The following is a 72,089-nucleotide window of genomic DNA, read 5'->3' on the forward strand; positions in this document are numbered from 1 at the left end:
AATTTTAGAAAAATGGTTATATGTTGGGTGGGAAGCAGTAGTACTCTGGCCAATTTATTTGATACTGGAAGTGCAGTCATCATTTGGCATAGAGAAATAGCTGCCCAGTTTCTTCAACCGGACAAACTTTGGTCTTTGGGTTCAGAGGAAAACATTAAAGACCCCATGCAATGTCTTCTTACTCAACTTCCATGTAAGTTCCAGGTCCAAGACTGATTTTTCAATAATGCGAATATTTTGTTTTTAAATCCATTTGTATCCACTTTCTATTTTTTGGTATTAGATTGTGTATTTTATATTTAGTTTTTGATATTATGTATTTTGATAATTCTTCTATATATGTATAGGCACCTGGTGGGAGGGCTGTATAGATGATTATATTCAGAAACCACATTAATGCAGAAGTCTATAAGGACTCTGTTTTTCAAGTGTCTTGTGTTCTCTGTTCCTAAGTTCTTTCTATTTAAGTCGGATTATAACAAAATTATGTATGTACTTTATTGTCTTTCCTTCTTTCAGAGATGACATTTTATTTTCCATATTTGTAGAGGATTAATGATATTCATTAAATAAAATTTTCAGTGGTTTCTGCAAAGTATTTAACAAATTCATTGGCAAATATGAGATAATCTATTGTATAGCAAAGTTTAAGAAATAGATGAGCACCACCTAAGGAAGGTATTGCAGCAGGAGAAAGAGGATATTAAATAGGCCTTTGGGAGTGATCCTTTTCAAATTTGATTTTAAGAAGTTATTTATCCAGTTACTGTGTATTGCCATGCAGAAGAATTCTGATCTATGTAGACATGGTGTAAGTTGAAGAAAGACATCATGGCGCTATTTATCTTAGTCTTGTGTGACCTATCTCACTTCCTTTCAGGGATAGAAGCACACATCAGAATCTCATATATTTAGCAACATGTATGTTTCTTAGATAATGCATATAATCCCCATTCAGCATTCTGGGTTTAATAACTTCCTATTAATACTAATTAATAGAAATTAATTTCTTAATTTCTAATTAACACTATTTTAATATCCCTTTCAGATAGTTTTATATATCTATTAATAGAGTAGGTGAGGAAAATTGTTAATATAATCGGTACCAAGCAGGGACAAAACATGAAAACAGTCCACCTAACAGAATGAAGTCTTTAAACACTTTTTAAATTATTAAAGCTTTATCCAATATTTGTTTAATGACTAATTTACATAAATATCTTCTTAAAAATTAATGCATGTAATTTATCTCTATTGTCAGAAAAGCTGTGCTTCCTTTTATAAGATGTTTTTAACAATTTGACATGTGCCATTTTTGTTTTCATTACCAGGAAACTTGGATAAGCCCAGAGCTTAATTGTATTTACCAAATGCCAGATGCCTAGTAACAACAATTTCTCTGTTATTTAATTTTTTTATTACTTGCAATTTCAATTTTATGATTCATATTTACTTAATTTGTATGCAACTTGGTACTCTAAAAATTGTCTAGGCATATATTTTAAATATACAAAAACATATTTTTCATAGAAAAATCATAAACTTTGCTTTTAAGCAGAGAAAAGCAGAATTAATAATTTAAAAAACATTTTGTATGCATTCTCAGTAAATGAGAAAATAAGACTTCAAAGTTGTCATATTAAATACTGTGTGATCTTTTCTGAAATTGACTCAGATTTTTTTAAAGCAATCACAAGGATGAAGAAATAAGCTGCAAGTCTGTTTAATCACAGTATTAAGGGAAGAAATAAAGCAATCACCAATTACAAAAATTATTACGAAAATGATACAGCTCAAAGAGTAAAATGTAGAAAACTGATTTAGAGGTTTAGGAGACAGATTATTGTAAATAATCTAGGTTATTAATGGGATCCTGACTAAATGCAGCTCCATGATACAAGTACCTGCTAAAAGACCACAAAAGGTAAATCCTCAGAGGTAATATAATCAACCCTCCTTACCTACAGATTCCACATCAATAAATTCAACAAACCGCAGATAGAAAATACTCCCCAAACAAGAAACAATACAAGAATACAACATTAAAAACAGTAAAAATTTAAAAATACAATATAAAAACTATTTATATAGCATTTACATTGTAGTAGGTATTACGAGTAATCTAGAAATGATTTAAAGTATACTGGAGGATGTGCATAGGTTACTTGCAAATACTATGCCATTTTTTATAAGGAAGTTGAGTATTCATAGATTTTAATACCTGAAGGGGTCCTGGAACCTATCCCCCATGGATACCAACGGACAACTGTATTTCAAATATATTTACTCTCACTCTCTCCTATTAAGGATCAGCACAAATATGAATAAATAAAAAAGGTTCAGAAAATAAATATATTCTAAATCATCAAGATATTGGAAAATTGCCCATTATTTTATTGTGGGGGCATCTCATACTGAAGAGGCTTCTCAAAGGAGATGGATAATTCCTTAACTTCAACAGGAACTACTGGTTCTTTGAAACTGTTTTGCTTTTTTTTACGAAAATATGTTCACACTTTTACATTAAAAGGTGTCAGATAGACAGTTACCTGAGACTTGTATTTATTATTTAAATCTTCAACCTCCTACCCCTCTTCCTAAGTACAGTATCAAGTCCTGTTAGTAAAGACTAAAGTAAATGACCAGTTATCTTGAGGAGTGATGATGACTGACATTACAATAATTAAAAGCTAGATTTCCAAAGTGTTATTAAATATTAAGCTTAATTACAATAATAGTTTAATAAAAGGCACCAGTTCTCTTTGATGTAAAACTAGAACAATGATTTATTTTTGATAAAAAGGAAAGAAGGAGTGATATTCTAATCTAGACCTCATGTCATTTAATTTATACCAATTTTAATATTATGGAAACATTCCTACTGATCTTTTTGTAAAAGAAATATTAATGCCCATGAAAAGACAGAAACTCGAATGATCATAGAGTGTGTGCATGATAACGCTATTTAAAAGACAGGTAAGGAAATGCCTAATTACCTTAGTCTGTTCTAAATGGAATTGCAGAGAGTGGCAAATCTTGTAGACTGTCATGAAGGTAGAGTCTAGCTCAGGGTTGCCCTAGAGATCAGTCTCTGGGACCCATTAGTATCAGAGAAGCATTGGGACTCTCCATAAATATGATTCAGTCCTGCCTCCGTTCCTCATTCAAATGGAATGCCAGCTCTCCTAACTGTTCACCTGCCACTGCTGGTGCATCTTTTGTGTGTGAGGAAAGTGTGTATATGTGAATCTTCTATATAACAGTCTTTTAAAATCCAGACTGGAAGCCTACTGAGAAAAGTTTGCTAGCAAATCACATCAGTCTTTCACTGGATACAGCCTACCTGCAACATTGCTGTAATACCGAACAAGCACAGATACCCTTCAGAAAATGAGCAACAGAAAGCATACTCCTACAAAACATGCTGCTGTTAAAACACAGGTGGCAGCCAGCTCTCTGGAGTGTCAAGGCACTGCCTTCCTTTGAGAAAAGATTTCAAGTAACAAACAGAAAACACTGTGAATTCTGTTCTCCAAGTGAATGAAGACACTGTACTTATAATTGGAATATCTAAGGATCAGTCCTAGGAAGAGTTTGCACAGATTATTTTATTTTATTTCATTTTAATATAACTTTTATAGCACTTGTTTTGTGTCAAGCACTTTTTTTGTGGTCCTGGTAATTGTAGTGGTCATGAGATGTGCTGGATGTTCTACTGCTGCCAAGAATGTAATTGAATAAGGGTTCCAGGTGTTGTGCTGTGAAATCCATCACTACATTTGTACCGAGGCTGGACCTCACACAGGCTGGTCTAGGACCCTGACTTAGTTGACAAGGTGCTAATGCAGATCTGGGAGACACGTGACTCCTCGAATGACTCCCTTTTGCCAAGGACTTCCCAACAGCTTTGCAAACTTTTCTTAGACTGTGTTTTGAATGAGAGTATAAGATGCATCCACTCATCTTTCACTCAACCTTTCCTAAATTCAATCTTATCTTATTGTTCAAGGCATAAAATATATATATGCTGTTTTATTTCATGATTTTAGCATGTCATTATTAGGAATATTTAAGAATACGATAAAGAAAAATGACAAAAAGAAGAAATTAATCTCTATTGTTTTTATTTTCACTTATGAATGTAAGTGGTAAATTCTAATTAATAAGCCTGAAAAATAATTGAACACCACAGTAAAGAAAAATCAGAAATGCATATCAATAGATTTTACAAATATGGTGTCAAACATATTTGTTAATATTCAGAATCTATTCTTTGAAACAGACATTAAATTGAAAATGTGAGATTAATTTCCTAACACAACTAAAGAAAATCCAATCATATTTCAAAGATCTTTTAGAAATGACTGTTAAAATTGCCAGGCTTATAAATATAAAATTTGTAAAATTAACATAAAAACTGAAAGAAAAACTTTTTTTAAGTTTCTGATGTACTTGTATTAAACATTAGTTCAGTTTTCTAATTTTAGAACAACCCTCTGGATAATCTTTAGGGAAAAAAAAATCAATTAATTGGAGGGACAAGTAGTTCAATTGATCCACTATTTCACAGTTTGTATTACAGCTGGTAATGTCAAATGTGCAAATAACATTTTTTATTATTTTATGCTAATTTTTAGAAGTCTCTGAAATTCTAGAATATTTCAATTGAAATATTGGACTTATAATAAAAAAATCAAGCTTGGGGCATACATTATTCTACTTATTATAAACAAGATTTTAAGTCAAGGTTTTGTACATAAGTCAGTTAATTCCAACTTATAGTTGCATTCCAAGCCACAGATAGTTTTTGCAAATACATTCTGTACAACTGCATCTTACATACTAGATTATAGATGATTTGAACAAAAAAAGCCAAGTCTTATTCACTTTTGTGTTTTAATAGAACAGAAATCAGGGCCTGGCATGGTGGCCCATGCCAGTAATGCCGGCACTTTGGGAGGCCGAGGCAGGTGGATCACCTGAGGCCAGGAGGTTGAGACCAGCCTGGCCAACATGGTGAAACCCTGTCTCTACTAAAAATACAAAAATTAGCCGCACGTGGTGGCACGTGCCTGTAATCCCAGCTACTTGGAAGGCTGAGAAAGGAGAATCCCTTGAACCCGGTAGGTGGAGGTTGCGGTGAGCTGAGATTGTGCCACTGCACTCCAGCCTGGGCAACAAGAGCAAAACTCCATCTAAAAAAAAAAAAAAAAAAAAAATCAGATGTAAAACTGTGTTTTTCAGATTAAAATCTGTGTACAGCATATTGTATTTTATTGAAACATCGATGTCATTGATAATAACACTTATCACTAAGACAGCAAAACCAATGCCAATTCCAAGGGATAATCCATCTTTTTTTCAGGGATTGTACATTTGCAGATTTTTTGCATCTTAGAATTCATGACATGTGATCGATCCCAGTATCTTTAATGAAGCTTTTAAAAATTAAATGTATAGTCTTGAGCTTTTATCCTCATTCTTAAGTTCTTGAATTCAGCCAAACCATAATTAATACCTTTCAGAGGGACTTGAGTAACATTATTTATAGATTTTGATCCCTAGAGTAACAACGCACAGATAAACCCTAAGTGTCCTGAGGGTATCCTCCCCCATTCTCACCTCCTATCCCCTAGGGACCATCAGGAGTTATTCTGTCAAACTTTAATCCCATCATTCCATATTTTTCTTAAATATTTCCATATTTAAGACGTGCACCTCTTCAGTGATCTCTTTTCCCCATATTGTCCTTTCTCTTGGGCCAGTTTCCCATTATCCATCTCTTTCCTGGTTATTTAACTTGTATGTGACCAAAACTATATTCTGTTTCTAGTAGGTATATATTTTACTGTTCACATACCCAAGTGCAAAAATGTACCTTTATTTTCCTACAATTCAATTTAACTTTTGATGTAAGCTTCCTTCCACTCTGTAATAGAATATTTAATCTTGCCAATTTAAAGTAATTTCAGTGAATTTTGTTATTCCTGTTTAATGTGGGTTTATAATTCAATTATGTTAAGATTTAAGTATACTTCTGGGGTTTCCTCTTTGCCCCTAAATAATGAAGTTAATTAAATTATAAGTTATTCTAAGCACACCTGTTGCTAGAGCGTCATTGTGGAGATAGAAATCTCTAGATTCTTCAGAATATAGAAACTTCTGAAGTCTTGCACATAAGCAAAAGAATGAGAGCTAAATGGTATTAAAATATATTATTCCCTTTCCACTTTGCTTTCTAGTGCCAATGACCCACTAATACATGAATTCTGTCTCCACAAGATCTCCAGTGAGGAAGGTCAAGACTGTATTAGGTCAACACTCTCCTGGCAGGCACAATAGCTTTCTCTCAGTTAGCTTCTGTACGTCGTCATTTGGAAACGGCAAGAACTTGCAGAGATCATTCCACTCTACAGACTCAGACAATGTGGATGAGTGTCCTAGGCATCACAACCTTCAAATGCCACACATCTTCACAGTGATATTTCTATTCTTCAACATCAAGCTTTTTATTTTTGCCTCAGCTGAACTCAGCTATACAAGTGCAGGTTATCCCTACTGCTAAACTTTAAACTTAAAGAGGGATTCCAGATGGGAAGGTGGAGGCAGTAAATTTACGACTTCACCCCACTCCCCTAATACACACAAATTAGTCTGACACAGAAGCTTTTCTTTCCAAAACTCTCTCTCTCTCTTTACTGATTCTAAGAGTTTTTGAGTTCAGAGGTTGCAGAGAAGAACTTATTTGGCCAACTAGTACATGTGGACTTTCGATCTCACACCTGAAACCTAGCTTTTTGAGCCTAGAAACAATAGAGAATGTGACTTCTTTCTCTTCTACGCTAATCTGACCATTTCTCTCTCTAGTGAATGGTGGCCCTGGGTTCTGTACTCTGAATTTCGGTGGTCATGGAGTAGCAGAAAAAAGATTCTATAATTAATGTTTCAGGTTATTATTCTGCCACACCCAGTTGACATCTTCACATGCTTCTGTGAGTCTCTAATTTTGTAACTAACCAGAAACATAGCCATCTCCTGAGGGCATTGCTGCCCTAAGCCAAACTTATAAATAACTTTTAATAACTGCCTATATTTGTCCATATCTCATGTGGCTCAGGATCATAAGATGCAAAAAGTATCCTTTCTGTCATGCTGGGAACAGTTATTATTTCTCTACCTTCCTATGGAAGTTCCTGCTACTTAAGATTCAGGACATTCATATAATACAATTTTAAAGTGAACTCTGGTTAATGAGACACAATTAATATCACTTTTTAAACTGGGTAACAAAGGCTGACATTTTAAAATTACCTAAAACCAGTTGCATGACTTTAAATACCCACTCAATTTAAGGGTATAGAAAAGTTGAGACTGAAGATGATTAATAAAAAAAGATTTTGATTTGAAGCAGTGTTTTAATATAATATTTAGAGTTGACAATAAGTATTTTTTAAAAAATTAATTAAAAAAATAATTTAAGATTCATCAGAAAAGTTATGAGGCAGGTGTGGTTTTTCATTTTGGGGACAGTGGAATTAGCTTTGTGAGCAAATGTTAAGGAGCAGTGGGGGAATAAAACACAGAGTATTATGTTTTCAAGCCACAAGTGATGTTTTGAAATAAAATATTTATATTCTGCTACACTCTTCTTTGTCACAGTCAAACTCAAATTTCCTCATTCTTCAACTTATTCACTGACAATCTGGCATAACCCTCAGAGACTTCCTTACCTCCTCAAGTCCTGCCGTCTTTACAGGCTACCTACCCTCCATGCATGTAATCCAGCCAGTACTGTAGTACTTCCCTACTTCATCTACAGTGATCCTCTCATCCCCACCATTTAAATCCCTCCCTCATGGTCACACCTTAGACCCTAGTGGTCACCTAGAACTGCTCCACTTCTAAAATTACCAATAGACTCTCTGATCACAACCTTCTGTCCTTCTCTTTTAATTTTAAAAAACAAATTCATGTTTTTTATTATGTATGTATGTATGTGTATACATATATATATATGTGTGTGTATACATATATATATAAATCTATAGAATCCTCTAATTTTTTCATAGTAGCTCTCTCTCCAGACATAAATTTTTTTTTACTTCCTCCCTAAGTTTTAATGTTTTATCCGTTTCAAACACCCTTCTTTGAGTTTCTTTGCCTCCTTTGCCCTGTTTTCTTTTCATTAATTTTGTCTAGCAGAATCTCAATCTTGGTTGGGGCTCAACCATCTATTTCTCTGTGCCTGCACCTGTGCGTATGAACAGTGATTTAGAATATCACAAACTAAAGCATATTTGTTGTTAAAGCATTCATATGCCCTTTCCATAGCTGGCTTCTTTCTCTTTACACTAGAGCATTTACTGCAATTATCTTCCCCTTTCCACAAATTTCTAAACTATCCTATCTCCTATTAATTCTCTACAGATGATTTCATCTCCGTATCTCATAGAGAAATTAGGTAATTAACCCCTTAACTTCCTTAATTTAGCTCTACAATTTCACTTCCACCCATCTTGGGCTTCTTCTTTGTAAGACATCTTTCATCCTGTCAATGGTTACTACCTCTACCTTTTCTCTGGAAAACATGCTCTCCTGAAATGTCTTGGACTTGAGCTACTGATTCTTCCCTATTTTCTTTCTTTAACTTTACCTCACTATTGATGTTACTGCATTCACATTTTTTTTTTAATGGGAGGCAGGAGAAAAAATGTTTCCTACAACTATACATTTCCCTTCTACTTTGCCCTGTATATTTTCACTTTCTCAAAGCCAAATTTTTGGAAGTGATTTATCTGTCCTTATTCACTTTCTATTACCTCAAAATTCTACTGCCTTCTACTAAAACTTCTCTTGCCTAAGCCACAATGACTTCTTTGCTGCTAGATCGATCTGACATTTTAAAATATAGAAATTATATTCACTTACCTTATTTTAATTTAGTGTTTAGTATTATTTCTGCCTTGTAGTATGATTCATATTTTCTGAACATGAAACTGATATTCTGAAAAAAAAATTGGTCTTGAATGAAAAGCTTCTGTCTCAGGATCCTATACTATGTTATAGTAAAATAAAATAATCAATTACATTCTCATATTAATCTTTTCATGAATATTTACACTTTATTTTCCACTTGGGATCATGCACTTTCATGGCCTACATTGATAGCAGAGGGCATTGCATCTTCAGTTATTAATAATTAAAGGTGATCTTGGGAACAGGGCAAGCTAATGAGAAAAGTTTGCCTTGTGAATATTCAAGTAGATGTAAGTACACTAAATATGTTAAAGACAGACCATTCCTCTTAAGTCATATAAAGTGACTCAAGCCAAAGTATAAAGGGAAACACTGAGAGAGTAAAATCTTACCTGTTGTTAGGAACTAGCTTCATTGGCTTAAAAACCCAAATATTAAGTGACAGATCTCCGATGTATCTCTGATTTGATTTGGAAATATTTTCCAAGTTTTTCTCTTTTTAGTGACTCTTTTTCCATTGAAAAACCTATCTTTTGTGATGAGAAAATTATGCAGAAGAATAGTTGTAATTTGTAAAAATTTTTAGTTTATTGCTATAGCCTAGGAATGTATAAAATGCACTGAAAGTGGGAGAAAATAGGTTCTTAAGGGCACGCTTTTCAGAAGAGATAGGACTTGAACTAAGGCTTGATGGATTGTAGACAGCTTTCAGCTAGGTGATGGAGGAAAGGCATTTGGGCGAGGGGCCAGTACATGCGAAATGCAGACATGGATATCATGGGATGTTTAGAGAACTACCAAGACCAGTTGTTCCAATGAAGTACTAGCTGAGACTTTTTAAAGTATAATTAACAGGGGTACAATTCAAAATTATTTGGAGGAATAAAAACAGCAGGGTGGATTTATTGTTCACACAATGGAAAATCACTAGAGTGGCTGGTTTCAAGCACAGATAAAACTGAGAATATAAAAGATGCATGAGTTTTCTGTTTTGGTTCTTCTCTCTTTCTGTTTCTCCTTTTCTTTCTCCTCTTTCCTTCTTCTTCCTCATTTTCTTCTTTTCTCTTTTTCTTCTGTGTTAGCCTGATTCTTACGTAGACTCTTTCAACAGAAAAACCAAAACAGTCACCAGCAGCACTACACTAAAATCATCCTCATATTAATGTATCATGAAGTGTGTATGTATTTTATGAGTAATCTTTTTTGCATGGAATGCAAAGTTCTTGATAAGATGTCCCCCATTGTCCTGTATTACCTCATTTTCTGTTTTCTGTTCATGTTTCAGTTACATGCATGTTAGGTTAAGAAACTCTGCTTTAGATGGATGGGGAGCCTTTATCGGGAGTGTAATAAATTAATATGTGAGAAAAATGAGACAACTCTAGGGATGATTGTCCCTGTAAGATAATTATATGGATGATACAATGAGGTGGTAAATTGCTATGAGGTCTATGAGCATTCAGACAGGTTTTGACAAAGGCAGAGAAGGTTCTCTCTAGTCTACACTATGTTTGTGTGACAATTTATTTCACCAATTACATATTAATGAAGATGTTTTTATTGCTGTCAAACTCTGCAGTAAGTATGCTTATACAGAGGAGCTTGAGATTATTCTCTTTGGTTTTATATTACAAAGGGAAGTGCAAAATAAAAGAATAATGCACATTTTTAAATTTATGCCTATTGGCCAATAGCCCTCCAGGAAAATTTTCCTGGTTTTCACTTGCACGAACAGTCTACATGTTTCAATTTTCCAGCATCATGGGCTCCCTTAAATCATGTGTCTTTTTAATTGTCAATGTGATGATAAAATTATATTGAAAGAGAATTTCATTGTGTATGTTTTCACAAAGCAGGATCTATGTATAGTTGTCTCCGTTGTCCATTCATGGTTTGGTTAATGAAGGGTGGCAGAGATGGTTGCCTCAGCACGTTTACTATCTTGTGACTTAATTTCTAGTCGTAAAGTGCATCAGTGCATCTACCTGAAGCAGTATGACTGGTATGAAAGAGAATTGACAAATTCTCCATTTTTCCCAAACACAATAGGTTAGCAGTGCAGATAAGGAAGGAAGGAGCCAAATGAAGATGGCATATATTACTGGCAGCATGTCTCAGATGGAATGGCCAGAAAAACAAATGAGAGAACCATTTGGATGTAATTAGAGAGCAGGAGGCAGAGAAAAGAAAGAAAAAGTCTAAAATAAGGAACAGATGATGCCTCTGTAGTCCAAACACCCTAAAATTTTCCGCTTGCTTTTCCTGCTTGTTCTGCTGTGACAATCTATGTGGACACTCACTAAAATATACTTAGCCCTGAGATTATTAACAATTTTGAAATTGAAACCAGCTGCATACCAAAATATTGTAAACTAAATGTTTGAGTTGATTCTTGGCTTTATTCATCCCCTATTAAGACATATATGCCATTAAATTGCAGTTTTATTTTCAGTGCCCTTATCTAAACCCTGCTCCAAAGAATATTTCCAGTTGCACAGTTTTAAAGTAGCTCTGTGTATGCCACATCCTAGGTGCTTAATTTGAATTTTAAATAAATTAGCTTATGAATCACTTTCCACATGTCTTTCATGAGTTTCCCTCCCATCTCCATTCAAAACAATTGAAGCCCAAAATAATGGCTACCACTTTACTATTTTTTTATTCAAGAAACATTAAGTGCTAGCCCCTGAGGACACAAAAATTGCCCCTGGAAATTTCTATGCCTCTGATACATCTTAAACATGACATAAAATAGTGTGGGGTGCCCAAAGGGAGGAAGGGAGCTAACGTTTGAATGACTGCCTACTGTGTACAAGGCATTGTGTTGACCACTTCACACGCATTCTCTCCAGCCCTAAGAATTGCCCCTGGGTTATTCTTCATGAACATTTTCGGTAAACATAGCACACATATTAATGAAGTTTCTCCAAGGTTTTAATACTAGTAGCTGGAAGATCCAGGATGTGAATACCTGTTTTCTTTACCTTGTTGGATATTTCTAGTCCTTTCTTATTTCATTGAGCTAGGTAATATTTTTCCTGTTTTATTCAGTCATAGAAAATAGGAAGACAAGTAGTGAGATCCTCAATCAGCATATCTTTCATTCCTAAAAAATTGCTAGGACTATAATTCCGTTTTTGTTTACTTCAGGTTTTTCTGCCTAGAATTATTTTTTATAGTTTTGTTCTATATTTTCCTCCTATATTTTATATTTTTTGTCTTTACTAGACAAATCTCAGATGGACGATTAAAACAGGGTTTACAACTCTTAGAAATGAATGTCTCTTGAATGGTTACATCTCTTGCCCCAGTAGCCATACATGAAAGTTCTGCCACCCTATTCCTTCACTTTTGCCCCGCTGAGCATGTCCTACTCTCTACCAGAACACTAAGGATAAGCAAAGGACATGGGGCAGAGCATGCCTGTTATCACTGCAGGTCCTTCGCAAAGCAAGACTTTCAGACCCAGCTCCAAGCCTCTGTTACAGGGTCTTCAAAGGTCAAAATAGATAATCATTTTCTTCTAAAGTACTGATATGGTTCAGCTGTGTCCCCACCCAAATCTCATCTTGACTTGTAGCTCTCATAATTCCCATGTGTTGTGGGAGGGACCCTGGGGGAGATAATTTAATCATGGGGGAGGTTTACCCCATACTGTTCTTGTGGTAGTGAATCAGTCTCACAGGATCTGATGGTTTTATAGGGGGCAATCCCTTTCACTTGGCTTTCATTCTGTCTTTCCACTGCCGTGTAAGAAGTGCCTTTCACCTTTTGCCATGATTGTGAGGCCTCCCCAGCCACGTGGAACTGTAAGTCCATTAAACATCTTTTTCTTTATAAATTGCCCAGTCTCAGGTATGTCTTTATCAGCAGCGTGATAATGGACTAATACAAGTACATAACTACTGTAATTTATGTTTAGAATTTCCTGCCACTTACACATTTATTAATACATTCTACAGATTTTTTGTTGTTTTTAACTTTCTTTTTTTGGTAGATATATATATTTATGGGGTACATGTGATGTTTTGATACAGACTGGCAATGTGCAATAATTATATCATGGAAAACAAGATATCCATCTCCTCACACATTTATTCTTTGTGTTTCAAACAATCCAATTACACTCCTTTAGTTATTTTTAAATGTACAATTAAATTGCTACTGACCATAGTCACCCTGTTGTGTTATCAAATATTAATAGTTTTTATTTATTCTATTTTTTTTATGCCCATTAACCATCCCTACATTCCCCCACACCACTACCTTTCCCAGCCGCTGGTAACCATTTTTCTGCTCTTTATCTCCATGAGTTCAATTGTTTTTATTGTTTTTAATTGTTTTTATTTTTTATTTTACTTTAATTTCTGGGCTACAAGTGCAGAACATGTGGTCTGTAACATAGGCATACATGTGCCATGGTGGATTGCTACACCTATCAACCCATCATCTAGGTTTTGAGCCCCAAATACATTAGCTATTTGTCCTAATGCTCTCCCTTCCCTCGTCCCCCCATCCCCCTGACTGGCCCAGGTGTGTGTTGTTCCCCTCCCTGCGTTTGTGTGTTCTCATAGTTCAACTCTCATTTATGAGTGAGAACATGTAGTGTTTGGTTTTTTGTTCCTGTGTTAATTAGCTGAGGATGATGGTTTCCAGCTTCATTCATGCCCCTGCAAAGGACATGATCTCATTCCTTTTTATGGTTGCATAGTATTCCATGGTGTATATGTACCACATTTTCTTTATTTAGTCTATTATTGATGGCCATTTGCATTGATTTCATGTGTTTGCTATTGTAAATGGTGCTACAATAAACATATATGTGTATGTGTCTTTATAGTAGAATGATTTATATTCCTTTGGGTAGGTATCCAGTAATGGGATTGCTGGGTCAAATGGTATTTCTAGCTCTAGATCCTTGAGGAATTAACACACTGTCCTCCACAATGTTTGAACTAATTTACATTCCCACCAACAGTGTAAAAGCATTCCTATTTCTCCACAGCCTTGCCAGCATCTATTGTTTCTTGACTTTAATCATCATTCTGACTGGTGTGAGATGATATCTCAATGTAGTTTTGATTTGCATTTCTCTAATGATCGGCGATGTTGAGCTTCTTTTCAAATTTTTGTTGGCTTCATAAATGTCTTCTTTTGAGAAGTGTCTGTTCATATCCTTTACCCACTTTTTGATGGGTTTGTTTGTTTTTTTCTTTTAAGTTTGTTGAAGTTCCTTGTAGATTCTGGGTACTAGACCTTTGTCAGATGGGTAGCATGCAAAAATTTTATCCCTTTCTGTAGGTTGCCTACATACCATAGATGTTTTGTGGGTTCTCTCTTATGTACTAGCCATGATTCTAGGTTCTTGGATTACAAGTGTAAAACAAGAGAAAGAAAAAAAGAAATAAGAAGAGAAAGAGGAAGGGCAAGGAGGAGGAGGAAGAAGAAGACAAAGAAGATAGAGAAGAAGACAAAGAAGACAACAATATTGTTGTGCTCATCAGGTTTACAATTGAGTACTGTTGTAGACTAAAATTTCCAAAAGGTGGAAATAGACATGTTAGCTACCATTCTAGTTATTTTATTTATCTACTTTTGATAATGATGATGACAACATTTAGGTGATGATGGGAATGAAGAAAAGATCTGATTTCATGCTCACTTATGAGTTTTATCTTTAGATTTTTTTTTAAATGATGTCCTAGTTTATAGAAGATTGTGAGTCGATGCAGATGAAGGAAGAAATCCAAAATAGACTGGATGCTAAAGTACCAAGTAAAGATGGCAAATTATAGAAATAATGGGACCTCATACTGGTGATTCTCAAACTTTGCTGCACTTTCAAATCACGTGGGGAGCTTTGTAAGAATCCTGACTCTCATTTTATACCCCGTACCAAATAAATAAGACAGTCTGAGGTGAAACATAGGTGTCAAGTGATTTTTGCTTTGTTCTGTTTTGTTTATAACTCCCTTGATTATTTCAACATGCAAACTTGAAAGCCAATGCACCAAACATTTTGTTCTCAAAATTTAATGTATGTTCTAATCACCCAGGGATCTTATAAAATGCAGATTCTGGTTTAATAGATCCAGAGTGGGCCCCAGATTCTCTGCTGCTGCTGCTTTGTAGACAAAACATTAAATAGCAGGGCTCTAAACATTCTTCCCCATGTCAGGACTGTAAGAACTCTGTAGATAGCCACCAGTCCTTTTCTGAGCAGTGGGTACCTCAAACCCCATTCAGCATGAATGAAAGCATGTCAATGTGCTAGGACTAGGAAAAGCTTAGAAATATTTAGAGAGGAGGCTCTCCAACATAGGCTTCTGACATGTTTGGAAACAGCCCACAGTATGGTCTGAATGTTAGTGTCCTCCGCAAAATTACATGTTGGAATCCTATCCCTCAAGGTGATAATATTAGGATGTGGGGCCTTTGTGGAGATGATTGGTCATAAGGGCTGAACTCTCATAAATGCAATTGGTACATCAACAGAAAAGGTCCAAGGGAGCTTGTTTGCCTCTTCTATCACATGAAGACACAGCAAGAAGGTGTCATCTATGATAAATCAGGCCCTTCCCAGACACTGAATCTGCTGATGCCTTGATCTTAGAATTTCCAGCCTCCACAACTCTAAGAAATAAATTGCTGATGTCTATTAGATATGCAGTGTATGGTATTTTGGTATAGCAGTGCAAATGGACTAAATGGGATTCCCATCCCAATCTGAGCATGAGAAGGACTCCTGGGACATACACCTGGAGTTGCTTATCTTCTTCAAGGCCTTCAGGGAGTATCATCATCACATACTCGGCTCATGTTTAATCAACAACCAAACTTCTGGGAAGAGAAGAAAAAGGTTTACCATCTCTTTGCAGAACCCCCAGTCTTGTAGATTCACATCCTAAATGTATTTTGTAGGTGAATAACCTGAGTACAGGTTAATTGTTCTACCTAGCAGGTGATTAAACAAATGATGAATTCTTGGTTATCAAAATACTCATATGGCTTTGGGATTTTGAAATAGTAAATATTCATGATATGTGAAAAATCAAGACACATATTGTATAACCTCAGTCCCATAAAATTGGATGTTGTTTTATATACAGACAGGACCTAGAAGAACACATAAAACTGTAAACTCTATGTGATTGTGGATTACTTTGTTCTTTGCTTCTGATGTTTTTCAGTTTCCTATAATGCACACATCAACTCTTTTTTTAAAAAGGGTTATTTTAAAAATTTAAAAAAATGATGAGAAAGACATGTTTTTTTTTGTGAAAACATAGGCAACATTTAGAAATGAGATATCTAGTCCCAGGAGTGAGCATTCCAATTTCTTCCTAAAACTGTATTCTTAATAATTGCTTAAGATACCTTTTTCCCCACTCCAAATATTTAGTAGCTCTATGAAAAATTTATTCTTGAAATATGCTTTGCCCATTTGGATTTTAAATTTATTTGAAACAGTGTCCCCACATTTTTAAGATAAATGTTAGGACAAATACTCTAAAGTCATCAAAAATGACTGACATGAAATAAAAAAGAAATGTACCAGTTTAAGAATGATATTTGTTTTTCTGCAAAATGAGGAAAGATATGACTATTTTAGCCTTTCAATCAGAAGAGTTCTGATATGAATCCAAAACATTTGAACTGCACTTGCAAAATGGTATCATTTTACTAGTACAAAATGCAATGTATAATATCATCCTATGTATTATGTATTGGATATGCCAATAGTAAATATCCAATAAAAAGTTGATGCATAGTAAATCAATTATTCTAATGAACTTCGTCTTCTACTGTAAATTTATTTTATAGAGTGAAGCAGCTTTTGAATTGGAAGTAGAATTGATAGAAAAGTAGAATAAGAATCTATTAAAAAACGTAAAAAACATACAACCTCCTGAAAGTGCTTGTTTTCAGAGAAGTTGAGATTATAAACCACTTCAAATAATCCATCGATTAGGGAGACTCATTCATTAGAAAAGATACTTTGTCTGCAATAACATAAAAACCATACGTTTTAACAAGTATCTTGTTTTCATGAGGGCAAAATTTTACATATGCAATCAAAACACATCCACCCACAGTATCTCAATGACAAATATCATTCAGCTAATCCCATCCCAAATTGGGTTTGAGATGAATTCAACAGTTCAGAGCTATTCATCCTAGCTTTAATCAACTGATAAAATATTTTATGGAAATAAAAACACCTCTGGTTTTTTCTTTCCTTTTTTTGCCTGTGACTGTCAGTAAAAGTGAAATGAACATAGAGTGGAACTGGCAGTGTTACAGTGCCCGGAACACAGTAGGATCACAATATGCTATCTTAATTTCCATTTATATTTACATTGATTATTACAAGATTTTTAAACTTAGAAAATGATATGTATTTAACACCTTTGTATCATAAAAATTAAAACACGTATTGTAAAAGTTACCTGAATAAAACAGTATTTTGTTAAACTGAGACAGTTGAACTCAGCCTTTAATAGATGTGTTATGTGTTTTTCAAGATAGTGTAGTTGTTTTCTATTACTGCTGTAATAAATTGTCACAAATTTAGCAGTTTAAAATAACACTCATTTATTAACCCCCAATCCTGTCAGAAGTTTGGTTACCGACTGGCTCAGCTGGTCCTTTGCTTAGTGCTTTGCAATGCTGAAGTCAAGGTGTCAGTAGAGTGGTGTTTCTTTCTGGGAGATCTGTGGATGAATCCTCTTCCAAGCTCATTCGGATTGTCAGTGAATTCAGTTGCATGTGGTTACTGGACTGAGGTTTCCATTTCCTACCTGACTGTCATCTGGGAGCCTCGCTTATCTCCTTAAGGCTGGATAATCTCCCTATTTTAAGGTCCACATGTCAATTACATCTGCAAGGTAAATGCAGCTTCCCTTTTGCCATGTAACAGTCACAGGTTCTATGAATTAAGGCATGGGTATCTCTGGGGGACTATTATGCCCACTGCAGTTAGATTGATAAATGGTGATTGTGAGAATATTGAGCTTACTTTATGAAAGAGCAACAGCATAGTGACTGAATATGATCAAGGAAGCTGAAAGGAGAAGAAAACTCTGGTGTCTTAGAATTCCTCCTGGCTCCATGAGACAGAGGTTTTGTATACTGTCAGAGATTTTACCTTTCTTTTCCAATACACATAGTTTTAATGCTAAGGCATTTTATCTTCAATTGAGTAACATAGCATTTCCCATCAAATGATTTGATTGCAAATATTGTTATGTCACATGGCATCTAAACCAGGGTGTCCTGAGTCAAACATAAAGTACAAAAAAAGGAATTAATTGGATTCCCTTAAGTTGTATTAGATGCTTTATTTGAAAGAATTATAGGCCAACATAAACTCAGTTATTCTTATATTCAGTTACTCAGAAATCTGTGCATTCATGGACTGAATACATTTACGAATAAGATTGAGGAATGGTACATTCTGTAGTGATTTTACAGGATAATAATATTTTCTCGGACTAGTTCAAGAAATTGGACATATGCAGGGTAGTTGGCTTTGCTAAATTTAAATGCTTTGGAAGTCTTTTAGGGATAAACTAAATAAATGTTACTGAAATTCTTCTGTTTGCAGTGAATTTTAACTGCTATTTGCAAGAAATTCTGTAAATCAAATGGCACTTTTTACTGTTAAAAAAATGATTGAAAGCATCATAAACAGGAAGCTGTCTCAACATAAATTAACAGTATTTTTTAGCACCTGGTTGATGGTTAGCATTGCTCACATTCATTTGACTTTGAATATGTTTAGATATTATAATTGAATAGAAAAATGTGAAGGAAACTAGTTTCTCAATTTAATAAGGCAGTGGGTAAGTGGGAGAGGAGCTGGGTGGATGATGCTTTTTTAGGGGCGGAAAGAAAACTAAAATAATTTTATTTTTAGAATCCAAAAAAATATTTAGTTTATTTTCTTCCTTTGCTCTTTTTATTCTACCTTTAAGGTGTTTTGTTTTGTTCTATGAATTGTTTAGAATTACCTTCTGTAGAGTATTTTTTCTTCATAATGAATGTATCTGCAGTGATTTTATACATTAATATTAAAATGTCCTTTCATCATACGTTTCACCAGACATTATAACATCGAAAAATACTGTAAGATAGTATTATTTGAAATATTTATGCAACAAATTGCAAAGTCCGTTTTACATTCCATTAAATCAAAACTTCACGTTGCCAAGAAATTACCTTAAAAAAATTTACACAAAACTATAAAATTGAGGTGATATAATTATATTTGCAAAATAAAAACTAGTGCTATTCTTTTGAAATATAGTAGCAGGGTTACTTGTAAATATGTAAAGTCAATTAATATAATAATTATTTTTAAATTATTGTGGAAGGTAAGCATATGATCTTTTTAAAGAGAGTAATTGGTTCACATCTCAGTACAAACATTTCTTTGATCATTTAAGTGAAAGTTAAACTTTGGAGCTATAGGGAATTTTAATATTTCAAATGCATAAAAGAAATATATAAAAGCAAAAGTAAAAAATTAGATTTGCCTATTCTAGCCATAGAACACACCCAACCCTAATTTTGTAATTCATATATACTGATATTCTCCTCTATTAACTTCGAATATATAGGGTACATCTCCAAGTAGCTCTTTTATCTGTCATAGTTTCTTGTCTTTCTCTGGTAGAGGTGCTTATGGAAGAGCTACAGGTGGGGGGTAGACTGGAGGAGGAACATATTCATTCCTATATATGTGTGGTTCAGGTTAGCTCTCCCAAGCTGGAGAATAATTGTTTTGATGGAGAAAAATTTTATCCCTGTGTACAGCACAATGATTTGCTTGTAATAAGCACAGACTAATAGTAAATATGTTTAGTAAACGAATCATTGATGATAATAGTGTTTATCTTTGTTGAAGCTTCAGAGTATTGGACCCTAAAACTGCAAGGAGTAAGAAAATGATCCCAAGTTCCCTTGGAATTGTAACATTTTGTGATTTACTGAGATCCTAACATTCAGTTATCCTGAGTTTACCTTCAATTACCTTATTAAATGTAAGCCTGGTCCTTCTCTTTTTTTTTCTTTTTGAATTTAAAAATATGTTGACTGACATCTTTTTCCCTCTCTATATAGTGATTCCAAATTACCTAATGACAAACTTGTTTTTCTCTGCTTTTAAAAAAAATTCCTTTAACCAACAACCCCCCGCTCTCATTTTCAAATCAATCACGTCCTTTGTATTCACACTTGAGCCTGCCTTTTCTACAATCTATGTGTGAATTTTATAGAAATATTTATTCACATATTAGAATCAAATTTATTCCTTCCATTTTTCTGCTAGTCTCATAAAACTTTTCTTGATTATTCTCACATATTCTCTAAAGTTTTTTTATTTTTACTATTTTATAAAAATTATTATATTTGTCAAATATATAAATTTATTCTTCATATATTTTTCTCTTTAAGAAGGTACAAATAACTTCATTTAGAAAATTGTATCTTTTTTCTCTAAGTACATGCAGGATAAATATGATTCTTAATAATTCATTTTAATAATTAATTTTGATGGACCTCATTTTTAGATGAGATTTTATTTCAGAAAATTTATTTTAACACCTGGTATATTGCCTTTGTAAATATTACTTTGGTTAACTTTCTAATAAAGGTAAAATTAAAGGATATGTCCTAATCAAAATGTTTGAAGGAAAAGTAACTCTGCTAGCTATTTTTCGCAGAGTTTTGAATATTTTTTACATTTATGATTGCTGTCTTCTCCTTTAAAGCACCCTGCTAATTTTTTTTTTCTTGATTCTCTAGGTCTTAGTTTCTTCAACTGTAAAAAGACGAGGTTGGACTAAGTTACTTCTATGGTTTTGTAATTTAAATAATAATATTTATTTTTTTAAGGCAGGGTTTTGCTCTGTCACCCATGCTTAAGTGCAGTGAAATAATAATCTTGACCATCATGAGATTTCCAGATGAGAAAGGATAAACTTGTCACAGGAATAAAAAAAAAGTCTAAGTGTCTATAAAATGCATAATTTGAATAAATAGAGCATATTGAGTATATATAGGCCTTTAATCTAAAACACTATCAACTTTATGGAATTGTTTTATGTAATAAAAATATTGGCTTGGTGAAAGAATGAGCAAATAAATGGATAAGACAACCTCCCATGAGACACCACCTAAATGCAATAGCAATAATTAAGCTAATATTTGTGGAACACAATCTGTGCAAAATATTTTGCATGAATTATCTCATTTAATTTTCATTACACCATGAAAGAGACAGTAAGTTCATAATTTACACATAGATGAGTCTTAGGAGGGGAAATCAGATTTTTCTAGAAGCTGGGACTGTATATAATATTGTTTTTACATCTGCTAAATGTTTATTTAGCCTGAGTTTGAAAATTCTACCATTTGGTATTGGTTCTTATTAAATTCTTCTTTTTAAACAACATGATACTTGAAGCATAAGACATGCTAAGTGACTTCACTGGGTTTTAAAATGATGTTAAATGTTTAAAATGGTGATGTTAAACCTCAATACCTGCATACTTCTTGGCTCTAACTAGCCATTTCACCTGGTCATATTTCCTGGATCTTGTTAAGAATTGCCTACAACCATCATATCATTCTTTCTTGGTATTCACATAACACTTGAAGTTATATTTACACCTTAAGTTATCCACTTGACATTTTATTATCTTAAGTTTTCAACAGGAAGGACTCCTCTACATGTGTCTATTTTTAGTACAACTACAAGTAAAATACCATAAATGGCTTAGATGAAACGTTCTTGATGAGGTCAACCTCATATTGGAATATCTGTCACATGGGCACAGAGTAATGTTTGTTAAATTGAAGAGGACTGACAATCATAAAGATGAAATAAACTGGGTAAATTAGTGCCTTTATAATTCCATCTGTGTCGTAAAACTCAACATTGGAGAAGGGGGTTATGGCTCCAACACTTTCATTGCTGACTTAATGTTTAGTAAATGAGTTCTGTATCTTTTTCAAATTTTTACAATAAGCTCAAAAGCCAATTATGAAAACTATTTACTTTCTGGTCATCCCATGCAGATTAACTCCTATGGCATCACAAGTTTAATCAGCTATACATTATTTATATCCTATATTACCTTCTATAATAGATCTCTTTTATATTCTCTGGTTCAAGTCCCCATTTTTCACTTAAATAGTCACTAAACCTTATAACCAGCATCCAGAATTTTCTTCAATACAAGCTGTACAGGTGGCCAAAGTGATCTTTTAAAAATATAAACTCTCTGGTCTAAATTCTTAAAAGTTCCATTACCTTTCAGATAAAATTGTAACCTCCAAGTATGGCATATAAGTTTCTTCATTATTTGCTGTACATTTATGTCTCCCAGCTCATTGTTAATAATCTTTTTTTATTCTCTTCATCCTTTTAGCAAAGGAAAACTGCAATATTTGCAGCTCTTCAACCATGACATGTTCACTCCCACATGTGTGCTTTGCCTCCTGTTCCCCACTCAAATGCCCTTCCCTCCTGGCTGCCATTTTCTCTCATTTTCTCTTGGCTAACTTTTCCTTTTTTCAAGCTCATAACTTCTTCTGAGAAGGGTTCAAAATAGACATCAACTCCTTTAGGGAGCCTTCTCTGACTTTCCAAAATTGGGTTAAGTCCTGCTCACATAGCATCCAAACAATAGGCATTTATCACATATGTTTTGAAACTGGTTTTCTTATTGGCTTTCCACAGGATGATGTAAGTTCATTAAAAGACTTGTAATATGGGTACTAAAATATGTATGGGATAAATGACTGTATGACTGATTTTTTAGAAATCACCACGGTATTCCTACTTCTTGACATTAGTGGGTTAAGTTTTAAAGTTCACTCAATTTTGTTTTGTATCCTTAAAGGAAGACGTTCCTAGTTTAGGAGTCTATTTTACAAATGCTACTATATAAGGACAATTATATACAAAAAGTGACATTTAAAAATGATTATAGGCTGTGTATTTATGTATATATTATCTGAAAAATATACATGATTTGTTATTAGAAATAGAAATAACTAAAAAAAATACTGTGCTGGGACTTTTTAGCTCAGAAATCCAAATTGTTTTAATTTATTTTTTTTCTGTTTTGAGTCTTCTTGTGGGCCCATCACTTCTCTTCAATAAATATTTGTTGACTACTTGCACATAAAGGCACAGTGCTAGGCAGAGAATGCCTAGATCTGCAATATGGTATTTTGTGGCAATTTCGACTGCTTTTTCTCAGTGAGCAAATTTACCATAGAGGGATGAAAATGCTCAGGTATTTATGTCCCTGGCCTCCATGAATTGAGGCTGCTCAATGATTTGAAGAACACCAGCTGGTTGGTGCTGCAGTTTCATTACATTCTCCACTGTCTGTCAGGGATCAGGACCTCACAGAGTCCTCACCTCAGGAGGAGAGATCGGAACCTGAACCTGCAGAGGAGAGAGGCTTGCTTAATTTCCCCCTTTATAGTTGTCAATTTAGACATTGTCTGGGAGCACAAATTAGAAACCTTGTGAGAGATCTTACTGCAATCAAATCAACTTCATACCCCACTCCTAAAAATTGTTTCTAGTGATGTTATTTCACAGTAAAATCACGCCTGATGTTTTCCTAAAATACATGTAGAACATCTAAAACACTAAAAATTTACATTTTTTAATGCATCAACACTACAAAACTGTTTAAAAAGAATTTATTTTTCTCTTCTTTTCCAACCACCATTGATGAAAGCCTAACTGCCAGGAGAGCTTTTTTTTTAATAGGGTCAGGAAATCTACCCTAAGTAGTCAAATAACGTAAATTGTTTTTTTCCCTGTAGCTGAAATTGCTATGTTGGTTTTAAACTTCCCAATTCAAATTAATGAACAATTTTCTCTGTAGTGTAAGAGTGAATTTGGCAGTGCAAAGATCACAGCAATCTCTTCTTCATTAAATTGGGCAAAGAGAAATCATTGGTTCACAAACTGTTAAATGGATATTAGGGGTTTTAATGAATGGAACATTTATTTTTGTGCCAGCTCAACTAACAACATTGCCATGATTAGCATACATTTTGGCAACTATTCTAGCTCAAGGTGTCAGTAAAAAGGGGCTTTTATCTTTGAGTTTAATTTACTTTAGCTTTCCTTGTTATTAATGTTTTTAGTGTGAATGAGATGTTTTTGTAAAGGAAATCCTGCCACAAGAAGTTATTCCGAAATACATATTTTTATTAATGTTACAGGCATTTCTCATGCTGGAGATAAAGTCCATTCCCCAAAACACATGAGCCTTCTTCAAATTTGGAAATGAATAGAAAATTGTGCTATTTATACTGATGGCAAAATTATTGCACTTATGGAGGATTCTTAAAAAATAAATAGTGTTACTTTTATCTCATGAAGTTCCTTTCTTTACAAAAAAAAATAAGAAATAAAATATGACTAGTAAGAGATGTTTCCTCCATTGCTACATATCAGTTATAAATGAAAAGTTTTGGGGGTTAAATGATCTTAGTCTCTTAGCTCAGATGCCTCTTGTACAAAAGGAATTTCCAATAAAAATATATTTACTTTTTGTAACAAACATTGCTGCCTCATATACTTATTATTTTATTTATTGAAATTCTGAAATTGAAGAAAAATAAGATAAATGAGTTAATACAAATCTAAAAGAACTTGGCTGTTTGCATTCAATTTCTTTTTTGCAGAGTATTTTTGTTTTAAAAATTATCGTAAGCTATTGCAACACAGCTAACAGAGGATTTGTTATAAATATGTGGCAAAATGAAAATGTATAATGATATTAAATCTATAATAAATTAATATGCATGTGCACATACACGGGTGCAAATTTTCATATGAACTTACATCAAACATTTAGGCATACTCTCTTTCTACTCTATATATATCTATGACTACACACACATTTAATAATTTACCCAATGTTTAATTGAGTAATGAATTAGTTCAATATAAACTTTAGCATAGCAGAATACTACAGTTTACCCACATTTAACCCTAAAAACAAACAAGTGACAGGCACTTCAGTGAAATAACAAGCCCATGTTCAAACATAAACTGCTAAAAGTGAGAAAGAAATTATGAAAATATATACCTTTAATTTGCAGACATATAAACACTTTTGGTACAGTACAGATGCATGATGCCAAAAAGTAAAATGATCCAGTTTGAGCTAACACATTCCTTGTTTATACAGATTATTTTGCTATAGCTCTCATATAAAATAATATTTCCAGCTCACACAATGAATTGAAAGTGATAAATCACTGATGAAATAGCTTTCTTCATTGCAAGAGATTCAGTAAAAGCTAAATTATCAAAGAAATCTGCTGCAGGGCTTACAAATAAACTGTTGGACTTAATCCAAAACCAAAGAAAGGAAGCCAGAAATGGCAGCCAACAAACCTAAACAACAACAAAAAGATAAGTACAGTGTAACTTTCATATAAAAGGCCCAACTAAAACAACCAGTAGTGTACACAAGCCTCTAGAAGAATTCACTTTTAATATGATTTCTATTTTTTTATGTGATGGATGATTTTAAGCCTATAAAAGTCTAATATATAACCCAAGTATAAAGTACGACCAACAAGTTGTGAAAACACTAAAATGTCATAAATGCCTATGAAGCAACTAAGGATTGAAGCATTTCTTTGCTTCTGGCTGTTTTTCTTGGGCACAATAACTAGTTACATTTTCTGTAACGAAGAATATATATATATATATCTCTATTTCCCTTGTAATAATAGCAAGTGCAGTGGTAAAGCAAACAGAAAGCAATTCGAGTACACAGAAAGTGGAATACTCTTCAGCAGGTCGAATTTGTAACACAAGGCAATGTTTTTATCCTTGCTAAAAAGGAATTGCACTTCTTTTTAATGCCTTCTCTTTCAAACTATATATGAACTTATGAGGTAATAAACATTCTGTTTACAAGTGCATTTCTTTTTTATCATATATTTAAATAGGGTGAAATTTAATTTACTTTAATTTCATATTTGTTTAATGTTAAAAACAATATATTTAAAATATACTCTTTCATTAATTTCATGTACAACTGTCAAGTACAATACCTCAGTTCCCTGCAAAGGAACAGCTGATGCCCTCTTGTGGTAACAGGAATTTTTAGATAAAAATTTGTTCCATTTTCTTACCTTACTCCCAGGTTTTATCAATCATCTGCTTGGTGTTTGAAAGCTGCAAACCATGTCCAAGCTTTTCTCTCTTTTTTTTTTTTTTTTTAAATAACAGTCCTATAGCTGTTAGTACTAATTTTCACTTAAAAATGCTGTACACATTTTATAACCTCTGAATTTAAATTTAAAAACCTGTAAACAGCTATTTACAATATAGAACAAGTTATAAATTAGTCGTCCTTCATTGGAACTGCCATCAACACACTTTTTCAGGTGATGAAGATCCAAAGTCAGTTAAAACATTTCTCTGTGTCATTCCACCATGAAATATCAAATATTAGAAATATCCATTGGCTTTCTCTCTCGCATATGCAAGTCAATTTTTCCTTTCAGAGGAATCTGTACTTCCAAATTTTCATCTTCCCTGGGATGCTTTTCCCCTTTCCTTAAACAGATGTATATGCCCATCCCTGTGACCAGTGTGATGGAACCCAAGCTTATTACAGACAGAGCTACTAAGGTGGGCATACAGGACACAGATTCTACCTTCCTATGAGTCGGTTCTATTGAGATTTGTGGTTCTTTCTCCTCTATATTAATCTGTGGTTCTTTTCTTAAAAGACTCTCAATGTAACTCTCATTACTGACAGTGTCATTGACAAATAGGTTCACCATGACCGTGGAGTGGAGAGGCTCAGGATAACCATGATCACTCACTTTCACCAGTAAGCGATGGAGCCCATAATCTGTCTGCAGCAATGCCTCTTCCAAAGTAATGTTGCCAGTTTTAGGGTCAATCCTGAAGGACTCAGGCCTAGGACCTCTTCTCCCTATGATGCTGTAAGCTATGACAGCATTCATGCCTGTGTCTTTGTCGACAGCATAGACTTCTGTAACTGGGGAGCCTGGGAGAGTAGAAGGCAGTACTAACAGATAAGACATATTAGACTGAGGAAATAAAACCAGAGGAGGGTTGTCATTGATATCTAGAAGGAGAATTGTGATTTTTGCTGTAGAAGAGAGGGCAGGCTCACCCCCATCAACAGCTTCAACCCACAAAGTATAGGAGCTTTGCTGCTCTCTGTCTAAAGAGACTTTAGCCCTCAGCATACCCTTTCCTGTGTCTATGACAAAAATATCACTCTGGTTCACCACAGAGAGGGCGACCCATCCATTTCGCCCAGCATCAGCATCTGTTACACTAATTACTCCTATCTCACCATAGCCTGGAAAGTTTTCAGGCACAAAAAAGCTGAAGTCCTTGTTGATAAACCGAGGACTGTTGTCATTTTTATCCAACACTGTGAGGGCCACAGTGGCTACTGATTCTCTGGGTGGCTTACCACAGTCAACAGCTCTGACAGTGTATCTGTACTTTTCTTTCTCTTCTCGGTCCAGCTGAGTAGAAACTGTCAGAATTCCTGTGACACTGTCTAAGGAAAAATATGATGGAGCATCAGGTCCCAGAAAATATGAAACTTGGCCTCTCTCCCCACTGTCAGCATCTGTAGCATACAGCTTCGTCAAAAAGGCATTGGGTGAGTTGTTTTCTTCGATGGTTAGTTCTATCAAGGGTTGAAGGAAAATTGGAGCATTATCATTGTCATCTAAAAGTTGCACTTTAATGACTCTTTTGACATGAAATCCCTCGGAGTTCCAAGCCACCACAGCTACTTCATAGAACTGCTGTAGCTCATAGTCCATAGGTCTCGTGGTCTCTAGTAAATATTCATTATTGTACGGTTTGTAAGGTGATAACCTAAACGGCCCTTCACCATCCAGGTAGCAGTTAACCTTGTATTTACCTTCTGGATCTCTTACGGTGAAAAACGCAATGGGAGTGTTAACGGGTTCCAGTTCTTTCAGATAAACAACACCATCTATCTCGTTTGCTATGTAACGAGGGACAATTTCAGGGGGTCTGAAAATAACTTTGATAATGGACACAAGAGCAGTGATTACAGCAGGGATGCAGCCTGGTCCATTAGCAAGGATGGTGAGCTTGTGGGACTGCAGAACACTTCCTCCAATCTTACTGAAAAGTTTAATGACGCCAGTGTTTTCATCCAGGTGAAATAAATCCTTAGATGCTTGTGGAACTTTCTGACTGTAAGAATAAGTAATTCGAGCATTGGTCCCCAAGTCTTTATCCACAGCCTGGACAGCTGCAATTGGGGTACCCACTGTAGCATTCCCATACACAGTGACATTGATTTGTGAGTCTGTGAAGAGAGGGCAATTGTCATTAATGTCACTTATGCCAATGGTGAGAGTGGCACTGCCCAAAAGTGGTGGAGACCCACCATCCTCAGCTATGATGATGCTCACATACTGGTCCTGGGTTTCCCTGTCCAAAGCACCCATGACAATTAGGTAGGGGGTGCGCTCCCCATTCTCATTCTCCTCCACGTCCAGGGTGAACATACCATGGTAGTCCAGTAAGCGATAGGTCTGTACCCCATTAATGCCTACATCTGGGTCCACAGCAGGATGCTCTATGGCCAGTCGGGTGTTTACAGGTGCATTTTCCGGGACCCACACCGAGATCTGGGAAACAGGGAACTGCGGGGCGTTGTCATTGATGTCTCTGATGGCGATCTTCACCTTCACAAACCTGAAGTATTCCTGAGGCAGGACAAGCACATCCAGCAGCAAAAGACAAGAGTCAGAAAAAGGAGAAGAGGAGATGGAAACGCTGCCGCCCCACGCAGTCCCTCCGCCCCCTTCAAGACACAGGGCCTCCCTGTCGATCTCCTGAGCTGAAGTGTGCAGCTCCCCAGAGCGGTTGTCTAGGGTCACGTACTGGCCACTCAGTCCCCGGGAGGCCAGGCTGAAGGAGAGAGGGGGGTTCCACTCAGCACCGGTGCGCTCTGGCAGCTGCGACTGCGGGTCCGGCCTCCCTGCAGACCGGGGCAGCAGCCGCAGGTCCTCGGCCAGGCTGCCGATGAGCACCCCCGCGGGCAGTCCCTCGTTTAGGCTGTACAGAAGCTCGGTGGCCCGGCTGTAACTCGCGAGGCAGCTGAAGGGTCCCACGAAGAGGAAAAACAGAAACAGATGCTGGAGTGGGGGGAGGGAAGAAAGCTCATTACACACAGGGGGAAATAGGGGTCCGAGAGAGAAACTAGTGCCCCTGTGATCCTTGCTGTCCCCATCCCCATTCCCAGAAGCAAAACCTCTAGTTAGAACGGCGGCGGGGAAGAACCCTGCTGCAAAGGAGAGATCAGTGGGGCAATATCGTCTCCAAAACTTAATTTTGCTGTTCACTTTCTATCCCCTCCGCCCCCGCCTTCCCCCCTCGTTTCCCCATCACCACCCTCATCCAGCTAACATTCAGAATCCCAAACCATAAAACATCCCTGGAAACACACGCCGGAGTGGAGAGGATTCCGACTCAGAGACTGCGCAACGCAACACGGAAACCCAGAGTAGGTGATGGGGAGGGAGGGGGCTGGTAGTGGAGAGCGCTGAAAGGTGGGCAATTTATTTCTCCTTGAAGTGATTCTGCCATTAGAGTGCTGGAACACGCAGTGTGTTACATCCCTTACTAGGAGAACCGTAAAAACAACCACAATCGCAATAACGATAATATAGAAAAAATACTAACACTCCCTCCTCCACCTCCAACACTTTAGGTCTTAGGTCGGAAGGAGTGATTTTTATTTTAGCACACATCTGAAATCAAACTGAAAGGATCTGGATTTCCACCCCTTACCAAGCCGTCACTAATCCCCCTCCCTTAGGGGGAAGCAAAGTAAAAGCGGAAAATGGTTATGCAAAAACAATTTGCCAATCGCAGTAGGCATTCATAGCCAGACGCCAGCAGCAGGAAACGATCCCGAACCCCCGTATCTAAAGCGGATTGAGCACACCCCCGATCCCCTCCACCTTATCTGGATACATTTCTTGCTTCAGAAACTTCCTCTCATGACCCAAGGACTTCCCTATTCCTTGTTAAAACGAAGACACGTTATCCCAAACTCCCTTTCCCTCCCCGCGCCATCCTTCCCGTGAAGTTTAGATGAAGGTAGAAGGTTTGAAAAACCATCCGAGTGGAAACTGCTTCACAATACTGAAACTTGTCGGGGTCGCGGGGATCCTTGACTCTAACCCTTACCGGCAGGTTCCTGTGGCTGGCGCTGCTCCTGGGACGATGTAGACGCCCCATATCCAGGCACGGGTGCCAAGTCTCCGGACACCAGCTCACTCCCAGCGCCCGCGAGCTGCGCGCATTCCCTCGGCCGCGCATTCCCTGGGAGGCTGCAGTCAGAGAGCTCTTGAAGGGAGGGCGGCAGAAGACACTCCCTCTCCGTTCATGCAAATCGTTGGGGGAACTTCAGCCAATAGTCACTGGCTCTTCAATTAAGGACGGGAACTCAAAGAGTGGCAGAAAGGCAAGGGGGCAGAAGGGCACATTCATGGTTTCCTGCCCCGGACGCAGGTAACTCCATACCCTGCCAGAGGAGCTGGAATGGGGGACTTGCTCCTGAAGACTGCGAAGAGGCACCTCCGGGTTGGGCACAGTAGCGCTTGCCTACCAGCCTCCTTCCTTGCCGCACCAGTCAGATGCCAAGTCCACAGATTGCTAGCAAGAGAGGGAGAATTAAAATAAATAAATAAGCTTGCATTTGTATATGGATGTAACAGAGAGAGGAAGTCGGCGCCACAGAGCAATCACAGGCGCGGTCCCAAAACGCCTGCTTTGCCAACAGTTCCTCCTGGAGCCTTGGATCCAGCAGTGTTGGCACAGAGAGAGAAAATGCACTCTTCTCAGCGGAGGGAAGGAATCGCAACTTCTGTGTAACGTAGGGTGAACCGAAAAAGTAAATATATGAATTCAGTGAAGGTTTCGACGTACCCCAATTTTGAATCTTTGCTGTGGGCAGTGGTAGAGCTTCTGCTAGTTTCCTAGTTGGAGGCTCAAATGTCTCTGGGTGTTTGCCTTGTGGTCTTATTTTAGAGGCAGTAGTGGCTTCTGGATGCGGGGAAGAGCCAAGGGGAAAGTAGAAACAATTGTGCTGTAACACAAGTAGTTCTGCCTGCAAGTAATCTTAAACATATTTATCTAAGCGGTAAATTGGTGTGGGGAGGGGGAGGGAGTCACTGAAGCCTAGGTAAAACATTGGTTATTTTTCAAGTTAGTCCTTCCTTCCTTGTTTCCTTCCTTCCTTCTCTCCCCCGTTTCCCCTCTTTCCCCTTCCCCCCTTCCCCTCTTTCCCCTTCTCCCTTTCTTCTTTCCTTCCCCCTTCTTTCCCTCCCCCTTCTCCTTTCTTCCTTCCTTCCTTCCTTCCCCTTCCTCTTCCCCTTCCTCCCCTCCCTCCCTCCATCCTTCCTTCCTTCCTCCCTCCCTCCCTCGCTTGCTCCCTCGCTCCCTCACTCTTTCCCTGCCTCTCTCCCTTTCTCTCTCTCTTTCTTTCTCCTGGATTGCCTACTGCAAAACTGGTCCTTCATAAAGGAATTGTGGAAGAGTGTGGTGCCAAATGCTTGCCTATCTTCTATGGCTTTGACACGGAATAGCTATGTAACCTGGAGTCACCTAACTCCTGGCCTTCTGTTTCCTCATTTATAAAATCAAGGCTAGTGGGATACTCCAGTGCATTAAGCCTCTGAAACACTTTTTGATCTGCAGGTTGCCATGTAAGTAACGGAAAAGCCCATGATTTAGCCTTTCCTTGAGAAGACATTTCTCTTCATCGCTAGGCTTCCAGATATCCTCTGCAGGGTCCTAAACATAAAACCTCACATACTGAATGACCAGTGACTGAGCCTGGAGTGAAAAAAGGTCTTCGATATCTGATTTCCATATGCTTTCTGTAGGAACACTTCAATTTTCCCCTTCCACCAAATGCTAACTAGAATATAAATTGCTTGGCTGAGCTGTTTTGCTTCCTATCCTTCCTATTTTCTCCTCATTTCTACTAATCCTAAAGACAGAGCCCTAACTATGGACAACACACTACATCAAAACACCTGGAGGGTAACAGCTTGTTATTGTGCAAATGGGGCTGTACATGGAGTTCACAAGTCTCTCTATAATACAAATTTGTCATATAATTTGAACCTGGCTGGTAAAATCATTTCCTTCAAACTCTTTGCAGTGAAAATGGAGTGCTGATGAAGTGGTAAACCTCAGCCCCCAACCACCATCACCCCACCCCCCCACCCCCTACCCCCCTCCCATCATCACCCCACCCCCTCAACCCCCCTACCCCAGTCCCACTCCACCCCCTCTTCACCCAACGCACACACTCAGAGGAACATGCACATCTGAGTTGAAGGTTGGTAAACAAACTGCAGCCAGGGAAGCATGATCTCCCTCCTTGTGCTTTTTAGCTGCTGATTCTGCCCTACAGCTGAACTTTTGCCATATTGGTAAATATTTACTTTGAAGTCTGTAGTTGAAACATACTTGACTCCCCAAATCAGTACCAAGTGCTTCTGAAATGTGTTTAACTTACATCTTTATACAATACCCACAGCTTCCCGAAGTTGCAGGCCCACGGCCAGAGTTAGGCAATCTGTCAGCAGTCAGAGAACCTGCAATCTGAAACAATTCTCCCCCAGAGACAGAGCAGCAGAGTGGGCTGTTTATCCGCTCACAGCTCAGGCCCTCTCCAACAAGTTAAGATCATCCACCTTTTTGGTGGAAATGTAGGGAGCTATTTTCTTCATTTTTCCTTTGTTATAAGGACATTGTACAGGAGCTATTGTTTATGATGATAGTCCAGGTGAAGTGACATTTTCTCTTTGTAATTATATCTCAAGTCTTTACTTTTCCCTGGCCCCTTACTCTCCCTTTCCCTACTTTGCAGTGGATGCTTGTAGCACAGATGCACTTCCTTTTTAAAGTGTTTCCCCCAGCCTACACCAGCAGAATCTTCGTCTTCTGACCCTATCACCCAGCTGGTCTCTATGGAAAGGGTTATTATCATACCTCCCTTTATTAAGTTGAAAAGAAATTAAATATACCCATTTGGCCATAATTATTCTCTAGAGTGTTTCTAAAAAGCATAAACATGAATTATAGCAAAAGTTCTTCATGTAAGTTGAAACACAAGTATTGAATGCATCTTGAAAATAATGTTTGGAACACTAACAACCACATTTGCTTTAAGTGACTATGGTGATTGCAAAGTCCCTGCATGGAAGTTTGTCATCAAGATTGAGAGATCTTGGCATAATATTGAGCAATACCTTACACGTCACATTTCAAACCATTCACTGAACTACTTGTTATTATCTTTCCTCTCTGAAAATCCAAAAGTTTTACAAACGTTTATACCCGAATTGGGCTTAAATAAAATAACAAGGACTAAATAGACTTCTTTTTTCCCATGTATCCCTTCTCTGGGCCTTGTGAAAGCATTCCCAAACTCTTATTCCTTATGATGCCAGCCTGTGACCTACCTTCTGGTGTCACATATTTCTAACGATGACTCAGAAAGCTTCTATGCTATTAGTCCCTTGAAAATAATACTTAAGAACTTCTTAGATGTCTCAATTGCTCTGGGCCTGCTTCCCAGGTGTTTTGTAAAAATCGATCTAGAAGAATGGTTAGATTATATGCCTCCCAAGCCTATTTTTCCTATAGACAAGGAAAACAACAGGATACAATAGATGGTGCACTGAGCTGAGCCAGAGGAGTGGATTACATTCTCTGGATTGTTGCTAAGTTCTGTGTGACTTTAGACAAGTCATCAAACTTCTCTGTTTCAATTTCATAAAAAAAAGACCCCTACATAATTCATGCACATATATGCATGAAATGGCTTACCTCATATCTAGCATTAATAGACACTGCATGCTGATACACAGGCTAACTTGATTATTACTTATTGCATTCTATCACTAAAACACACTATTTTTCATTTACTGCAAGCCTTCTCTTTGTAATTTTATTATCTCCACTATAAAGATGTGAGCATTATTATAAGTATATATCAAGATACCATCTTTGCCTGAGCGCGGTGGCTCACGCCTGTAATCCTAGCACTTTGGGAGGCTGAGGTGGGCGGATGGTCTGAGCTCAGGAGTTCGAGACCAGCCTGGGCAACATGGTGAAACCCCGTCTCTACTAAAAATACAAAAAAAAAAAAAAAAAAAAAAAAAAAAAAAAAATTAGCTGGGTGTGGCGGCATGCGCCTGTAGTCCCAACTACTCGGGAGGCTGAGGCAGGAGAATGGTGTGAACCCCAGAGGCAGAGCTTGCAGTGAGCCGAGATTGCACCACTGCACTCCAGCCTGGGCTACTGAGCGAGCGAGACTCCATCTCAAAAAAAAAAAAAAAAAAAAAAAGGAAAAAGATACCATCTTTAAACTTTTTACGTTTTAAATCTTTTAAAAAAAATTTTTGAAGCGTTGTGCTTTACAGGTAGTTTTATTTGTATTTCTCAATTAAATCTACTTCCACTATTTAGATTAGTTTAATAATATTGTGGTATACACAAAGTTTCATGTAATCACTATATACACAGATATTTAAAACTATCTTGAACCATAACCATGTACATGTTCTGGTTAATTCATAATTGCAAATAAATATAAGTTTAGAATATTACCTTATTTTAAGGCCATTTCTTTTTTTTTGTCTTAATAGAATTTTTAAAATTAGAAGTCCCTTTTAATGAATTAAAATATATGTATGTGTGTACACAAAATATATTATTAATATATAGGTACATTTGTAAAAGTGTAAAATATACTACATATAAATGTAACATATAATAAATATATATAAATGAAATATTATATCTGTATTCTTTTTTGATTCAATCAAGGTTAAGAGGATGATTACATTTGAAAAACCAATAAAATATCTGAGAAATGATAGATTGGTTATCCAGTGTCAATTATGTTTCAAACATGCTACTAGGTGCTTGACATATGTAATTTAGTTAATCCTCATAGCAGTTTTATAATATAGTTATTATTATACCAGCTTTATAGCCATACATAATATGCTTGTCCAGAGCCTGATCTGTGACCTTCAAAATATGTGATCTTTCTACTCTGGTATGCCTTTCTCATCAGAATGGGAAAATAAAGGGCCCACACACATTTAAGTGTATTTCTATTCAACAAACATTTATCACTCATTTAAAATAAAAAAAAATCGGAGGTATCGATGTCTTATATGATGCCTTTTTGAAGGATTCTTTCGTCCATTACTACTTCCTAAATAGATACATACACATGGACGCAACTTGTCTGAGCTGTGTGGCTAACTTAAATCTCCCAATGTATACACGTAAAATATATAATGTGTGTATACCTGTGTGTATACTTGAAAGTACTGAAAAGCCTTGGGTAATATTAGGGATCACCTAGTTAGCCCTCATTTTACGTGTTAGTTGACAATAAGAAAAACGACTTATAGCTGACTCAAATTATGAAAATACTCCCATTTCTTATAATAGTACTAGATTTTAACCTCACGATTGCTCTGATATTAGAGGATAACTTATAAAAACAGTATATTTTTAAACCATCTATGGTTAAGATCAAAAGCCTTGATCTTAAGAGTTACTCTAAACTTTGTTTTATTTTATTCATTGTTCAAATTTACAAATATTTACAAATATTTTTAAGTAACTACTGAAGTACTAATTATTTTTTAAGTATATCACACAAACTTAAAAAATCCCTACACGATTCAGAAATTAATAGTGAGACTAATAGGGAATCAGCAGTGAGGGCTTTTGCTAAAAAAGCTGGACAGTTAATTTAGTAAATAAACATACATTTACACACTTGCACGAAGAAGGTGCAAAAGAGCTAATTTACTAGAAAACTTGTATTCTAAAACATTTACTGCTGTACTGTGCAACTCATACATGGGAGCTTTGTAAGCATTATTCTGTCCTAATGACTACCTTTTTATGTTTTAGAGAACTTCGTGTAAATAGATTGTACATTTCTCCTCTTTCCTTATATATTCCAATAGGAAAGAATATGACAGGGTGGAAGGGTCCTTTCATTTTAGAACTCAATTAGCATCACTTTAACAGGGATAAAAATAACTTGTGTGAAGTCATTAGAAAACCCCAGGCCTAATTTTAGCTAACATTTTCAACTTTTCCTCCTTATCCTGAAAATAAATTTTAAAAGTCATTTTCGACTCATTTTAATTTCACATTCTTCCTTCTCACTTCTGGTAGAGGTGATAATGAGCAGTGAAATCATCAAAAGAAAGGTGATGGGATTGAGGAGGGAAAGAAATGAAGGGCATAGCAAATTCCACAAAGTGGATCAGGAGTTGCCGAATAAAGAGCAGTTAACTAAATGCGGTTTATTGATGATGCATATGCCTTACTCCCTGGAGTCAGTCCCTGGGATATTTGAAAGAAGGAAAAAATACAGGCTGTGCAAAGAATAAAGCAATCGTAAACCCTATGAATTAGCATAGAAATTAGGTCAGGGCCAAAACAAATCTATTGAAGGAGAGAAGGAATTTTAAATTTTGTTTTAGGAGACCAATCGTCTATTTCTTCAGATACCCATTTTTCATTCTCACAAATTTAAGTGTTACATATGGGAAAGTTTAATGAAAATTTATGCTTAAGTAATGTTTTTATACAGATCAACAGATCTTTTGACTGGCTTGATAAAATCTCTTTTAATCTGACTCTGTGAGTCTAAAGTGCGATTGTTAAAAACTGCATGACTATTCTAATCTCAGCACGTGTGGCATATATAAAAGCATTGAGTGAGTATCATAGGGTCAGTAAAAGACTTTGTCAATGATGTACTTAGTCAATATTTTCATGGTGAAAATATGAAAAGCTGCGATCACTAGCTACTTCTTTTTTGATATCTTTTTAGAAGGAGAGTAGAGTTTGCTGACCTCAATTTCATTTACTGCTAACAGCCAGCAATATTCAGCACCTAACTTTCACCAAGTGCGTGGTGGACATTACATTGAATATTCACAAAGTCTCTGCAAGTTAATGATGACCCCATTTTAGAGATGAGGAATAGAAGGCTTTTAGAGGTTAAGTAGGTTGCTTGTGGTCACACAGCTTTGGAAGTGGCTAAGTTAGGAGGAACAAGGAAAATTTGAGTTAGTTTATTATAATGTTGGTAAGCCTTTTAAAAACAAATATAGGGGATATTCTAATATTAACTGAAGCAAGCACATATGTTGAATAATGAATATGTACACATTATAAATAATGCATATAATCTGATAGTAAGAGAACCATTTGAAAAATACCAAACATCTGGAAAAATTAAACAATTATAAACTTCCATAAAAATGTACATAAGCTATATTTCTGAAACAATGAGTACTCTGTTTTTTCGAAATTATTTGAATTATCAAGAAAAGAATGTGGGTTTTGTAACAGAATTTTTATATACAATTTAGAATTATATGGCAATAAAACATTTACTTGGAGAAAAGAATGTGCTTCTTGATAATGAAACTGTAAATATCCTAAAGGCCCACCATTTCTTAATTGTAGATAATATTAAAATTTGGTCCAGTTGATATCAACTTTATTTAGAATACAATAATAACAGTTTTTTTTGTGGATTCCTTCTCTTTATGAATAAATATATTCTGCATTAACTAGATTTAAATGAAATATGAATAATAATTGGTTTTTAATGAAAAATTTTATTAAAGCTTATTTTAAATATTCGTATGTTCTTTTAAAATTCAAAATGTCAAACAAATGTAGATAAGAATTTAGATTTTGTGCAATTTAACAGTCACGTAGACAAAGGTCAAAAAAAGCTAGAAGGGAAAAAGAGATTTGGAGATTTCCATGGGAAACAATATTTTTTATGGTATTTTTTCTTTAAATAAATAGAATTAAAACTTTTTAAAATGTGCCATAAGCATGGCATATATTCTCTCAAACTCCTAACCTCAAATGATTCTCCTGCCTTGGCCTCCCAAAGTGGCAGGATTTCAGGCGTGAGCCACCGCGCCTGGCCAGCATGGCATATATTCTATATAGGAGCAGCTATTCTTATTCTAAATGTGGATATACATGGTGTGCTTTCTTAAAAAAAAAAAATACAGCACAATTACTGCCACTTTGTATTTCAATACTTCTCCAAAAAAATCCAAATCTGTTAGAGTCCTCCTAGAGCTTGTTAAACTATTCAGCAATGATTATAAAAGGCGTTTTACACATAACATACACCAGTCATAAAGCTGAGAGACCTCAGGTATCCTTACCAGCTGTGACTGTGACTATTTCAGCATTTCTGTAGGATTTCTGGATCCAGGTTGATTCAAGATGCCATCTCCACACAGCCATGCAATATTTAAGAAAACCTCAATTAGGCTAGCCATGGATCCATTATCTGCATAATTGTCACAGGCTCTCTGAGGTGTTACACGCAGCCTACAATAGACCTCCTTAATATCATAATCAAAGTAGCAGTGAGCTTTTCAGCAAAAAAGACAGGTTTTCACTTATCACTTAAAACCATTTATCACAAAATACTAGAAATCTTGACTCAATGTTATATTCTCCCTCCAGTAGATTTTGGCAAGTGAATGCCGTATTTCTCAGAAGTTATCAGACGCTAAAGAAGGGTCGTAACAACAGAGAAGGTGTCACGCTCTTCTTGCTATTGCTTTTCTTACAAGTCCTTTTCACATTCATAGTCCACTTTCCCTGACTTCAGTGACACTACACTTATTTGTGTTTTGTACGTTACATCTCCGTCCTATTTTTGTCTTTGCTCCTTTTATCACCTTTTAACTATAGGTTTCTCCAAAGATCGTTTCTGTTTCTTTCTATAATCACTCACTGGGGAGTCCTTTTATAGTAATTCTAGTCATCCACTTCTATATTTAGGCCTTTCTATTGCACTCCCAATGCCTTCAAATTTTATGCATCCTCAAATTTTCCTGTAATTAGGAAACATCATCTAGAGTTGAAAAGTTATTTTTCTGTAGGTGAAATCTCATCCCTAAGGATTTTTATTCCCTCTTCCACAAATGGGCTGTTCCCAGTCAGACAATCTACATATGACAATGCTTCTAGCATAAAACAGAAACATCCATACTTACAAACTTTTTAGCTACTTAAAGGTAGTTCACAAGTATATTTATTTGTACATCCAAATTATTATGAAACCAACTACTATCGCCAACTCTTGGTGGAAGGCAGAACTGAGGTACATGGCTTTGTTCCCACTATATTAGTACATAGAGGACTGACTGTTCTTGGAACATAGCAGATGTAGAAGTTTGAAAAAAGCACACAGTAGAACAGAACACTGTTGCCTGAGAAAAGTCAACTGCTTGACTCACAAGAGGCCTCAGAGAGTTGCATTAGAGTCATGAGACATAATAACAGCTACCTGTTTTTGAGTATTCACTGGACTAACGTATTTATGTGTATGTGTATGTATATATACACAAATGTGTGTGTGTGGGAGTGTGTGTGTTGTATATAAATTCTCACAGATAGGTATCATTGTTTGCAATTGAAAACTGGGGAAATTATAGCTTAAAGCATTATGTACCTTATCCAAGATCACATAGCTATCATTTAAATCATATCAAGCATTACCTTAATTCAAGCCCAATTACCCTGAGGGTATTAGGCTATACAGTCTATAGGCTGAAAAATTGAATTTGGCAAGGAGAGAGGACAGAGAGAATATTTTAAAATCTCAGGCATTAAGTCATATTGACCTAGCCTGACAGAAAGCCCCAAATTTCCCATGAGAGTTTGTTTTCAGCCTGTTTTCCCATGGCATTGATTGGGCTGTTTTTTACTCTTAAAGTACTGTGGTTTCAACAATAAAATATGCGGTCAACTTAAATTATTCATATTAACAAGATTGGTTCAGAAAATCAATGTGCATGAAAATATAATGAAAATGTGTTACAGCGACTTCCATATTCATGTGACATGGTCACTGCACTTTTTTCTGAAGACAGACTGCAGTGAGAAGCCAAAGAACCAGGTGAATCAAACTGTAGAATGAATGAAATGTTTCTTCACAGCAGGCTGAAGCCTCAAAGGATTCAGCCAATGGAGATGGGATACATACAGCCATTTGGCTTTGATTCCCTCTGTGCTTCTTGGTGCTTCCATGCATACTTCCTCTGGGATGCTCTTCTTTTGGTTTCAAAAGCTGGTAAGTCTCTGCCGATTAACACATGATTTCTTTACAAACACAGAATCTTCCTCAGGGTGTGGGAAGCCTGAGGTCTACCACTGTCTTCTTCAAAGACCTCTTTTGTGCTTCTGTTCTGATTGCGTATCAAATCAGAGGAAAATATATTTTCCCTTATTTCCAAGGTATGAGAAGGCATTTCACTGTAGCCTATGGGTATGAACCAAGCAGACAGCATGGTACCTATGAGCTCAGGCTTTGTGATCACACGGACCTGGCTTCAAGTTCCCATTCTGCGAGTTACTTACTAGTAGTGTTACTTTGAGGATTACTTAGAAGTTTTAATCAATTTATAGCCCAATTACCCTGATTTGATTGTTACACATAGTATGCCTGTATAAAAACATCACATGTACTCCATAAATATATGCAACTATTATGTACTTGTAATAATTATATACAATTTAAAAAATAAAATTAAAATTTTAGAGCATTTACCATTTGCTAGAGAGTATCATAACATTATATGTGTTAAGTTATTTAATTTTTATAGCAATCATTGAGCTAGGTACTGTTATTGTCATTATTTTAATATGAGTCATAAAGCAGCTATGTAACTTGACGAGCTTTCACAGCCAATAGTAGAGGAGCTGAGATGGGAAAGAAGGCAAGTTGCCTCCAGAACTCTCAGTCAACCATTTCCCTGCACTTTGTCCTGTTAAACAGGATTAGGAGTACTTACCTACCTCAACGAATAGTGGTAGATATTTAAATAAGTAAGTGTATTTAAAATGTTTACCACAATTCTTGTTACAGAGTAAGTTTCTTTTTTTTTGTTCTTGTTGAGATGGAGTCTCGCTCTGTCGCCCAGGCTGGAGTTCAGTGGCGCGATCTCGGCTCACTGCAGGCTCCGCCCCCCGGGGTTCACGCCATTCTCCTGCCTCAGACTCCCGAGTAGCTGGGACTACAGGGGCCTGCCACCACGCCTGGCTAATTTTTTTGTATTTTTTTAGTAAAGACGGGGTTTCACCGTGTTAGCCAGGATGGTCTCGATCTCCTGACCTCGTGATCCGCCCGCCTCGCCCTCCCAAAGTGCTGGGGTTACAGGCGTGAGCCACCGCGCCCGGCTGCCTACAGAGTAAGTTTCAATAAATGCTAGCTGTAATAATCTTAATATATTCTCCCCTTTCTGTATCCTTCCAATCATTCATTTTCAAAGTAAACCGTGATTCTGTTGATTTCCTGTACACTATATAATTATTGCTATTTCTGTACCTTTGCCAGTGAATTTTTCTTCAATTAAAAATTCCTGTGTTGTGTGGATAGCTTTTCCAAAACATGATTTTTCTTCACAGTCTGGTGTACGTGACTTTATTCATCCCACTTTTTGGTGCCTTTATCCACATTCAGTTTGATTTCTCTGGGTTTTTACTGAACTTAGAGATTTTAAAAATCATCTAATTTATGTTTTATTATAAGTTATAATCATTTTGCATGTCTTTACATATTGTTCTGTATAATTTTTGGACAGAATAGAATTTCCTCCTATCAGTTTGTAATGTGGATATGAACATTTTTCTTGTTCAATATTTTATATAAATATATTTTCAGTGAGGCTTATTTTATCCACATCTTTGGAAATATTTATGATAATTTAGCATGAATTACTAAATATTGAATATATGTTTTAATTGGAATGTAAAATTTTAAGACTTTCTGGTATATGTAAAACAAATACCTCCAGAAATTTTAGTTATTTATAATAGCACTGTAAGTGTGTGAAGGTACTCATTTCTTCAATAGTATGATTATTGGATTAAAGGTATTTTATTTATTTCCAATATGATAGTTCCAAATAGCATTTAATGGATGGGAATATCAATAATTTTGAAAATGGGAAATTTCTTCCATGTGTTTTTGGAGGTGGATATTAATAGTTTTTCTTACTGTTTTAGGAACAATACTATAAATACACCATAAAATATGGGTGCCATTATTTGTATTCAAATATTTGATAAATTTCTTGCAAATTTACTGTATCTTGACTTGGATTTCCCCAATTAAATAACAAGCTCTTAATGGATAATGATAAACACAGACCAAGCAGGTAGTCAATGTTCAATTAATAATTTTTAAATGGCTGAAAGCAATAATCTCTTAAATTTTAATTAAATACTATTAAAATATCCTTAACTCTCTCTAGCAGTATAAATGATAAATTTCCAGATATAGGAGACTCTGCCTGCTTAGGTAGTATCTGCCACAACACTATTTCTTTTTAATGCTTGCAACGATGAATATAAACATAAACGTTATTTGACTATGATATGTTATATTGTTCTCTAGTGTGAGCATAATCAATTTAATTAATATTCTTTTACCAAAGGTAAAATGTAATGTGATTAACTTTGCTTATTGAAAAAATGTGAAAATGTTTTTCTCCAAATTAAATACATTAGAAACATCATATTCTCATTTTTATTTCTGCTGAATGGACCTCCTACCATCTGGAGACTCTCAGTCCAGGAGATCTGCTAATCCACTTTTGCTTCTTTCTTTGGTCAAATTGTTCCCTAATGTTTAGCAAAATGAAAAGCATGTAACAATTCTTTGCTCCTCCAGAGAAAATGTTTTCTTTTTGTCTGCTTTGAAAAACTGTTCTTTTCATATTGGTCTCTAGCTTACAATGTGAGAGTTAGCAATAAATGAACAACTGAATGGAAATGAAGACCTCAGAGTTGTTTTCCCCATGGAGTCAATGCCTTTGGATAACCAGTGACTCTCTATTCTTCTGTGGCTTATGGTATATTTTCATTATCTGCAAATACAGAAAATAATACCTTTCTCTGATGTCATGCAGATTAAGTAAAAAGTGTGTCTGTATACAGCTTAAAATGTCAGAAGCAAAAAAGAAAGTTCTTATTTCACTCCCAGGGTTGGAGATGAATTCACATGGTCTTCAATGCCAAAGCTTGATAAGATAAAGCTGTAATCAGCATCATAGAAGAATCCCACAGTAATCTTTTGTAGTCCAATGTTGACCAGTCTTCACTATTGTCTCTCTCTACCTTTTCTCATTTCTTCCTGTTAACCTAGTTTGTATTTCCTTATATATAATAGAAAAAAAATTCAAAAGGTCAAAGATATTATCAATAAATCATCCACTGGGATATTGCTGTCAATATGCAATATTTTATATGACAAAAATATTATATATCTTATTAGAGCCATTTTACATTAAGGCAAAATTTGAGACTTTTTTTAACTTGAGATGGTAGGCATTGCAGCAAGTGTGAACTCAGTGTATATTGTTTGGACTTTATGACATGTGAAATGTTCTAGAATTTAAAATCAATTAAATAAAGGATATATAAACTACTTTTATTAATAGGAATTACAAAGCTGTATTAATCCCTAAGTTCAATAAAATTTTGCTGAGAACCATCCAAATAACTAGGTACTGTTATCCCAGTTATAGATGGGAAAATCGAGGCGCAGATCTTATATTATTTTTATTACCTTAAAGGAATACGTGAGACCGGGTAATTTATAAAGAAAAGAGGTTTATTTGGCCCATGTTTCTGCAGGCTGTACAAGAAGCATGGCACCAGCATCCACTTCTAGTGAAGGTTTCAGGCTGCTTCCACCTATGGTGAAAGGTGAAGGGGAACCAGTGTGTGCAGCAATCACATGGCAAGAGAAGAAGTAAGAGAAAGCGAAGAGGTGCCAAGCTCTTTTAAACAATCAGCTCTGGTGAGCAAGAGCAAGAACTCACTCATTACCCTGATAAGTCATTCATGAGGAATCTTCCCTTGGGACCTAAACATCTTCCCTTAGGCTCCACCTCCAACATGGGGATCAAATTTCAACAGGCAATTTGGGTGACAAACACCCAAACTATAGTACACAGTCAGTGAGTATATTAGGCAAAGTTATAAATTAGTTCCAAACTCTCAGCAGCTTAACACAATCAAGGTTTATTTCTTACTCATATTACATGTATATTGTTATTTTCCATATATTTTCACTCAAGGATCAGGCAGCTCTCTTTCACCATGTAATCTCTGCATATACTGGCACCCCTTCACCTTCCACTAGGAGTGGAAGTAACCTGAAACCCTCAAGAATTGGATGCTGGTGCCATGCTTTTTATACAGCCTGCAGAACAATAAGCCATGTAAACCTCTTTTCTTCATAAATTAAGAAAGACCATTGCTTCTGACTCCTCATGTCCAATTCTTAGCTTTCAGTGTCACTGTGGAAGGAAGGAGTAAACATGGAGAGCTCATAGCAGCTATGAAATGGCTTACCCAAACTGGGCACACATTGCTTCCACTCATAGCTCACTGGCCAGAACTCATCACATCCCTCCCATTCCTACTGTCTGTAAGAGATTGAAACATGTAGACCTCTCTTATACCCAGAAAGAAAAACCGAATCAGATCTGAACACTTAGAATAATTTTAGAAGAAAGTTTAAGTAGCTCATCCAAAACCCAACAGCTGGTAAATGGTGGAACTGAGATTTAAATCCAGATAAACTGGCTGCAGAGCCAGCATTGCAAACCACCTTTTTATCATTAATATTCATTTAGAAAACATCTGATGTCATTTTATGGCCTCCATTTTTTGTTTCAAATTGTAAGCTTATGATTTGATTTTAGAATCATTTATTCCAAATATCTATTGCTCTAAAATCCAATAAACACATGGCTTCTTAAGAAACAGTTTTACCCTTATCTAATACACATCCATAAGTGAGTGCAGCTATTGAACATGTTCTCAGTAAATATATATTTGTGTACAAATATACACACATATTATAAATTGCATACATATGTATTATATGATATGTATTACACATATATTATATATGTATTTACACAAACATATAGACATGATATTTACAACAAACAGCACTCAGAGTGCTGTTTTTAAAAGAATCATTTTAATTGCTCATTCTCTTTAGATTTTTAAATGTCATACTACATCTGTTACCTTATAAGGCTACTAGCCAAAAAAAGGACAAAGCATTTTGGATATTTTACCCATATTCTGAGATGATAAAAATTCTATTTCCTCAGTCTGCCAAGCAAACTTAATATTTTAGTAACTCTAAACATTAAAGAACTCTTTGTATAGTGTCTTAAATAAATAGCAGATGGATTTCAGGTTGTCTACATTAAAATGTACATCTGCTCTGAAAAACATATAAATGTAGAATTTTGAGCTTTCTATTTATACCTTTAGCCTAGTGAGGAAAAACAAACAAACAAACAAACAAAACTTAAAGCACACATTAAATTTCAGAATAGCTTCTTGTTATTGTCTGGTCAATAGCAAATAATATGAGGATCATAAAGTCTTGAAGAAGATGTTGAATTTCTTCTGGGAGTGGATAGAAGTGCTCTCTGGTGGGTTAAACTCATTTCAAAGGGTGCTTTCTGGAAAGAAAAACATTTTATTGCCAAAGAAATTTTAGGTATATGTGGGTTTACAAACTTCTATGGACCTACTAGAAATAGCAGATGCAGCAATGAAGTAAATAAATCAAGATATTGAAGATCTTGTGTTTTGTGCTTAGATATTGGTGTCTGTCTTTTGATTTGGATTAAATTTAAGCTCATTTCAACAATTATTACACTATCAGCAAAATGTTGAAATATGTAATATTACCTTTAATCTGCTATTGAATTACCATTCTGATAAATTTTCAATTTAAGATATTTTGATGTTTTTATAATTAAATATGAAGATATATGTTACACATACTTTAAATTTTACTGAATAAGTAACAACAGAATTGAAGCAATACCAAAATAAGGTAACAAAGGCATTTATTAATTAGCTATTATGGCAAATTTAGTTGTGACTTTAGAAAGCTTAATTTGCTTCTCACTGTGTTATTCCACAGGTTACAATATCATTTAGTCATCTCAAAAAAGAAATAGTTTTTGTTGTGGAATCTATGAGACTATGACACTTGGACAATTACATACAATAGCTTTTTACTGCAAAAATACATTGTAATTACAATGTTGTACTTTTTTTGTAACAAAGCATTTTTTAAGAGATTGAGAGCTCTGCAATCTTGATATTATTCCAGTATCTGCTACTACTGTATTTCTTCAGAGAAATAATTAGTAAAATATTGTAAAACAATGTACTACAGTAGAGTCTTTCTACTTATAAGTCAACAATTAATATATCACAATAGTTAAAAATAGATCTAAAATATTAATTTCATATTGAAATATACCTCTTCCTGATCACAAATTTCTAATTTTTTTGAGTCTGTAATAAGCTACTCTCCTGTTCTGTAGAATAATATTGAATTCTGAACTAATAGGAACAAGATAACAGCAGAGAAGAAAACCAAGTTGTGAGGAGTGTGTTTCCTCTTGGTATGTTTGGATGATAGTTGGTAAGGAGCTGGAAAAGTTTTGGATGACTATGGTTCCTATGTTGTCTATTTTTTTGAAAATTGGGAGAATATTTTTTAATGGGGGAAAGGTGATTAGTAATATATTACTTGTAAAATGTCATATGTCTTATTTGAGAAATAATTGTAAAAGGACTTAGAGAAACCCTGGAGAGAGGTTATAATTAGAGATGTGATAATTCTATATATACAGAAGTGGCAGGTGAAACCATGGACTTGGTAAAATCATCTAAGGAAAATGGCCAGAGGGATGAAAGAAAAAGTCAAAGGCAAAATATGGATTATAATAACAAAGAAGAATCAGCCACAAAGGTCTAAGAGGCTGAGAAAGAGTAATCAGAGAGTTAGAATTTTAAAACCAAACCGAGGCGGGCGGATCACGAGGTCAGGAGATCGAGACCATGGTGAAACCCCGTCTCTACTAAAAATACAAAAAATTAGCAGGGCGTGGTGTCGGGCGCCTGTAGTCCCAGCTACTCGGAGAGGCTGAGGCAGGAGAATGGTGTGAACCCGGGAGGCGGAGCTTGCAGTGAGCCGAGATAGCGCCACTGCACTCCAGCCTGGGCGACAGAGCGAGACTCTGTCTCAAAAAAAAAAAAAAAAAAAAAAAGCAACTAGAGAAGACAAATGAAGTAAACATGTCAGTAGGGAGTAAAGTATAAATTAATAGTTCTTATATGTTAGAAACTGTACTGAACTCTGTTCATACTTTATCTCATGTCAAGTTCCCAATAATCTTTTGAAGTAATGTTATGTTCCTAATTTACAAATGAGGTAAATAAAGCAGAGAACAGCTATATTTGCTTCCTGCTGCACGTTCCATAAATACTAGAGATGAAGTTCAAACTCCGGTATGTCCGGCTGCAGCTCACACTCTTAAATTCCCCTCTCTACCAGAACAGAACAAGAGTTGATGATTTCTAATTGATTTTTATTTGACTATGTTTGACTTTGGACATTATCATTGAAAAAAAGATTAGATTTAGCAGCTAGTAAAAATACATTTGGTATATTAGAACAAGGAATCCATTGAGTCTTGGAGAATTTATGAAAAAAAATTTTATAAAATGTAATGTGAAGGAAAGAAGTTTACAAAGAAATTTATAAGCAATAATGATACACAGCAATGATCTGTATAATTATACAAACTGTGAATAATAATGAATATGCTACTTAATATTTCAACATCAGTTTTTCCTTTCATAAAATGAACATAATGCTTGAATTATTTTAGGTGAATAAATTAAGTAATATACACAAAATAGCCTGTGACTATGAGTAGTACATAATAAAAGTTCCAATAAAAATAATATTTACTATCTCTCAGTATGTGATTTTGCTGAGTTCTACTTTTGAAGAGTTGAGACTAATAGAAACCAGATTGCAATATGCTAATGAATAGATGAGATATGTGCTAGTGGAAACAATGAACGTAGATTTTTTTTAAATGTTTGACAATGAAAAGAATTGCATTAGGGATCCAGTTGAATGGGATGATGACAGTTAAAGAAGGAAAATGTTTACAGACTAGAGAGAGAAAAAACTAAAGATGAAAAAGTTGATAGAGCAATACCTTCCAGGAGGCCTGATAAAATAAAATTGAAATCCTTTAAAATTATTTAATTTGCAGGATTCCCATGATAATTTGTTTCTTTCCCCCTTATTTTCAACCCTTTTTAATAACAGGTACTGGAGATCTTGACATAAAAGATCAGGTTAACTTTCAAAATATCTGAAACCAGGTCCACTCTCTCTGCTGTTGACTAACGATGTGACTATGGGCAAGTCATTTGGTGTCCCAGGGTTTAGTTTATTCATTTGTATAATAGGGCAGTTGGATTAGAGAATTCCTGAAATCCTTTGCTGTTGTTCAGACTAGTTTTGACTGACTAAAACAGGTTGTTTTTGAATTTGATACTTGTCATCTTTTTCTTTGTTCTTAACCCAACACTAGTCTCTAAATGTTTGGAGGAAAAAAACACAAAAAACAACACAAGAAAACTTTTACACATCCGAAGGGTGGGTGAAATTGGATAGGGAGGAAAACTTTCAGTCTTTTGCCTAGGCGATCTCAGATGTTTATGGCCTAATTATGTATATCTATAATTATTTATAATGTATATGCAGAAATAGATATAAATATAATATAAATATAAATGTCAGAGCTTTTTCCTCCCTCCTTTTCTCCCTTTTCCTCTCTTTCTCCTTCCTTCACTGACTCCCTCTCTCCTTTCTCATTCTCTTTTCTTCTTTCTCTCTCACTTCCTTCCTTTCTTCCATCCTTTCTTCATTTTTTTCTTCATTCTTTCCTTTTCTTCCAAACCAGCAAGGCAAGCTATTTCCTTTGCAGTGGTCTTGCTATTTCTATTACTCACTGCCTAAGTGAGAAGTTCATTTAGATTAAAATAACAGAAAAATTTTCATATAGGAAATAATGAAAATATGCAATGTAAACAATATTAAACGAAGTTTGTTTAATAAATGCAAAGCATTAAACACTATGAAATCATCTACTTTTATGTTTTGATAATTTACAAACCTAAGATTTCCTTCTGCAGAAGATAGGAAAGTGAGTGTAAATTATCTTACTATTGCATCTTTTAAAATCAAATATTTATCCTTTAAAATCCAACTTTAAACTCAGAATTATTTTATTTTAAAATCTACTAAACATCTTACCAATCTATGTGTATAATAATTTCCAGGAAAACTGGATAAAGTTTAAACTTATTTAGGTTTCAGCTTCAGGAGACTATCATTCAGTTGAGTTTTTGACGATCAGCCACTGATTAATGCATCAAACATTTCCTGTGTCCACTATGTCGCTACTAGCAAGGTTGCAAGATTTAAACTAAGAAAACACAAAAATGATGTCAAAATATGCCCTAAATCTAGCCAGAAAACCTAACGGAGACCACTAACTTCTATAATCTTTACTAAGGCAGTCATTAAACAATTAAATGAAGTCAGTGTCTTCGATAATGTCTTCTTCATACAGAAGACATTATCTAAAATTTCACCTACGTCTCTAAATTCTGAGTAAATATAATTTATTTTCTTCCAAACTGAAATAAGTAAACAGATAAATTACTTTTATTCTGTATGTTCAAATGAGGTAGCTGAAGTGTTTTATGGATGAAATACTTTAGGCAATTTCGCATATAGATATTAAATATCAATTTAATAATTTTTCCTTTAAAATTTGTCCATCTTTTTTAAAGAACAGAATAGGTATTCTACAATAAATATATTGAAATATGTATTTCTTCCCAAATCATTCAGAAAATTTGAAGATCAACATCTTAGATGATTTTACAGATCATTCCAGATCTAATTCTATGATTACTGCCTGTTGTATAAGCATATGTAATTATACCTCCATACTCACAGTCTGTACACACCTTTACACATATTCACAGTAATATACATATACATACACACACGAAAAAAAAACAAATGCATCCATATGCGCATATACCCACATTTCTGGTTTACATTGTGAAAGGAAAATAAATGTTGGGACCTCAAACTCTCTAAGGCAAAGGTAGAAGTCAATATGGGAACTACATCATGCAAACCTGCCTCCCTCACAATTCGTGCACTAGGAAATTCCTTGTGGGCCCCAAGATATCTACCTTAATACAGTCTGTTGAATTTCACCCTGACAATGTAAATCGGTAGCTTTTCTTCACAGGTATGGGACAAAGGAGGGAACTTACGTCATCCCTCTGCTCACCTGAGACAAATGCATATCTGATTGCTTCTTCTGCCTTATGTTTATTTTATCTTTTATAAAAATGCAGATTCACTGAGCTAGATGAATGCATAAGTGACTATTCCTCTATTCCACTTTCACATGGGACAACTGATCAAAGACTCAAAATAATGCAACCAATGGCTTGCCTCTTATCTACCCACACCTTTGTAAAATTTCTTCCTCTTTCCCCAATAACTGAAATTTCCCCTTTAAATAATGAAGCCCACAAAATCATCTTTGGAGAAAGGTACAGACCTGTCTCCTGAGTATGCATCCTCATCCTCGGCAAAATAAAATTCTAAATTGATTGAGATTTGTCTCAGATACTTTTTGGCTTACGAGGTAATCATTTGTGGAGGAATAAGAAGCAATACAAATTTTCCACAAAATTACTTTAGTGCATTTCCAGAAGACATTGTAAACCAAATGTTTTCAGACATATGCTGATTTGGGAAAGAGTTTTAAATAAAAAACTGGAAATCACAATGCATTTTAGATCTCCTATCCCATTAGTTCTTTTTTCAATTATTCCTTAGGAGAAAAGTCTTAACATAATAGTGATTTCTGTATTGTGCTGAGGAAAAGTAAGGTCTGTATCATATGGTGCTAATATGATACAGCTGAAATGTTTAATACCATAAGTCTTTCATATCATTTCTTATCACATTAACACAGGAACAGCATTCCTCTCTTGGCCAGCTTAGTTTTCCCATTGCCTGCAACTACTGGGGATTCACGAATATTTAAAGGTTGTGAAAATAAGCTCTTGTTGACTCTGCGTTATGGTTCAAGAGCTGAGGTTGAGGTTTCCTTTTTTTTTTTTTTTCCTCACAGAAGTTAGACCTCTCAAGGAAGATTCTATCACTTGCAATGGAGAACAATACCCGAGAGAAAATGGTTAGGCCTTGCCAGGTACTTCTCAGAACACTGGAGCAGGGATCTATGATATTGTTTTGTTTCCTCCAGTTGACTACAGAGGGCCCACGAGCTGCAGGCAGAAACTTCACCATGTTAACGGCAAAAGAAGTATGTATATTCAGAGAGTTTTCTGTTTCTTCATTGCCAAGCTTCCTGCTGATTTTCTTGCAATTGAGGATGTAGCAATTTAACAGTTTACTATTGATCCCTCTGAAGCTGACAGATTTGCATAAATACTGTGCATAGGCACTAGTTCATTTCATGTGTTTGTCTATGTGATTTTGTATTATTTCCTGATTCCTTTCTGCTGAAGAAAAAAATAGCAGTAAATGAGTCTGGATTCCATTATGACTTCTAATTTGTAATTTTTTTCTTTTTGTGAAGCAGACGGAAAACATATCCATTCAATACATATAGAATGGGGCTGATAGTCCTCTAAAAGTGGAGATATAATATCTTACAAAGACACATTTTAGTTTTGAATTTTTTTTTAATTTAAATATGGCTTAGGTAAAATTATTATATATTATGTGGATTCAGCATAGCAATGGTTATTCAATCAATTTTCATTTGTTCAATGATCACAAGCTTTTCACATTGTCCTAAACACACTAAGCACAATAAAATCAAGGTATTTGAACCTTATTAATTTACATCCTTTCATTTTGGATAAACGTAAAGACTCATATATGTTACTTTTACTATGAAAACATTTAAAATGTTAATATGTTTTTTCTCTGTAACTTACAGAGATTTAATCTTTTTTTTTTTTTTTTGAGATGGAGTCTCGCTCTGTCCCCCAGGCTGGAGTGCAGTGGCGTGATCTCGGCTCAGTCCAAGCTCCGCCTCCTCAGTTCATGCTATTCTCCTGCCTCAGCCTCCCGAGTAGCTGGGACTACAGGCACCTGCCACCACACCTGGCTAATTTTTTGTATTTTTAGTAGAGATGGGGTTTCACTGTGTTAGCCAGGATGGTCTCGATCTCCTGACCTCGTGATCCACCCATCTCAGCTTCCCAAAGTGCTGAGATTACAGGCGTAAGCCACCACACCCAGCCACTTAGGGATTTAATCTTTAGCCAATTTAAATTTAATATTTAAGAAGTAAGAACTACTTCAACTTCTAGTTATAGTCATTATGTATCATGGGTCAATGGTAATTTAGTACATATAATCTTAAAATACAAGATTATCATGAATTAATATGTTGCATCCCTAACAAAACCTTCAATCAAACTGACTTAAACATTTATGATACTTATCCCAAATAACAGAAAGCCTAGAGATAAGGTGGATTCTAGACATGACATGATTCGGGCCTCTGGTTCAACTTCTCCTTGATTTTCTTATCTGTACCCTCCTCCTGACATCAGCATTTTTAACTCCAACCTGATGGTCCTTCTGGTTAAGTCAAAGCAAAAAACCTAAACTGGACAAAGTTAAGCAGGGAAGAAAGAGTTTATTTAAAGCTATTGCAGTAGGAAAGAGAGAACAGAACTGACTTCAAACTTAACTGTGGTAAAACACAAGGCAGGAGGATTTTCAAGGACTAGGATAAGGTATATCACAGGTTATCTGTGTTTGCTAACTGACTTTGTCCAAAGTAAAACAAAGTTTCTTGTACCTTCATGACAGAAGATAGTTTTGCAACTCAGAGCAAGGGAACAACAGGAGTTAGCCTCCTCCTCTCCCATGGATATTGGGAGAGAGGGACACTGTCTCCCTTGATGACTATATTTCCAAGAGATGGTTCATAGTCCTTTAGAAAGACAGTCCTGGTAGCAAAATTGGCAAAAGTCTTTTAAAAAGGTTTACATCTCAAAAGGGCTGAGAAAGGATTTATAATGACAAGTTTTCTAAAATAAGTGTTCTAAGAAAAGGGAGGTCAGGGCCTAGAGTCAGGCAGGAGCATGTCTAAAGTTAGGTCCAGCTGAGGGGAACACTAAGGCTGTCTTAATCAGTTTTACCATGATTTCCAGTAGCAATTGGGCAGCTTACTTTATTCTTTAAGTCTCATAGGAGGGAGGAAAAAAAACTGTCTTTCATCTATAGATTATAAATTCTTCCTTATAGTCTATTCAGCAGACTCAGTCCACATGCTCACTTGTCAATGTCAATAAAGATTAACAGGACAATGTCATGTGATGACTGGCTTATGCCTGGGTTCCTGAGTCAATCATTGGAAATAGGAATTTCATTACTGGTTTGTATTTACTCTGGAGTTGACAATGGAAAGAGTATTTGAATTACATTTGGGGTCCCTTTTGAAAAACAGAAGAGATAAATGGATTCTGGGTAGGCAAGAATCATTGTCACCACATCTTATTTAAAGATGTTTTTCATTTATCTATCAATTTTATTAGATCATGTGCTCTATTTTAAAGCACTAGGATGGGATTTTAAAAGACATCTATTGCTAGTCACAAAAGTCCACGTACTGCATGATTCCAATTCCACTTACAGGAGGTATTTAGAGTAACCAAATTCACAGAAAGAGAAAGTAGGGGCTGTGGGAGGGAGAAATGGGTAGTTGTTCAGTGATTAGTAAGTTTCAGTTTCTCAAATGGAGAAGTTGTGAAATTCGTTGCACACCACAATGTAAATATACTTAACAACAATGAACTGTATACTTATAAATTGTTAAGATGATAAATTTGTTATGTATTTTTCCTCAGTAAAAAAATTAAAATCTATATAAAAATACCGAAGTAATTTGCAATGAATTAGTATAACAATTTCTATTATTGGCATCGTTCTATTTGTGAAGTTGTCTTTTAAATTCGTATGTTTACATTTTGCTCATAAGATTTTAATTTTAATTTTTGTATCATAGTAATATAAATTATTGTAAACACTGCTGTATTGAATATGTTTTACACTTCTCTGGAAATATTTATTATGTTAATTTTTAAAAAATATTGGAGTTAATTGGTTTATCTTCATTGCAAAATGCATAAAATAGTTGCAGGAATTTAAGGCGCTACAGTGAAACACTTTAAACACACAAATTAGAAAGCAGAAAACTTATTCCCTTTACACTTCTAAAACACCTTTCTACACCTCTTATCCCACAATCATACACATATATCTTTCTAATATAGAGAGAGATACAGTTTTGCTATACAATATTTTATGTACATATGGTACCACAAGACAAAGTTTCAGAGGTTAATGTCCATGAGAAAGCTATTTTAGAGCAAAGTATGCAACTTCTCTAATCATAATACATCTTCTAAAATAAATGTGAAATGTTTCTCCATTAAGATAAAATTTATGAGTTCTGGTTTATGAGTCATTAGCACATTAATTTACTTCTTGAATTAAGAAGGACATATGCCAGCTGGTTAAGAATTAATAAAATTAGATAATTACCATAATTTTTAACTTTTATTTTCTTTTTCTAGGATACAAACTGTTAAGTTACTTCAAGACTACTCAGAATATTCAGACATAGCCTATGTAACTTCATTCAAATATGAAAAGCATAGTTTTACCAGTAACAAATTAGTGCTTGACAATATAATTGGATTGTTTATTTCACATACTTAATATTTGTCTAAATATTAAATTAGAATTTTAAAAAGTGAAAGTTTAGTTAGATATAATTAATCCCACTTAACTACTAACAACACTTGAATAGTTATGTACTTTTGAATGTCTGAAACTCAAGGAATAGACAAGGTGGGGGCCACAGAGAGAACTCAGTGCCACTAGGATGTAATATTTTAACTTCATTTAGTATATTGATCAAGTTTTCTAGGTCGTAATCCTTTTTATTATTTCTTTTTTCAGGGAAAACAATTACTGATTTTAAGAAAGATGTTATACATCTATGGATATTACAATTTTTTACAAGGGTGGGGACAAAGTGGCCAACTAGAAGCAATGGCAATGAGAATCAAAGACAAAAACCACATGATTATCTCAATAGATGCAGAAAACGCCTTTGATAAAATTCAACATCCCTTCATGTTAAAAACTCTCACTAAACTAGGTGTTGATGGAACATATCTCAAAATAATAAGAGCTATTTATGACAGAGCCACAGCCAATATCATACTGAATGGGCAAAAGCTGGAAGCATTCCCTTTGAGAACCGGTACAAGACAAGGATGCCCTCTCTCACCACTCCTATTCAACGTAGTATTGGAAGTTCTGGCCAGGGCAATCAGGTAAGAGAAAGAAATAAAGGGCATTCAAATAGGAAGATAGGAAGTCAAATTGTCTCTGTTTGCAGACGACATGATTCTATATTTAGAAAACCCCATCATCTCAGACCCAAAACTCCTTAAGCTGATAAGCAACTTCAGCAAAGTCTCAGGATACAAAATCAATGTGTAAAAATCACAAGCATTCCTTTAAAGCAATAATAGATAAGCAGAGAGCCAAAAAATGAATGAACTACCATTCAGAATTCCTACAAAGAGAATAAAGCACTAGGAATAAAGCTAATAAGGGATGTGAAAGACCTCTTCAAGGAGAACTACAAACCACTGCTTAAGGAAATAAGAGAGGACACAGACAAATTGAAAAACATTCCATCCTCATGGATAAGGAGAATCAATATCGTGCAAATGGCCATACTGCCCAAAGTAATTTATAGATTCAATGCCTTCTCATCCAACTACCATTGACATTCTTCACAAAAACTACTTTCAATTTCATATGGAATCAAAGAAGAACTCATATAGCCAAGATAGTCCTTAGCAAAAACAACAAAGCTGGAGGCCTCACATTACCTGACTTCAAATTATACTGCAAGGCTGCAGTAACCAGAACAGCATGGAACTGGTACCAAAACAGACCTATAGACCAATGGAACAGAACAGAGACCTCAGAAATAATAGCACATATCTACAACCATGGGAAAACTGGTTAGCCATATGCAGAAGACTAAAACTGGACCCCTTCCTTACATGTTATACAAAAATTGATTCAAGATGGATTAAAGACTTAAATGTAAAACCCAAAACCATAAAAATCCTAGAAGAAAACCTAGGCAATACCATTCAGGACATATGCATGGCAAAAACTTCATGATGAAAATGCCAAAAAAATTGCAACAAGAGCCAAAATTGACAAATGGGATCTAATTAAACTAAAGAGCTTCTGCACAGCAAAAGAAACTATCATCAGAGTGAACAGACAACCTACAGAATGGGGGAAAATCTTTGCAATCTACCCATCTGACAAAGGTCTAATATCTAGAATTTACAAGGAACTTAAACGAATTTACAATAAAAAACCAAACAACCCCATCAAAAAGTGGGCAAAGCATATGAACAGACGCTTTTTAAAAGATAACATTTACATGGCCAACAAACATGAAAAAAAGTTCAACATCCCTGATCATTAGATAAATGCAAATCAAAACCACAATGAGATACTATCATGTCAGTCAGAATGATGATCATTAAAAATTCGAGAAACAATAGATGCTGGTGAAGTTGCAGAGAAATAGGAACGCTTTTACACTGTTGGTAGGAGTGTAAATTAGTTCAACAATTGTGGAAGACAATATGGGATTTAGAACCAGAAATAACCGTTTGACCCAGCAATCCCATTACTGGGTATTTACCCAAAGGAATATAAATCATTCTACTATAAAGACACATGCACTCTGATGCTTATTGCAGTACTATTTACAATAGTGAAGACATGGAACCAACCCAAATTCCCATCAATAATGGACTGGATAAAAAAAATGTGGTACATATACACTATGGAATACTATGCAGCCATAAAAATGAATGAGATCATGTCCTTTGCAGAGACAGAAATGAAATTGAGAACCATTATCCTCAGCAAACTAGCACAGGAACAGAAAAATAAACACTGCATGTTCTCAATCATTAGTGAGAGTTGAACAAAGAGAACACATGGACACAGGGAGGGGAACAACACAAATGAGACCATGTCCTTTGCAGGGACATGAATGAAGCTGGAAACCATCATCCTCAGCAAACTAACACAGGAACAGAAAACCAAACACAGCATGTTGTCACTCATTAGTGGGAGCTGAAGAATGAGAACACATGGACACAGGGAGGGGAACATCACACACCAGAGCCTGTTGGAGGGTGTGGGGTTGAGGAGAGGGAACTTAGATGATGGGTCAATAGGTGAATCAAACCACCATGACACACGTGTACCTACGTAACAAACATGCACTTTCTGCACATGTGTCCTGGAACATAAAGTAAAATCTTAAAAAAATTACAAAAATAATGTTTGCTATGTAAAAAAAGTTTAGGTATGATTTTATTATATAGTCTCAGATAGAATTATTAGCAATCAAGTTGTGAATTAGTTTCCTTTCATAATTTGTAGAACTTAATTGAATTAGACTAATAGTAATTGTCCTTTAGGGATTATTTGTCTTTTCTATGTATAAAATGATAAGTAAAGAATTTTATAAATATTCCTTGCCATTGGCATATTCTTGTTTTACTTTAATAAAGTAACAGCAATATAGTTTCATCCAACAAGAACTACCAAGAGAAATGTTATATTTTTAAAAAGTTACATAAAATCAGTGTTTTTTATGTCTTTTTATATAAAAATTCTGTATGCTATATAACCATTATTTTAAAAAAGAAAACTTAAAAGCAACAGAAATGCTAAAAAAAATTTTAGATTTAATCTGTCCAAGTTTTAGGAAAGACGAGAACCCAAATATTCAAAACCAACACTACAAATGCCTTTGCCCTGTGGGAATTTGCCTATCTAAAGCAAACAGCTGTGAAACTGAGCTATGTTTTTGGCAGCTTCAAGCTAAAAAGACATAAGAGCCAAAACCCAGGATTTGCATAAGGTAAAGAGTTTGATAACTTTCCCCACTTTAAGCTGGAACCCTGATCAGCTACAACTTCATGGTAAAGGTAAACTGGAATTATCAGGACCTCATCAATAAGATAAGTCCTGGTTTCTGGCACCTGAGCAGTCCAGCTACCTTAATATGTTATAATTGGACTAAAATGTTTCCTGGAATTATAGTGCCCATAAGATCTCAAATAAAGCTAACAAAATTCCTCTCTGGGAAAATTTTCTGCTAGCCTAGACCTCAAATTATTCCATAAGTAAATTTTCACTCAATGTCCAAGTATCCAAGCTATAGCCCCCAATAACTAGGAATACAATAAAATAAAACACAATGAATGAAAACCAATAAAACAATAGGTAAAAGAAACAGCAGTGTAGAAATGTGAGATGCTGAAATTATCAGACATGGATTGTGAAATTAGCAGACTTAATATTTTCAAAGAGATACGGAAAATCATGAAAATGTTTTTGGGCAGCAAGAAACTGTAAAAAGTGAAATTCCAATTTGGAAACCAATCAAACTGATATCCTAGAAGTGGAAAATACAATAACTAAAATGGCCAACTGCAGATCAGATACAACTAAATAAAATTCATTCAGAAGCATTATTGAAGAATGCAAACAGAAAACTGAGGAAAATATAGAAGAGAAAATGGAGAAAGATATTACGAAAATTCATATCTATTACAGAAGACAGTATAATTAGGGCTTCAGTTAAAAAAATAACCTCGAATACTTTGTCCAGTGAAGTATATATTTTAAATCAGAGCAAAAAATCCCTTTTTAAACAAACAGAAACATAGAGTTTACCACCCAGAGAACTATGCTAAAGGGAGCTATAATGGATGTATGTAAAGCTAAAGCAAAATGATCCCTATTAGAAGGCTTGAGGGATAAGAAGTAATGAAGAGCAAAAACAACAGGATAAGTATACATGAAGAAACACAACAAATTAACATTAACTACATGAAACTACTCAACAAAGAAACAACCTTTTTTTACTACAAATGAGACATTTAAGTGCAGAAATAGTGACTAAATTGACAGAAAATAAACTTTCAGTAGTTAAGTAATTCTTTTGATGAGTAGGAGACCAAAAATTTTTATTAAAGTTAGATTTTGTGAAGTAGTGGATGCGTGATGAAATCCAGAAGAGCGAATCCAAAAGATCTGATTTTTAAATCAAGCGCATGCACCTTATTCAAGACGATTTGACAATGCAGGGAGACCTCTCTGGGCAGAGAGGTCGCTACACAAGTATTTTCTTCTCTTATGGCCCAGCCTCTGGCTCAGAGTGGAAGAGTTCTCTAATTGTGGTGTATGAATTGTTACCTCACACAGCTGGGAGTATTCATTCTATTAAAAATATCCATTAATTTCCCTAACTTATGTTTTCTTAGGGGACAATTTTTTATAAATCTGTAGATTCTAGAAGTTTATTATTATAAGTAATCCTTCAGCCTGGGATTCCTGTTTAACATTACATCAATAAAAACTTACTCCTTGGAAATATCATTCTTACTTAGAGCTTCAGTTACCATGTTAATCACGAAGTTAGACTAATCACCTGCTTTGTCTTCTTTCTCCCAAGAGCATCCTTTTAGTAATATGGAAGAGAATGAATTAAAGGTTAGCTGTTTAACTCCTTCCTTTTCATTATGGTAATCAAGGAAAAAATAAAAGCAAGATAAATAAATTTGACATTGGTAGAAAGGACAAAATGACATAATAAAAAATATTCACTCAATCCTACATAAGGCAAGAACAGGGAAAGGCACAGAGGGGACAAAATATACAAAATATTATGATAAGAGTTACATAGTTGTATTAAATATGCTGTAATTATATTTAATGTTAATGCATAGCACACTCCAATTAAAAGATAATAGTTATTTGGTTCAAAAATAAAATCCAATCATGTGCTGTTTGAGAAATCTTTAATATACTAATGGAAAAACTTTAATTTAGTATTTACAATCAGAGAAACATGTAAGTGTTAACAAAAGGCAGTTTTAATTACATTGATGACATTCAAAATACTCTTTATTACAGAAAGCATTACTAAAAATAAAAAGACTTCATCACGATGAAAAGATTTAATTCACCAGGAAAGTGTAGTATTTAATATCAATAATGTTCTTAAATTACATTAAGAAACAAAAATAATTAAATCCACAATCATAGTAGTTGATTTTAACTCATCTCTATGAATAATTAGTGAAAAGAGTTAACAAAAATGTATAGAAGATCTGAGAAACATTTTAACAATTTTGACTTAATGGCCTATGTGGAACATTTCACTCAACAACTGTACAGTATCCATTATCTGGAAGATAGAACACAATTACAAATATTAACCACATATTAGTCTGTAAATGAAGTCTCAATAAACTTCAAACAATTCAAATCATACAGAGTACATTCTTTTACCATAGTACATTAGTACAGAAATGAATAACAAAAGATAACATCTTTGTGTGTGGGAGCTAAGATACTGTAAACCAAAAATGACTGAGGCAGACCTCAAGGGATTAGAGATTTATTTTGGCAAGTGATTACACTCTTGTGAGGCTCTGATTAGAGCTCAATGAATCCACATTTTACCTGTGAAAAGTAGGGAGTAGGAGAAAGTCAATTATGCATTCGTCTCACACCGATTTACACACAATAAATCTACATTTTAGGTAAGATAAATTGAACATGTGAAATTACAGCTGTTTGGGAACAAAAGGAAGGCAGTTTTGTATAATCCAGTTCCCAAGCTTAACTTTCATTTTGGCATAGTGAGTTTGGGGTCCTGAGATTCTATTTTTCTTTCACAATATGTAACTCTAAATGATCCATCTAAAATCTAGCCACTAAATTCTAAACGATCCTTTTGGGTAGAGGGTTGGAGGTAAGTTGGGCTGAAAAAAAAGAAAAAAGAAAATAAAGAAGATTCAGTTTCATATAAAGGAAAATGAGAGCCAAGAAAGCATAGATTGATCTTCAACTCATAAATTTATTTCCAGCAAGACTCTGAAGGGAATGTAAAGGTAGAGGAAAGCATTTTTAACTGTCAAAAAGTTCTTAAAATGTACCTTCCATGCACTCTTTCTTACTAAGGTATACTGAAGAATGTACTACACAAAAATACGATAAGAAACAAGGTACAAAGCTGAGGTTCAAGAAATGATACAGTTGGCTGAATAGAGTAGCAACAAAGAGTCCTAGAAATGAGAGTGAATTGGAACTAGAAGACTCCAGGAAAAATCCAAGAAAACAAACAAAGTAAGTGAATAAATAAATGAATAAATGTGTGAATTAAGAATAAATTACAATTTAGAAAATAACCATACTGTACCCGATCAATGGTTATCAACCATGACCTCCTACCATATTACTACAGCCTGGGGAGCTCAATGCTGGCGCATAGCTAAAGAGCATTTGATTTAATGAATCTGAATGGGCTTGGTGGTGGACACGGTAGGTTTGAAGAGAGGGTGTTCTTCAGGGGCAGAGGGCTGAGTTCACCGTACTCCTCATTTTAGGGCCATCATTGTCACTCTTCCTTGCAAGATCTGGCTCCTAATTTTTAAATTTCCTTTGACCTTTATGCCACACTTCCTATCCTACTACAGGAAGCCAATTAATGTATTTGTTATGTATTGTTTGTGTCTGCAATGATTATGCAAAAATAGATATTATTTTGTATACGTGTATTTTATTAATGGAAATGCCAACAGATGATATATCTTATTCTGATTCTTCTTTCTTTTCCATGGAGAACTATGTTATAAGGTCACTCTATGTCCCTCTGTGTACACAATTTACATGAAGCAGCAATGACTTATTATTTCTCATGATTCTGGGGCACATCTGTTGATTTTCTGCAATCACTTATATCTTTGCTTTTGGACATAAAAACAAAGGGTGTCTGGACCTCTCTCCTTGTGATCTTCATCTGGGTTCTTCACATCATGTCATCTCATGGTTCCCAGGGAACAAAAGCAAAATCCGTAATGACTCTGAAAGAGTTAGCTAGGAAGTAAAACAATATAGTTTCTTTTTATGTTATTTTGGTCAAAACAAGTTGAAATCCAGCCCAGATTAATGAGGCAGGGAAACTGAGCTTTTTAAATGGGAGAAATAGTAAAGTAAGTCACATTGCAAAGGGGATGGACAACGAGAGGCACGCTGCCATTCGGACCATCATTGTAACCATCAGCCACAAAAGTAAAACAAACAAAAACCAAAACAGTGAATGGAGGAAAAATAAGAAAGTATTAAAATAGAGAATAATCATAGACCACTACATGGCTCTAAATGATATTTACATCATCATAATAATGTAAATACTGTTTATCAATAAGCATTAAGAGAGTGTGGTAACTCTAGGAAGGTTTCATACTCAACAGATAAATTACCAACAGATAATTTAATAAAATCATCATTTTTTCCCTCAATACAGTAAGGAAAAGTAGCATATATATTATATCCTAAAAATTAAGATAAATACTCAAAAAATGTCTTGAAGAGTTGAAAGTTGTTGCCTGTGGGCAATGGTTTGCTGGCTTGAAAAGACATGAGTCAGGAACTCCTGCTTTTCATTATGTGCCTTTTGCCATTTTTTTTAAGTGACCACAGGAGTTACTACATTTATAAGAGAAATCGGAACCAAATCAAACCACACTGAATAAACAAACAAAAAATAACTGATTGTTTTCTCCTTAAAATTTCTCTGAATTGGTCTCACTAGAACAAATTCTTCCAACATCTAACTAAAATATTTAAGGAGATACAGAATAAGACTAAACCCCTCAACATTCCATAAACTAGGATTTGAAATGAGTCTATTATGAAACTCCAGGAAGAAATTCTAATTACAAGGCTGAGAAGTCTGCTCTTTTAAAAAAGCACAGTTTAAATAACTTCTTTTTGTGAATGTCTGCTCCCTGGTTCAGAATCTGAGAGCACTCAGAAATTCAATCTGAAAGCTGGGCAGTTATATCTTCTGAGATGATGGCTACATTTGATAGCAGAGCAGCCAGAGACTAACAATCTTCCTGAATCTATTCCTAGACTGCAAGCACAACAATTTGACAGGAAATCTTTGTGGTTGTGGGTGAAGTGTGGCCTGGGGAAAGTGCGGATCATCAGTGGTGCTTTGCATCTTGCCAGAGTCCCAATAGACAAAGTGCTTTAGGCAGGTTCAAGCCAGCAAAATGCCCTAGTAACAGTCTATATTGTTTTGCATTTGTTTATTTAGTATTTTGCATTTAGTTTGTATAAACTTGTGTATTATAATTTTGTCTTTTATGGATCATTTCTCTTTTGAATTTCAGAGAACTAAGCATGCAGAAAAGGAATATCCTGTTTCAATTCAGGAAAGCAATAGTAAAAGACAGCCTTCATAATACGGGGTTTGAGATGGAAGCTACACATATGAGCATGTTTTCAAGCCCTAAAATAAAGAGGTAATTTGTGTAGAAATTATTTTTGCATAGAATGAAGTCAACAAAAGATATATGCAATTTTATATACTAGTTTTATCACATTTCTAACAAATATACATAGGAAAAAATAATATAAGAATATGCTGTATCATATTAACTTATGATTGTATCTTGGCTGTGGAGTTCTGGATTTCCTTCCCTTCCCCTCTAATTACTTATATTTTCCATAGTGACCAAACTAATTTTTAGGACAAGAAAGAAAGATCTATATTAATTTAAAAAAAAGATTAAATAGAATAGTGAATATTCTGAAAAAATAGGGAAAATGCTCTAAGAAAAAAATTTTGTACACAGCTAGCTTATTAGAAAGATTCCATTTGGTAGCAAAAATAACAAAAGAAAGCTTAGTATCTGCACAAAGTAGGCAAGTGGCAAATGATTCTTTTTTCAGTTCCCTCCTCTTTTCATCCTCATGGCATTGTTGAGTACTATAACTCTATTTTTCTTGTTTTTATTTCTGGCTTACATAGTTGAGTGTGTCCTTCTTTCTTTTTTTTTTTTTTAGTGTGTACAAGTGCTTTTATTTCCACGAACCAAAATTTTGGAGATAGAATTTGCTGGGTCAAAGGATACACACACACAGTTTTTACAGAATAATAAACAGATATAAATAATATTCATCACACTTAGGGTAGACAAAATAACAAAACAAATATCTATCTACTTACTTCATCTAGTTTAAGAAATAAAACTTTACCTGTGCATTGAGGCCTCCTGGGTGTCCCTTATATAATCCCTTTTCCCGTTTAGAAAGGAAACTTCTAAGTTGTTAAATTTGAAAATTTTTTTGTAGGCCCTTTACTTACTAATAGTATTCTGACTAAACAAAACCTTGAAGGCTGGGTGGCTTAACCTCTTTGAAGAGTGTGAAATTATTTGTTTAATATAACTTAAATATCATAGGTCCCAAATGTAGTGTAACTCATAATAATAAGGAATACTTTAAAAGTAAGCAATAATAAGTTATTGCCATTTTAAGCCACTAAGTTTGGAGATGCATTACTATACCGATATAGATATTAGGTAAGTGGGGTACTGCTAATAATTATATATAAAATATGTATGATACTATATATTATAGGATGAGCTGATTACCCTACAAAATTTTTAAAAAAATTAAATTTTGGGGAAAGTTGTTGACTGCAATAACATGCAATATACTAAATCTACCTAAAGATTTTTGTCCCACTTGTTCTTTAAAAGGATGGATAGGGCCCAGTGTGGTGGCTCACGCCTGTTAATTCCAGCACTTTGGGAGGCCGAGGCGAGTGGATCTCCTGGGATCAGGAGGTCGAGACCAGCCTGACCAACATAGAGAAACTCCATCTCTACTAAAAATACAAAAATTACCCTGGCATGGTGGCACCTGCCTGTAATCCTAGCTACTCGGGAGGTTGAGACAGGAGAATAGCTTGAACCCAGGAGGCAGAGGCTGCAGTGAGCCAAGATTGCGCCACGGCACCCCAGCCTGGGCAACGAGAGTGAAACTCAGTCTCAAAAAAAAAAAAAAGAAAAGAAAAGAAAAAAAAGGGTGGCTAGTCAGGTGGATATTGAAATCATGAGCTTGACGCTGGCTGCATATAAGGTTCTGCAGCACAAGAAAGAAGAGCTTAGGAAAGAATTAGCCAGTTTGTCAGGAGGATTGTTGGATTGGAAATAAATCTTTTTTTCTCATCTTTAGTCAAGCCAGTAAAATTTCAAAACCAGACTGCTGACAATAGCATAACTTCAAGGTAAAGATGAAGTCAAGGATATGACTCTAACAACCCTTTTAAGTTCTTTAGAAATGATAAGGTAATGTCTTTTTTTTTTTTTTTTTTGAGACGAAGTCTTGCTCTGTCTCCCAGGCTGGAGTGCGGTGGCGCGATCTCGGCTCACTGCAAGCTCCGCCTCCCGGGTTCACGCCATTCTCCTGCCTCAGCCTCTCCGAGTAGCTGGGACTACAGGCGTCCGCCAACACGTCCGGCTAATTTTTTGTATTTTTAGTAGAGACGGGGTTTCACCATGGTCTCGAGCTCCTGACCTCGTGATCCGCCCACCTCGGCCTCCCAAAGTGCTGGGATTACAAGCGTGAGCCACCGCGCCCGGCCATGATAAGGTAATTTCTAGTGGAGACTGTTGGTAAGGCAATAGGTCTCCTTGGAAAAAATGCCGTTAAGTCTGAACTAAAAGGTATTGATGCTGTTTTAAATAGTAAAAACAAACAAACAAACAAACAAATGACTTCTGGGTCCCTAAATTTCTACATACAGAAAGCAGGTCAGGAGGGCTTCCCTGTTGCTAAAGGGTTTCATTTTACAGTGCCCTGTTCAGACATGACCAAGGAGGATGAGAAAAATGTGGAGCAGCCCTGGACCCATTGAGCCCTAGCTTGAAGCAGAGCTCTCCCTGCCTATTCATAGATTCTTGACAATAAATATTTGTTGTTCTCAGCCACTTAGAATTGAGTGGTTTGTTTAGTCAGTAATAGCTGATTGACACAAAGGCCGTTGCATATGATCAGAAATTGATGTAAGGCTCCATCACTACTTTGAAGGAGATATAAAGTTAATGAAAGTTTCAGACGCTGGCTTCCAGGCATTGCATATTTTCCTCTTCTAATTGCAAAATGAATACTTAATAACATTATTGACTTAATATACAGCCTACAGCTGGCATAATTTTGGAATGTGTAGTAAATATGACCCCAAGTTTTAGTGTCATTGAAACATTTAGAGAGCATGGTCCATTCTTTGTAAGGCCTATGCTAAAAAGTAAAGGGGGAATTTGGAAATACAAAAGCACGTGTGATATAAATAAAAATATTCGCTATGGCTTATCACATAACAATAGCTCTCAGAATCTTGATATGATATTAAGCTTTATTTCTACAGTGGAAAGAATGTCTTAAAAATGTATGAAGCTCTACATATTATGAAAAATGTCAATGTTAGAAGTAAACTTAAAAACAAAATATAGAAAAACTAGATTATTAATTGAAAAGCTATTTATAAAAATAAATAGATAATTGAACAAAATTACTGTATTTTGAAAAATCAGTGATACATGAGAGTCTGTACTGGTAGAACAATACTAATTATTAATAATATATGAATTATTATCTATTGAAGGTAAGTTGGTATCAATTAGAAGTAGATTGTTATAAATTTAGGATGTTAAATGTGACCTCCATGGTAATCATGAAGAAAATATCTAAAAAGTATACATAAAAGAAAATGAGAAGTAAATTGTAAAAAATCAACTAAACAATATCAAAGGCTATAGTAGAGGATATAAAGGACAAAAGGGCTTAAGACAACAAAAAACAAATAGAACAATGGCAAGAGTAAGTCATTCCTTGTCGGTCATTACTGTAAATGCAAATGGATTAAATTCTCACATTGAAAGAAAGAGATTGGCATAATGCATACAAAAACCAAGATCCAACTGTAGGTGGTTTACAATAGACCAAGATAAGGTTGAAAGACAGAAATAAATTGAAAGTGAAAGGATGAAAAAAATATTCTATGCATATAGTAACCAAAAGAGAGCATGGGTGGCTATATTATTCTTAGACAAAATAGACTTGAAATAAAAAACTATTATGAGATAAAAGATTAATTAATAATTATATTAATGAATAATACACAATATTTATGGTTTATATTATTTTAGTATATTTACAATAAACTTTATGTTTTATGTATCAAAAATTATATCTCTTCAGTTTTCATAGAAAAGTTATTGAACCAAGAATAAGAGACAAAACTTAGTTTATATCCCAAAAATGAATGAAATTCAATTTTTCTCTTCAGCAAGAACACAAATTCCCACTTTTTTTTACTATTATAGTAAACATTGGACAGTCAAACTGTTGAGTGTTCATTTAGGGCAAAGTATTATGGGAATATATGAATGTTTTCATATCTTTTTAAATGTCATTTAAAAGAAGCTGAGAAAAAAGCAAGTAAATATTGAAATACCAAATATTATAAATATATTCTACAAATATAAATTCTGTTTGTAAAAGCTCACTAAAAGATTAAATGGAGTGAATAGAATTCATGGAAACTTCTTGAGGTTCCAGAAAATAGCTTTGATTTATCAAAAGTAAACATATTGCTGATTTATGCTATTCATGTTTTTTTCCTAAATGCCTAACATAATCACTTTTATTTCTAGGAAGTAAATTTTAACTTCAGTCTCTAAAATCAGAATTATGTGTTCATTGTGCAATTGTGTGCTCCAATTAAAAAAAATCTACTTTCTTACCAACTTTCTTATCAATTCACTTCTGTATCACAATCTGAGAAGCTATCACTTCTCTGGAGTTCATCCTTGTCTCCGAATAGTGAAAAATTTATTGTGAGAAACGAAGGCATGATGTTCCACAGCAGATTTCTACAACTTATTCACCTTGCATAACTGAAGCTTTATACCCTTTGAGTATATACTCTCAATTTCCCACACCCTCAGCCCCTGGCAACCACCATTCTACTCTCTGCTTCTCTGAGTTTTACTATTTTAGATACCTCATATACGAAGAATCATACAGTATTTGTTCTTTTTGATTGGCTTATTTCACTTAGTATAATGTCCTCCAGGTTCATCTATGTAATCACATATGGCACAATTTCTTTATTTTTAAAATCATATTCTATTATTAATGTGCCATATTTATTTATTCATTCACTCATCAACGGACATTTATATTGTTTCCATATATTGGCTATCGTGAAGGATGCTGCACTCAATGTGAGACTGAGATCCTGATTTCATCCCTTTTGGATATATAACCAGAAGTGGGTTTACTGCATTATATGGTATTGCTCTATTTTAGTTTTTTTGAGTACTCTTTTTCTTAGCAGCTTCAACATTTTGCATTCCCACAAACAGTGTACAAGAGTTTCAATTTCTCCACATCTTTGCCAACTCTATCTTTTATAATAACCATCCTAGCAAGTTTGAGGTGATATTCCATCATAATTTTAAATTGCATTTTCCAGATAAGTGATATTGAACATCTTTTTATATATCTGTTGTCCATTTGTATGTTATTTTTGCAGAAATGTATATTCAAGTACTTTGTACATTTTTAAATGGGTTATTTGTTGTTGTCGTTGTTTTGCTATTGAGCTTTTTCTGTTCCTTTTGTATTTTGGATATCAACCTCTTATCAGACATGTAATTTGTAAATATCTTCTCCCTTTCCCTAGGTTGCCTTTTCATTCTCTTGACTGTTTCCTTTTACTGTGCAAAAGGTTTTTAGTTTGATATGGTACCACTTGCCTATTTTTGCTTTTGTTGCTATGCTGAAATAGCATGTGTTGTTGTTTTGGATATGCCTGTGTCATAGCTAAGAAACAATTATCAGGACCAATATCATGAAGTGTTTTCCCTATGGTTTCTTCTAGGTGTTTTACAGTTTTCAGTCTTACATTTAAGTGTTTAATCCATTTTAAGGTGATTTTTGTGTATGGTATAAAAGGCTGGATTTTGTTCTTTTGAATGAAGATATCATTTTTCCAATACTATTTGATGAAGAGACTATTCTTTCCCCCTTGTGTATTCTTGGCATCCTCGTCTAAGATTAGTTGAACATATTTGCATGATTTTACTTCTGGACTATTTTGTTTTATTGGTCTATGTGCCTGTCTTTATGTTAGTACCTTACTGTGTTAATTACTATAGCTTTGTAATACATTTAGAAATCAGGAAGTGTGATGTGGCCAACATTATTTTTTTTCTCAAGACTGTTTTCACCATTCAGCATCCTTTGAGCTGTATATGAATTTTAGGATTTCCTAAAAAATGCCATTGGGATTTTGGTACAGATTGCATTGAATCTATCTGCAGATAGCTTTGGGTAGTATGGACATTTTAACAATATTAAGTGTTCCAATCCAGGGACTCAGGATGTCTTTCCACTTACTTGCGTCTTTGTTAATTTATTTTATCAATGTCTCGTAGTTTTCAGTACATAAGTACTCCCTCCTAAGTTTATTTCTAAGTATTTTATTCCTTTTGATGCTATTATATCTGGTTGTTTTTATTAAGTTCCTTTTTGGATTATTTGTTGTTACTGTATAAAAACACAACTGATTTTTGTATGTTGATTTTTTTTATCCTGAAATTTACTCAATTTGTTTATTAGTTACAACAGTGTGTGCGCTTGTGTGCATGTGTGTGTGTTTGTGACTTTAAGGGTTTTCTATGAGAGATCATATTATCTTCAAACAGAAGTAATTTTACTTCTTTCATTTTGATTTGGATGTCTTTCCTTTCTTTTGCTTGCCTAATTGCTTTGGATGGGACTTCCAGTTAACATGTTGAATAAAAATGGCAACAGTGGGCATCCTTGCCTTGGTCTAGATCTTACAGGAGATGCTTTTAGTTTTTCATCATTAAATATGATGTTGATGGTGGGCTTTTTAGATACAGCTTTTACTATGTTGAGGTATTTTTCTTTTATTTATATTTTATTGAGAATTGTTTATTATAAAAACGTGAAATTTTACAAATACCGTTTCTGCATTATTGAGATGATCCTGTGATTTTTATGCTTCATTTTGTTAATGCGATGCATCACATTAATTATTTGACTATGTTGAGCCATATTTTTATTCCAGGGGTAAATCTCACTTAGTAATGGCATATGGCCCTTTCAATGTGCTGTTGAATTTGGTTTGCTAATATTTTTTTGAGGATCTTTGCACCTCTGTACATCAGAGATATTGACCTGTAGTTTTATTTTAGTGTTATTTTTGTTTGGCTTTGATATTCAGGTGATGCTGGCCTTATACGTTTGAAAATGTCTCCTCTTCTTTAGTTTTTGGAAGAGTTTGATAAGGATTGTTATTGATTCTTTAAATATTTGGTAGAATTCACCAATGAAGCCATCTGATCCTGTGTTTTTCTTTCTTGTTAAGTTTTTGATTACTGTTTCAATCTCCTTACTCATAATTATTGTGTTCAGATTTTCTATTCTTTCATGTACAGTCTTGTCAGGTTGTATATTTCTAAAAATGTATCCATTTCTCCTAGCTTATCTGTTTTCATATAATTATTCATATTAGTTTCTTATGATCCTTTTTTCTATGGTATCAGTTAAGTGAAATATTAATAATTATTATTGATAAAAATAATTATCTTTCATTTCAGATTTTGGGTATTTGAGTTCTATTTTTCCTTAAGCTAGCTAAAGGTTTGTCAATATTGTTTATCTTTTCAAAAAACCAACCCTCAGTTTAGCTGATTTTTTTCTGTTGTTTTTCTATTCTCTATTTTAAATCTGCTCTGTTTCCTTCCTTCTACTTACTTTGGGCTTTGTTTGTTTTTCTTTCTCTAGTTCTATTTAGTGTAAAGTTATATTTTTTATTCTTCTTTTTAAAAGTATTTATCACTATAAACTGACTTATAACTACCACTTTTGCTGCTTGTCATAGGTTTTGATATGTTTTTGTTTTCATTTGTCTCAAGAAATTTTCTAATTTCCCTTTTGATTTCTTCTGTTGTTTAAATGTGTGTGTGTTTTAATTTTTATTTTATCACATATTTGTAGATTTTTCAATTTTCTTTCTGCTATTTATTTCTAGTTTTACTCCACTGGGATCAGAAAAGACTATTTGGCATGTGTCTATATATTTATCTGTTAGGTCCATTTGGTCTAAATTGTTTTTCAAGTCCACTGTTCTCTTTTTGATTTTCAATCTGGATATTCTATCCATGATTGAAAGTGTGGTATTAAAATCTCCCATTAATTTATTTCTGTTTATTTCCCCCTACAGTTCTGTCAGTGTCTGCTTTATATATTTTGCTACTCTGATGTTGAATGCATGTATGTTTATGATTGTTATATGAATCAGTCCTTTTAAGAGTATATAATGTCTCTTGTCTCTTGTGATAGTGTTTGACTTAAACACTATTTGGTGTGATTTAGGTATAGCCTCCCCTGCTCTCTTTTGGTTACCATTTGGATGGAATATCTTTTTCTATCCTTGCATTTTCTTCAGCCTATGTGTGTCCTTAACTCACTTAAATCTAATGTGAGTCTCTTATAGAAAGTATGTAGTTGGATCCTATTTTTTAAGTTAATTCAGTCACTTTATAGCTGTAGATTGAGGAGTTTCTTTCTTTATATTTAAAGTAATTATTGATAGAGAATAACTCATTATTGCCATTTTGTCAGTTTCTTTTTTTGTCAGTCTGTAGTTCTTTTGACTTCTTTTCCTTTTGTTGTCTTCATTTGTGTTTTGTTGATTCTTTGTATTGATATACTTTTATTCCTTGCTTTTTGTCTTCTTCTTTTCTAAATTAACCATTTTATTTATTATTATTATCATATAGAGACAAGCTCTCACTCTGTAACCTAGAGTGCAGTGGCATGATCACAGACTACTGCAGCCTCAAATTCCTGGCCTCAAGTGATCCTCCCACCTCGATCTCC

The 72,089-nt window shown here is 34.9% G+C and overlaps 1 protein-coding gene and 1 long non-coding RNA gene across 2 annotated transcripts; both read right to left on the reverse strand.

The window, feature by feature from the left end:
* Positions 1–25,090: 25,090 nt before the first annotated feature.
* PCDH20 (protocadherin 20) lies at positions 25,091–30,758 on the reverse strand. The gene is made up of 2 exons (XM_030813477.1): positions 30,263–30,758; positions 25,091–29,205 (listed from the first exon to the last, which is right to left on the reverse strand). The coding sequence occupies exons 1-2, from the start codon at positions 30,392–30,394 to the stop codon at positions 26,479–26,481; spliced, it is 2,859 nt and encodes a 952-aa protein (XP_030669337.1). The 5' UTR covers positions 30,395–30,758; the 3' UTR covers positions 25,091–26,478.
* Positions 30,759–39,966: 9,208 nt separating this feature from the next.
* Positions 39,967–43,526, reverse strand: LOC115835198. The gene is made up of 2 exons (XR_004030191.1): positions 43,073–43,526; positions 39,967–40,261 (listed from the first exon to the last, which is right to left on the reverse strand). It is a non-coding gene; the product is annotated as an uncharacterized LOC115835198 (long non-coding RNA).
* Positions 43,527–72,089: the final 28,563 nt, after the last annotated feature.

Source organism: Nomascus leucogenys, chromosome 5 (genome assembly GCF_006542625.1).
Source record: "Nomascus leucogenys isolate Asia chromosome 5, Asia_NLE_v1, whole genome shotgun sequence".
Lineage (NCBI taxonomy): Eukaryota > Metazoa > Chordata > Mammalia > Primates > Hylobatidae > Nomascus > Nomascus leucogenys.

Bases quoted from the DNA above. Each gene is read 5' to 3' on its own strand.
- PCDH20 (XM_030813477.1), bottom strand. From the start codon at position 30,394: ATGCGCGGCCGAGGGAATGCGCGCAGCTCGCGGGCGCTGGGAGTGAGC. The intron at 29,206-30,262 runs GTAAGGGTTAGA...CCCCCACTCCAG, and splicing joins CCAGCCACAGGAACCTGCCG to CATCTGTTTCTGTTTTTCCT.